This window comes from Agelaius tricolor, unplaced genomic scaffold (assembly GCF_023055355.1).
Source record: "Agelaius tricolor isolate 1412-34295 unplaced genomic scaffold, bAgeTri1.0.p SCAF_3, whole genome shotgun sequence".
NCBI classification, from domain to species: domain Eukaryota; kingdom Metazoa; phylum Chordata; class Aves; order Passeriformes; family Icteridae; genus Agelaius; species Agelaius tricolor.
The window spans coordinates 35,498,470-35,570,558 of NW_027269263.1; the positions used below are offsets into that span (position 1 = coordinate 35,498,470).

The following is a 72,089-nucleotide window of genomic DNA, read 5'->3' on the forward strand; positions in this document are numbered from 1 at the left end:
CAAAACTGTTAATTCAGAATTACCAAAAGCAAGAGCTCAACAAAGTTCAAGTGCAATGTGTGACAGCAGCACAACTGCACTCGGTACAAAGAAAACTGGAAACCACACTGTACCTTGCCTTTACGTTAGAGAAGTAAAAAAGTTCATGTTTTAGCCCATCTTTTCTTAGCTGAAACACATTTCTGGAAGTATGTAAATTTTAATTTTTTTATTTAAGTGCATAGAAACTTTAAAAAAACCAATCTCAAGAATTTAAGTAATGTGTTCATGTGATTGCTTAGTATTTAAATACATGTTGACCTTCAAAATGTTTGCCCAGGTTCTTACCAAAACAAATTGATTCTCATGCTCTTTCTATTGAGGCAACTCAGCTAAAACCATTTTTTAATTAAACAGGAAAAAGAAAGAGACAAATTTGTAGCTCATTTTATTTGTGTCTGAAAATCATGACAGTACTGCCAATGGTCTTTGTTGCTTTTGGGTGCATTACAAGCAGTAAACCCAGTTGATAAGAGCTGGAATTTCACATGTAGAGATTTTTTTGTACTTAGTACGGGAGTGAAGCTATGGAGCCCTCCCTACTAGATTTGGAAGGTTAAAATGTCACATGGTATGAAAAGGTAAAGTATACTGACAAAAGAAGGAACTGTAACGTCCACTAGGATTTCACTCAGTATTCAGGACTGCAGAAATGGCCCCCACCTCCAAGTTCACGGTAAACAAAAGACATTACATGAATTAATTAGAAATGACAATGATTCTCAAACGAAGTTCACCTCAGTCACAACTTCAAAGAAAAAAATCCTGGTGGTAGTAAACTTTCTTAAAACAAAGAAGTTGTAGCGCTTGTTGTTTGGCAGAACTAGGATCTCTTGAGAGTGAAGTGAGTACAGTGGAAGTGCAAAGACATTCTTTTATCCATTCACAAATCTCTCCCTAAAGAACAACTCTTTGAAAACAGGAAGTCACTCACTGCTTGATAACTCAAACTTCTGAAAATAAATGGTTTTGGAGGTTATTTAAAACAAACAAACAAACAAACAACCCCCCAAACCCCCAAAGACAGAAACCACAGCAAAATCCACATTTATACGTTGTTTGAAACCCAGATATTGAAATATTGTGAACAAAATCAAGACTACAAAACAACTTTGCTTGTCTTTTAGTTCAAGACTCAGAAAGTAAAGTTTTCCACAAATATAAGTATCATTCCAGAGTTTACTTTATAAAATGGAAAATATAGATGAAGTTTTAGAAATCTTCAAGTTGTGCATAAGCTATTGAAAGAAAAGCATAATGTGCTGGAGATTCAGAAATATAAACCTAATTTAATAACTCTGGTACTCTAATGCTACCTTAGAGAACAACTTACAACTGCATTTTGTTATATACCTAATCAACTTTTTATTTGTCTTTATTCTCCTCCCCACACACAGGCAAAATAAAAGCAATAAATTGAAATATAGCCTAATGCTGTTGGGACAGCAGTATAAAATTGAACAAAAAGCTTTTTGTCTACACTTAGCCACATCATCAGATTACAATTTAAAAAGTGCTACATAGCTGTACATAGACTATTTTTGACCATTCACATCTAGTATAAAACTTTCTACTGCTGATATGTCTAAACTGAACTCTAGAACTAGTGCAGTATTGTGGCCAAACTTCTTCCCAACTAAGCTCTTTTCAAAACTGGCAAAAATTAGAAAACTTGGGAAAAAAAATTAATTATGTTTGATTCATCCAGTTTGTTGACACCATTTTAAAAGAAGAAAAATTCTCATCTTTACTGTTGACCTGTAAGAAAATGGCAAATTTACTTAAAACATTTAATCCCAATTTCAAACTCTTGCCACCTTTAATTTCTAGCATGACAGAATCAGTACGTCTTAGGAAAGAACTGTAATATCTAATTCCACAATACTTTTCCAGAATTTAAGTCTCTTATGGAGGAGAGCAGTAGTAGTTTGAGCTTACACTTAATTCATTTGGACATCTGAAAACATCTTGCAATGTCTCAAATTGTCTTCTAAATTAGGCAACTAACATTCATTTCACAGAATAATTTGAGAATGAAAAGGGCACTAGGATAAGGTAAGATATAAGAGAAATTTATATTGCAAGGAAAGAGTCCTAATATGAAGAGTGCAATTCCATTAAATAATACTTTTGTATTTCAGGACATAAATACTACTTTTTCCATAGAAGGCTCAGACTTTAAATACTGACATATATCAGTTTCAGATTAGAGAGAAAGTAAAGCAGTGTGCATTGTAAGCATAAGGTAACTTTACAAGCAGTTACACATGTGTATTAACAGCAAATTTGCAAAATGCTTGCATTAGTTCTCAAAACGTGAGTTATGCATATTTTCATCCAAAGCTTTAGGAGAAGTGTTCAGTTTCTGTACAAGTAGTTCAAGTGTGAACTTCTTAGGCATTGGTACATAATGGAATTGTCATGAAGATACGTAAAAGTTTGCTCAAAAGTGTCAGCAGACAGGATTCTTTTCTACAATTGGTAACTGCTTACATACTTCCAATTCCCATGGGGAACTGGGTCCTCACTTCCTCAGTGGGAACAGCTTTTCACACCACAATTATTTAGACATGAAGAGAATTCTAATGTGTTTTTCTTTACACTTCATAATTTCATTAACAACATTTTGTCAAGCATCTTCCCTTTAACAACTGGGACACTGCTCTCTTGAAGCTTGCCTAAATTTTCAAGAATACCGGGGTTTTGGTGTTACCTGGGTTACAATGTGCTGGCTTTACACATCTGAAATTAGTCCTAAATACAGTGGATGGGGGAACATATTTCCCTTCTTTAGCACAACATTTAGATATTAAAGCCTAGAGATTCTGAAAATTTGACTTCCTTAAGGGGTTGATCCAACTGAATACCTCTAATGCTGAAGAACAGAACCACCAAGAATGCTTCAGTACAGAGCTTTTCAGGACAAAGCCTGATCTTCCCTGTCAACAGTATTCTTTGGCTGGACACCAAGACCAGACCAAGGCCCCTTCTATGATGTTCTCAAAAGAATTTTCTCTTACTCCCACCCAATGCTATCTGTACAGCTGCCTGGAAAAGAAACACATTAAAAGGACCAATAAAAGGACAGCCAGGACATAAAAGTGTTACAAGCCCTGAATAAGCAGAGGTTGGAAATGAAGGGAAGAAAAATTCTGATTAGCTCACCAAAGAAGGTAAGTACCTAGTGAAAAAAGAACTAGGGCATCTAGTGCTCCAGTCTCCTTACTCTGGGGACCAAGCGGGATGGGGATTATCACATCTTAAGACTTCTAATGATAAATGAAAAATAATTTCTATCTTAAATCTGTCTCTGCACAGTAGAAGTATATTGCCTACATTAAACAATAGCGATGACTGATGAAACTACCAGCAGGAAGGATCAGCTGGGCTTCTTAATTCACTTTGGGCAACATAAACTATCTCAAAGCTTACCAGTATTAGCTAACCTAATCTGATTGCATTTGCAGGAATGAATTAGAACAAGCTCTCTGATAATTCTGTGCCAGAGAAACAGGAGGTACCAAGGATTTGGGTGTGACATTAATTTCCAGCAGCACGGCCAAGATCAGGAAATCATCTACAGTCCATGCATTTCACTCCTCAGTCCAACACTATTAACAGGGATTTCAAGTTGCCAAAATTCTACACTCTGTACTGCAAGAATGCTTCTGCAGATTTCTTTAAAACCAAATAAATAAGGTTTTGTTCATGCAGGTATCATGCAGAAAAATCATTCTGTCTCCCAAGATAATTTTGTTTTTTCCTGGACTAAGTAAATTTAAACAATTAATTCTCCCTGGAAAGGAGGAAAATAACAGGCAACATATTTTCAAGTATCCAAAACAGCCACTGATAGTGTAACCTTTGAAGACAGGTATTTTTTTGTTAGACGTTTCCTTTTTTTAGAGCTTGGCATATTCCAAGTCCAGAAATAAATGGAATTTCATTCAGTCAGAAATTCATTCACAGTAACACATGGGATACTATTAGAAGAAATATCTATGGCATGTATTTGTCAGAAAACAAAGACATAGGGGCTCCTCTTCATCCTAAGATGTATGAATCTTCACTGTGCAAGAGATTTAAAAATCAATATTTACTAGCACTACTAAAACACAAAACATTCAAGTAGTATAACTGTAATGCAAGCCCTTGCATGGCAATCCAAATTTATTGAACTACTGATGCTAAGTCATACAAAATTGCACCACTTTAATTAAGGCTTTTAGTTTACATTTGGCCACCTCCAAGCAGTTGTAACATTAGGTTGGTCAATTTAAATACTGTGGCTCCCTGTTGGATATACACACAATCTTTACACCCAAACGTTAATGCATACAAAGCAACAAGGCATTGTTAAATAAATCAGCAAAAGTTAATTACTGCAACTTAGGCCCTGTGACCAATTACACATGATTAAAATTACTTCCCACATTCACATCCACAGTACTCTTCCACCATTTAACATCTCAACCAAAACGTTACACATGTAAAACAATCACTAACAGGCAAAAGTACTAAACCTGTATATTTGGTATTGCAAATACACTTATGCATGAGCAAGCAAGGGAATTCACAGTGAGAATCTACAGCTGCAGAAGCCCAAAAATGATTTACAAAAAATTGTTAAATCATTAAAAAATTGTTTTAAAATATACACTTCTTGTTGTAGACCCCCACTGTACACACAACTATAAACATTGTTCCCTATGTAAACAAGGAAAAGGAAACATACAATAAAAGGTTGAAAAGTCTGGACATTTCCTTCCCAACAGATATTAAAGGCCATGTCTTTAGTCAGACGTTATACTGAAAGGACTCTTAAAGACTAGGTCACTGTCTCCACAGGTTTTTCCTAAAATTAAAAAACTATATAGCTGTTGTGTTAATCAAAGCGCTTTTGTACAATACGATGATGATGATGATCCTGTATTTCTTTAAAAAAGTTACAATAAGCTACAAATACCGATGAAGCAAAGTTATCTGGAGTAGTCTATATAGGAGCTCTTTGGACTTTCTTTTATTATGCTAAAATAGTGGTGCTTTTAGGATTTACATTATTGTACTCTCCAATAGAAAGTGGGGATTGTTGAAGTATACAGTACACAGTTTTCATACATGTACAACATTGGTGGATGAACAATGTCTCTTATCAGTAATACTGGATGTAGGCTCTGGTTTTACCAGTTGCATACACAGAATATTTAGAAGTAAAAATCTCTCATGACACTGGAAAGTGATAGAATGTGCAAACTGATGTAGCTTTCATCCATTTCTTAAAGGGTACCACCACAGGAAAGTCCATTTAAGATGTTGGTAGGTTTAATAAAGTTGGAATGCTGGCACTGTTGAATTGGGCAACAGTTCTTCAGACCTGTAACAACAAAACAAGGCATTAGCATTAGTAACAACTATTTGTCCTTGTTCTTAAATTAAAACAGCTACAGCAGGAACTAGCAACGTTCTTGACAAACAGAAAACAACCTTAACACTTCTCTAATTATACACTTCCTACTGTACACATAAAAATAACACACTATCTCAATTACTATGCTAACTGGATTAGGATACATAGAGGAATCCAGGCTGCACTGTGGAAGTAATATTTGATTGATGGGACTAGTTCTGCTTACAGCATGACAGTTCCCATGGCTTTGAAAACAAACACTATTGAAGGATCAAAGCTCTTGAATCCAAAGTCCTGTTAAGAAAATGGAGCGACCACTCTCAGCTAATGCTTTTGGAACCATCTTAGTTTTACTTTTAACTGATCTAAGTTGTTCAAACTGAGGAGGTTTTAATATACCAAGAAAGAGTTACATACGGCACTACCTGATTATGAATAAAAAGCCTACGATTTCTGACAGTGAGCTGTCCTACTAGGATCCTTCAGTACATCCAATAGGTCACCTGGATGACAAAATAATGGATCACAGCACTGAAGTAACTGCACAACTCTATGCTCAGTAACACTGAAAGAAAGGGAGGTAATAGCCAACTTTGATGATGTCAGGTAAAGCAAGACAGACCTCTGGCTCATACTAAGGCTTGGAGATAGAAAGAGGAAAATAATCTGCCCAGAAACCCCCCCAAAAATTTGCAGAAAAAAAATCCATGCCTCCTGACTAACTTCTGGAAAAGCTTGCTTAAAGAGCAGGCTGGAGCTTGCTTTATCCTTCAGCACCATTCTTTGTGCACATATTAAGTCATGTAGAAATTTAGCCAACTGCAAACAAGTAAGAAACTGGTCTAGTAACCAATAGCTTCAGGTGAAATATTTGGAGTGTTACAATGATCACTTAATCTTTCTGATCCAAATATACTAATTACCATTTGGCCTCCAAAATATCCACACTCTCAAGAACGGAAGCTAAATTCCTATGACATCACACAAGCATATGCAGGAGTTCAAAGCAGAAAGACACCAGCATGCAAACTACAATATTGTAGTGTGTGCATTCCAGATAACTGAGCTCTTGCAGTAGATTTCATCAGGCTTAAAAGAGAAAACCATGTTTCCAAAAGCTTTGAGATATCAGAGGAAACACGGTTAATTTGAGCTCTACCAAAACCTTGAAGCTTGAGGAAAAGCCCCCCCAGACTAGTGTGAACAGTGAGTCTTGCACATATTTGTAGTTCTGACTTTGAAATGGCAAAAGGAAGACCATTAAACACTTCTATGATAATGTAAATCAATAATTTTCAATGCTGTTCTGCAGCAGCTACCAGAGCTGTTTAAGGTTTTTTAGTTGTTGCTTTGCTTGTTTTGAATAGCCATAATGCACAGAAAAATTTAAAATGTTTACCTGGCTCAGAGCTACAGTACAGCTATGCATTAAAGTAGCTGACATGATGACTTTTTGCGTGCTTTTCCAGGCACTGGAGTTTTTCTGTTAATTTGTCGCACAAGGTCATAAAAGATCTGAAAAGATAGAAATCAGTTGATTATGGATATTAGGAAGCTTCTCTTAAAACTTTAAGCCTTGAATTTTCACACATAACGCACTCAAATACTCAAAGACCCCTGAAAATATTTAGTTACCACAATGCCATAAATTGTATACTTAGTTAATAATTGGTTGTTTTTTTTTTTCCTTGCTTAAGATAATTGTCTGCCAAGGGTTCTACAGTTTCAATGAAGCAAACTGACAAGGCATCTATAACCCACAGCTATTTAATCTCTGGGTCACACTCATCTGAACTCACATGAAAAATGCCACAGTGATCAACTACTGTATAGTATTACTTTGCAGTTTAGCAGTAAGGTCAAGAAACAGGTCACACCTTTCTTCTAACTCAAATCACTCTTAGGATATTCTTTTAAAGAAAATTCTAGTAAGTTTTAACTACACATTTTTCATGGTAACTCACATACACTACATATTCAGTAATAGTCTCTTGTATATGAAGGAGATCATGCTTTTCCAGAAACTTAAAAAATACTGAAGTCTAAAGAACTAATTCCACCTGTCTACACCTACAGCATGACGGAAGCATAAAATTTCCTAGAAAAGTAACTTATTTATGGGACTCCCACACTTTGAGTCTCCTAGAATTCTAATGAGGACATGATTTTTTTGAAAGGCTAATTTAAAACAAATCAACATACAACGTTTCAACAGCATCTGTTTCATTCATAATTGACATTGCTCCAATTACTTCTACATCTCATAAACTAAGGAAGCCCTCATGCTAAAGCTATCCTGGCACTTTCTTAAGCACTGACTGCAAAGCAGCAAATGTTCTAACAAGGGCTTATAGGATTTGCTGCAAGTTCTAGTTCATTGAGTGTATGAATTTTATACAGCTATGGTGATTAATTCAAATTTTTAAAAAAGTCAGCGGCTTCCAGAAATTCCCACCTAATTAAACACACATTACTTATTTTAAAAATCAGCTGTGTTAAAACCACCATACTGTTTTGATTACTTGCAAGTCTAGCACAGAGGCCCTTTCAACTTCACTGATGCTGCCAACAATGTTTTCCAGATGACCTAATGAACTGTAGGATTTATCATAAAATTCAAGCTGTTCCAGAAATGTAAATACTAACACAGATTCATTTTCTAAATTTTTTGTATCCCATTCCTCATGCTGGCACCCCCCACTGGATAAAAAGGCATGCATTATGGCAAATCCCCAAAATTCATGCATTTGATTAATTGTCTAGCTCCTATTAAACAAACAAGCAGATATATAGCAGAGAGGCTTTTGCATCCCTTTTACTTTAGAGAGCAGCTAATTTTAACAAAACATTCCATAGTTTTTCTATTTACTATCTCAAATAGTATTAACACCGAGTAACTTAAATCAAGTAGTTTTAGTGACTTAACTCTCTTAAAAGTCTTTAAAAAAAGAAGTCTAGCAGTACAATCTCAATGGATAAGAGACTGTAGCAACTAAGGAATGGAACATGAGGGAAATATTTATCCTAAATTATTACAAAGATAATTTGAAAATTACACTAATTACACTAAAATCAATATAATTTGAAAAAATTCCATGTCAAAGCTAAATATATCCCTTAACATAAACATCTCATAACAGTAGGGTACGGTTTTGTCCATTTGTAGTGAATATTATTTCATGATTTTGTTAGTTTTTGTTTGACAAACAGTAAACAGTTATCAGGACAGTGTCCCATTCTTCTACCCCGACACCTCTCCCCACCACAGGTAAAATGCCTTACCTCGTTAACATTTATCTTTGATTTTGCAGAAGACTCTAAGAATGCACAGTTATTCCATTGCCTTGCTAGGTTCTGACCTTGCTCCTTTCCCACAACTCTTTCATCTTCCAAGTCACACTTATTGCCAACCAGAATCATAGGCACCTAAAAAACAATTCAATGCCAGTAAAGAAACAACTACAATTTTATAGCAGCACGGTGTAAATGCACACCTAAAAGCCATCTGATTCCTTAGAGGATCCTGATTTTCAGAATAATCAAGCTCTGGTATAATGATTCTTACCAATTCCAAAATCCTGGAAACAATGTCCTGTCCTGGATAGCATGATGAAGGATGCTAAAGCTCCTTTCACCATTCCCCTACTCTCAGCATATCACACAGTTCTTATTAGCAAGCTACAGCACACAGAGAAAAGGAACATGGTACCTTACCAGCATTCCCAACTACAGAAAATGCTGAATTGACCTTTATAGCAAGAAAACGTCATCATCTATGTTTTCCCCCCTTTGTTTCTTTTACTAATTTAAAGACATAGCTAAAGTCCTCACAGATTCAAGTGTTGAAAAAAGGTTTACAATATTTTGACCATTTAATTTCCCCCCACTGAGAAAGCAAGTCATGCCTAAGCTTGGGCATAAGAAAAATTTTTTCTGTGAATTCTGATAGTAACTGGAGTTGCAACTTGAAGCTTACTATCTTTCTTCTGATACTATAGAATGCCTTTCAGGACTGAGCAGTACCTTCTAAAAAAATACAATTCTAAGGAAATACCTCCAAAAATGCTACTAACCAGTGTAAATATAACAAACGAAGTAAGATTTTAAATATAATGATATTTACCTTGATTTTATTGTACAAAACTAATTTCATGGTAAAGAAGGCTGTAACTTGGTAGGTTGTGGATGGGAAACTTAAATATTAACCTTCTGAGATACATTTGTGGTAATGGGTAATAAATTGCTTCAAGAAGAAATCTGCTGATTTGCAAGACCTGCAAGTGTTTATGGTCAAGGAAGTGCAAAGTGGTTTGTATTAAAAAAGTCTTCATGCACTTCCCTGAAACTGAAATGGTTAATATATTCTGTGTCTGCTGACAGTAGAAGCCTATGCAGATACATGCAGTAAGGAATGTATCAAAGTTATCAAAGTTTGCATGAACACAGTTTAAATGATATGATAGTGCTTATAAACTGTTTATTGCTTATTTTTTTCTTCAAGAAGGTAGTTTTCCTGCCTGAAGGCTAAAAGCTACAAGGTGTTTCTGTTAAAAACACACTCTTACTGCTGTTTTCACACTTGAAATACATCTTTTCCTTTATTAGGGGACCAAGCATTAACTTCCTCCAACTGCTGTAAGGTTCTTTTAATAATTGATAAAATATAATGTTTTAACCTCACTTTATATCTTTAATAATGCTAAGAGATGCATAATAGAAATTGTGTGGGAATAGGATGACTGAACTTAATTGCGAGCAGACAGACAAAATATAAAAGCTACACAACATGCAAGTTTTAAGGTTACAACTTAAAACTTTACGCTTTTAAAATACCATAAACAGTAGGGATATTGAGCAGAAAACTTCACTCATAGTAATTAAGGCAACGATAGTTTTAGAAATGCTTGCTGCACTCTAATGAATAAAGTTATACCCAGTTTCAATTAAGTTATTTTAAATAAAGACTAAACAATTGTCCATATAACACATGACAAGTTACATTTCTCCAGTTTACCTTAAGAGTTGCATTCCTGTACTATGCATCTACTGGTCCATACATCTTAAAACTTGGAGACCACCTGACCACAGTGTGTACACTGCAACACACTAAGGAAAACTTTAAATATTAAAAATTTTTAGAGATCTTACATCATCAGTGTCTTTGACTCGAAGAATCTGTTCTCTTAGATCCTGTAAATCATTAAATGTAGATTGAGCTGTGATGGAATATACTAATGCAAAACCTTGTCCGTTTTTCATGTATAGATCTCTCATCGCTGTAAACTGTTCCTGTAATTACAAAAAAAGAAAGAGATGTTGCATTCAATTTGCATTTTACTTGCACAAACTGCTATAAACTTTAGGTCTAGTTTAGAGAAACTACAGTAATTTCACTGGAGAGAAGTACAGTAGAAGGTACACTGTAATCTGTAGATTACAGAAGCTAAACTGTTCCTAAACCTCTCCTCACACACCAACATTTTCTCCATATCCTGATAGTTCCTTAAAATGGATCATAAAGTGAATGCATCCCTTTTCACACCCAATTTTGTAGTCTAGGAAATTTCCCATTAAATTCTACATTAATTTTCAAGGAGATGGACTAGAGGAGGGAGACACTCAATAGACTTGTCACATTTCCACGACTTCAGGGCCAACTATGATATTGCATATAAAGACTTGCTGGTGCACTCTTACCAGTGCAACTGTAGAATGGCACGTGCCTCTTTTGCATTGGTGACTTGGCTATGTGGTGCCTGATCAACCACTCCCTGTCCCTTGCTGTATGTCAGATGAAAAGTGCCATTTATTGCTAGAAAACACCCACTCCACCTTACTGTATATTTTCAGAGTATTAATCTAATAGGGAATTTAAATAAGTTATTATTGTACCAGATTACTGCCACACTTCAGAGAACACACGTTAAACTCCAAAAATCTTGAGCTTAAACTCACTGTAATCAATAAAGGAAATTACTGGTTTCAGTAATATTGGAACTAGTCAGAGCAAAACCTGACCAGTATGCAAAGGGTCAGCATAACCCCTGTGCTTTGAGCTCCTATGAGCTGACGGAAGCAATACTATTTTTATCCCAATGTCACAGAACATCTCACACACAAAAGAAAAAGGACATCAGAAGAAAGCACATATTCTCTACAGCAACAGAAATCAAATCGCAGTGGCCAGTAGGTCCTAATTTTTTTCTGGGCAACAAACAAAACAAGAGCACAATCTCTTTTAAAATGCTCTCTTCCCCCTGTTACAGAATATGAGCTCATGGGAAGCTTGCAAATAATTTTCTGCTGCGAGACTCAAGTTTACTTTAGAACACACTGTATTATCAGTATTTAGGAAAGTTGTTCTTTACATACCGTTCCTGCAGTATCTAAGATTTCAAGCATACACTGTTGTGCATCTACTTCAACTTGCTGTCAAGAGAGAAAGATATTGGTTATAATTTTTCCCCTTGCAATTCTCCCCTCCAAAGACATCAGAAATTGTGTGATTTTTTTATAAGTAAATTCATAATGCATAAAGCAACATAATGGCTTAAGAAGATTGTTTGGATATACACTTTGAAAACAGCAGGAAGAAGCCTTTCAAAGAGCCCTAGTGACATTTTCAAATGCAGTGTCAGCAGCCAACTACCACTTTGCAAAGTGATTAGGGATTTTTGATTATTTAAAAGGAGGCTGCTAAATTTGTAATGATGGTTATCAGCGACTAGCACATCTAATTTCCACTTGTTTCAGGGATCATCACAGATTGAAAGAAAAGTACAAGTGAAAGCCAGAAAACTAGACTGGCATACTAAGGCTCATTTAATAGTAATTTACATCTACAAGAGAGTAAGTAGTACACACCAAACAATTAAACAGCCACCACCAAAAATGGTGTCCCAAAAACAAGCCTTTAGGAACACTAATTAGAAAAGTGACCCAGCTTGGAAAAGTTTGCAAAGAATGGAAGGTTTAAGAAGACAGAAGAATTTCTGTATTCATTCCAGAGTTCCTCTATCTACTGGACATAATCAATTGTTCTTCTATAAGAAGAACAGCTGTTCTTCTATAACTAGATTTGAGCTGGAGACAGGGAAGAGGAGTATTTCCCCTCCTCTCACACCTCCCCCCTGTCCCCTATGGATTGTGATTCCTTAAAAAAAAAATCACTATTTTAACAGGTATTGTTGCTGAAGTTATTCAGCTAATTAAGCAACATTTATTAACTTTATGAAGAAATATTTGGGGAGTAAACCAAGGCATAAAGTTTCAAGACTTCAAGCTCAACTATTTAGATGAACAAGTCACATCCTCTCAACTTTAAATATTACAAAATTACATTTAACATGAGTGACATAGAATTTCAACTGCCAAACCAATACATTTTGAAGGCAAGAAGCAAGTTAGAATTGTAACCCACAGTGAGAAGGTGAAAATGACTACATAAAATGTTGTCCAGACTTTAGCAAGAGTTCAACAATCTGGCTGATTTGAAAAGAAGAATACCCAGAGTTATTACTAGTTATTTCAGGAACAAACCTGAAAGGAATAGCATAAATCTTTATTAGCTGCAAAACCAAAAAAAAAGTAGTTAGCAAACGGCAAAATTTCTTAAGATGGCATTACTTTTTTAGGCTCCATGGAAACAGTCTTTGGAAAAATTCTCTCAGCAAACATCATGATTCTACTATGACCTAAAGAATGTAAATATATAACAAAGGAAACACTTTACTTTAGATCAGCCTGTGAATGTTTTTTGGAGTAATTTACTGGGCCTGACCCATCAAAGTCCTGCACTAAACACTGAGATATGGTCAAAAATTCCTGCTTCTCTAATACAGAAAAAGTGTCAACATAGAATTTGGAACTAGTCAGAGTAGCATTATTATTATTATTATTATTGTGTCTTTAGTAACAGTTCTAGCTTTGGCTGGAAGCCCCCATACTTAAGATGGACTTGGGTTTTTCTAACATACAGTTTAAGGTCAAAGAGGTCCTTTGGAGTTTAAGGTCAAATAAGGTCAAAGAAAAGAGGTTTGAAATGATTATTTTGTTCTCACTAATTCCTGTTCTGTTCAGAAAAGATTCTGGTGACTGCAACAGTAGGCTGCAACAGTTGTTAATGCACTACCTTTGTTCCAATACAAATGTTGCTCAGTGCTGAAGGAGGAGGTCTTGCAGTTTGCACATTCTCAGCTAGGGTTTGTCCATCTTGCCTCCCTTGTATAGACACCAACATTTTTTTGGCCACACGATGAGCAACATCAGAGTATTAATGCATATGAAAAGTAATTCAGCTAAAAAAGACAGGTTAAGAAACTGACACAGCCAAAAATTTATCTCTTGCACTAAATGGTTAATGGTAGCAGTTTGGATATAAATTATCTTAGTCTGGAATCTTAATCGTGGTCTCAGGTGAAACTGAAGAGTGAGCAATATGGAGATTCAAGATGATGCAAGCAGAATCAGACCTTCCAGCCTGTCATGCTGAAGACAGGAAGAGAGAAACTAACAGGCCACTTGCTGTAAATGCTTGTTCATTTATGACAGGCTTGTGTTAACTTATTAATAAAACAACAACCCATCTAATGGAAGCATATCTAGCTATCATTTAAATTGTTATGCGTACAGTATGATAGATGCCAGTGTTCTAAGGGTGTGAAGTTGTTTTTAGCTATTTTTCTAGTAGCAAAGCAGTGTAATACCTCCAAGACCAAATCTACCTGGAAATACTAACACACAAACGAACTAATAATAAATATTATAAAATTGAAAAGTGGTAATTTTTAATTTTTTTTTGCAATCCCTGTTCCCAACTCTGACAATGAAATAACCATTTTTTACTGACTAACCAGAAAGATATTATGCTTAAACGTTAAAATGTTAGTCTTGAATTATTTCTTTTAAGCAAACTTTAGGAGAACATTTATATTTCAAGCTTGTTATCTGGTTTAATATGGCATACCCATTTTCAAGCAGTGAGTCAAATATTTGACAACATGTATTACAGCTCTAACATCAGAGACATGTTTTGTATATACCTTTCTGTAGGAGTCTTCTATCGTAGGATCGTATTTTTCAACAAATATTCCTTGAACAAACTGTACAGTCTGCAACACAAAAGTTCTTGTAAGATTCTCTTACATAGTGACATTTTGTAAACATTGTACACAAATCACTGTTCTAGGTATATACTCTGTTATCCATAACATTTTTAAAGCAAATCAAACAATTGTCATAACTACAATTGTAAGAAACAACAGAAAGTTAGATCTGTATGCCTATTTAACTGTTAGATGAAGCAATGCTACACTTTCCTTTATCCACCGCCACATGGAGGGTAAGAATTAAAGCATGCATCAATTTCAGGTTTGCCTAACTCTTGAAATCAGTATTAGTTTCTAGTTGACCAGGATACAATACAGCTGCACAGCTTTTACATTTGAATTTAGAACTACTTCATCTTCTGCTACTTATTTGCCAGCACAGGAATTAGTCAAAAAACAATTGCCAGCTTTTACTAGTTTTAACTACACTCAGTAGGCTGTTCCTGTGTACCTAGCATGAAGGATGTTTTTAGCACAAGTCAAATGGAACTTAAGACTCAATGGCCAAGTCAGAGCAGGCACATTCAAATCCAGAAATGCTGCAGTGAGATAAAGAATTCAAAGATGAACGAAAATGTTATTTCACAATCTAACATGATTTAAGCTTTTCTTTATGAACTGCTGCACAAGAGAATACTTCTTACTCAAGGGAGTGGGTAAGCTCTGGAGCTTACTTTATGGTAAGGTGCACAATTAAATAAAAAGATGCAAAGTTCTTAGGTGGGCTGAGAACATCATATTTTGTGAACTTTTTCAATTCTAGGCTAGGTCAGACTAAAACTTTTTGTAATCATTAAATTGTAAAGAGAAGAGCTCATGCACTTTAATCATCTACCTGCCACAGGTATATACCTACTCTCACAGAAAGGATACAGCAAACACATTGAGCTTCCCACCAACATGCAAATCTGTATTTCTATCTGCATAAAAATATTAGTGCTAAAGACATTACGCAAACAGTACCCTGAAGACCTTTCTAGAGACAGGACTTATAGGAGCAAGCTAGTTCATATCCTTTGAGAGCTTCACAAAGGAGCTTGATTTCCCACAGCTAGTTTAGATAGCTATTTTATCTGTCAAAACCAGACACCCCCATAATGCTGCAGCTCTGCACCTCACTGCACAAGACTGATCAACCATCAACCAAACCCATACAACAACAGCAGCCTGTGAGAATGCACCAATGGATGCAGATGCACCCAGTAAAGGATCTACCTACTGGCCATGATGCTTCACTGGGCATTACTAACACTTATATTTATTTGTGCACACTTACATAAAGAAATATACATTAGTAGAGAATTAATTAGAGAAAACAAATACAATAAGCCTAAAAAAATCATACTTGAACTGCCTCATACTTACCAGAGCAGACTTTCCAACACCTCCAGAACCAAGAACCACTAGCTTGTATTCACGCATGATGCAAGAGATAAATCACCCTCAATACCTAAAACACACAAAACACCAGTCTGATTAAAACTTGACCTATATGCAGGAAGTACAATAATGACACCACAATCCAGCTCACTAAGCAGGGTTTGATAAAAGTTCCTTAGTTAACTTCTTTAATACAGCAGTTTTTTTCTAACTATCAACTCTTAATGCAGCCACAGTAAAATGCTGCAAACCATCAGATAAAGTATTTTCTCTACCTCATTACTGGTTCTCCCATAAATATCAAATAAACCCTACTATACTAAAGCTAACAGTTACTATTCATAAGAAATAATTATCCAAGAGGAGATAGCATGAATTTTAAGCATGAATTTTATCATTCTGAAACACTTAAGCACTAAACAAAGAAGCACAAAGACTTTTACAAGAAAATTAAAACCTCTCCTTCCCAGCAAACAAACACTTCTTAAAAAGAACAGCAGGATCCCGGAAATCACTTTCCAAAAAAATGCCTTCCCTAGTCTGAAAACTGTTAAATATTCCACTAGATCTATTATGACTTATTTAATGAGTAAGTGGAAGCAATTAAAATAGTATTTTGAGACTACACCTCTTCCACAAGCTAGATCTGCTTCACTAGCTGGTGTGGCTACCAACAGCAAACTATGGGATCTGTTTGCTCATCTTTATTGGACACTGACCCATCAAACCAAAACAAGACCACAGATTTTGGGACATGTCTTTAGGTCATACTGCTCAAGAACCCACACCACCTCTTGCAGTCTGGCTGGCAATGAGCCAGCAGGACTGTTACTACTTTCCTGAGCAAGATCTCAGCTCCTTTCCTGCAGGGACTCTAGCACGAGATTGAGTTACCCGTTTTCTCCCCTCTCCACCCCCAAAGAAAGATGAAACCCTTCCCAACTAATGAATAATCTACAGGCCAGGGAAAAGAGAAAGTGCAAGGATAAAACTCAGATGCTTGTAAAAGGTAAGCAGTGGGAAAGTAAGGTAAGAAACACCCATCTCATCAGCAGTAATTTGACAGCATCTCTGAAATTTCTGAAACACCGTCTGTTAGGTGTTGAGCACAAAATGTTAAGATGATTTACACAAAAATTAAACCACCATGGTAGAGTCCTGCCTTTACCATCACAGATTAAATCTACTGATTGTCAGAACACAGAGAAATCAAGAGACGAGGTCCTATATCTTCATGCAAATGCATAATCTTTCAATTATCTAAACTGTCCCTCACAAAAGGAACATGAGAAGAAAGCCATAAGGAAATAATTGACCTGATGTCCAGCAAAAGAATTGTCTCCACAGGCTTCTATTACCAATACATTTTGAGACTCTTTGGTGATTTTCACACCTAATAGGAAGGACATTTTTTTCACTCCTGACTTAAAAAACCTCTTTCCCTCCCTACAGAATTTTTGCAAACACAGATCACGAGAACCATTCACACCAGAAGTTTCATCTATTTTGCACCACTGTAAATGCTGTTAGATCCAAAAATCTGTAAATTGTCCAGTCTTTCCATAAACAGGATTGTTTCCAACTGTCCTGAAAGGCACCTCTCAAACTCATTACAAGTTAAGCCTATAACTACATTATTGTCATTTATTTAAAACAAACATTCAGTTATCCTTTTATTTTTAGAAGGGTATCACTAGAATGACAAAAACATAGTGGAAATCCCAGTAAACAGGGTGAACTGCAGCAATTTCATTGTCTCTAAAAGAAAAGTTTAAGCTAAATTTTTCAGTCCTCAGATTGAAGTTAGCAACTAAATATGGAGATATCAATAATGAAGGCTGACAGTAGTTTAAAAGTAACAGAACTTCAGCAGGTACCACATATCTGTTTTAAGTTATTTCTGACTTTTTCTTACTCAATTATCTACAATTCCAAATCCTGAAATAAACTAACTTGGTTTTAGTGAGAGACTGCCAATTTCATTTTTGGCTCTGAAACAGCAATTCAGGAATTTAATGCAAGCTGAAGCTTCTTTCAGCATCCAGATTTGAAAGTTCAACCCTAAATATCCAATCACTGTACAACATTCTGGAGCTGATTTTCCTGCTTTAAGTGGTGGCACACAAAGCATATATAGACAGTATTACGGTGTGGTTAGGCAATCTTCTTAGTCAATGAATGCCTAAGTAAAAAGCTTTTTAAGATCTTTGAGGACAAAGCCATACTGCACTAGAAGTTAAACATTTCTCTGACCTTCCCTCCAAACTCAGGCAATGGACAATACAAATACTAACTTCTTTCCCCATGACAATTTGTTGTCATTTGTTCAGTTACTCTTTAACTCACCAAGAGCCCACAGTAATATTTAATAGATGCACACACCCATATAGCATAGAGGTAGCTTGGCATCCCTGCACTGATGTTATCATCTGCCATTACACCTTGGAACGGACACAAATGAATGTATTCTCTAAAGCAGTTTGAGAAAGCTAACCTGGACATCCCTAACATGGCAGGCAGCAGAAGCACCTGCTCCCTCCCTGCTTATAGCCTGCTGCCACTTACATCTACCACCCCACTGCCTTTGAGCAACAGTACTGATGTCACTCCACCTTTCTTACTGTTTTCTAACAGAAAAGAAAACTTCAACTCCTAGCTAAAAGGGCTTTCCTAAGAAAATTTTTCTGCTTGCAGGTCTTTGCCTCCTCATCCAAGAAACCACTGGATCACGCAGGACACTGCAGTCTGCCACACTATTTGATGTTGTTAAAGCCTAGCACACACTTTTTCATTGACCAGTATGCCTGATGGCTGCAAGCATGCCCCAGACTCAGCTTTGGCTCTGATCCTTCCCAAACTTGACCTTCCAGCGACTCCCAGCTAACCTGACCTGGCTCTGCTCTTGATCAAACCTATTTTTCCATATCAGATCTTGTAGAAACTGCTGGCATCCTAAATCTCCATCATGCTCTTACTTTATTTTTCAGTTGATACAATGCTTGACTCTGGAACTAATAATTTATCCAGATTAATCTGGATGCCAGCAAGATTTCCTTCTGACTCATTAATGACAAATGAGTGAGGGAAAAAGCAGAAGACAAAGTCTAAAAGAGGAGGTTTAAGCCATAAAACACCATGTCTGGCTGGCATTTGTAGAGTAAGTTAGGGTCAAGTACAACAACAGTATCTGTCTGTAGTCCCCAGACCACTTTGGGGATACAAAATGGTTATACTTGAACAGGCATAACAAAAATAAAGATACTAGGATAAGTGAGCAACAGATAGGCAGGATGTCCCCAGATTTATTGAATACTTGAGATGTATCTACCCAACCATCCAACAGTTAAATCAAAGTAGTTTAAACTTATTCCTAGCAAATATAATGAGTAACTTGTTTGAATCCCCCTCTTCATTTAATGGAGTTTATTTTAAGGGAGAAATTTTGCTTTAAAGGCTGTCTACCTATAAGGTGACTGATCTACAAGAAGGGAGAGCAACGCCAACTTTCCTTTGCTTTTTCATTTTTCCATTCCCCTATCTTTAGACAGGAAAATGCTGTCAACTATAGCCCCTATGCAGACACTAAAGTGCAAGAAGATAGGAAGCATGCAAAAAATAAGACCTCTTTTTTCATTTAGTTTCAGCAGGTACTGCCTTTTAACAGCTGAGTTGAGTATTTATATGCACAGATATATCTGACATAACTGAACTGTGGAGATGCTTAACGTAAGATTCAGCTGGAGAAAATGAGGGAAGCTACTCTTCAAAAAACAGCACTATCACAAAATTGATTCTAATGCTGTCTTAAGTATACAATCTCTCAAAAGTACAGATCTCAATTCTAGACTGCCTCCATTAATTGCCAGTGACACCCCAGGAACTGCCATCCATACTTCCTGAGATGTAACTCCACAAAATCACTGTATCTGTGCCTCTCTCACTAGTCTGTTCATATTACCTTTTGTACTTAGTGCATTAGTGCAGAATGTACTAATGAATGTATTAAGTTAACTGATTAATTCTACGTCTTCATGGCATACTTAAAGTACTTGATAAACTACAAGAGCACATGCACACACTTGATATGCACATGGACACTTTTCCCAATAAAGATTCTCTCTGAAGGATGAGCAGCATATCTTTGAATAAACCTATTAGAATAGAAGAAAGAAAGGTTAACCAGGACAAGACACTGAAAATGCAGCACTTCAAAAGTTTCACATCTGACAAGGACTGTAAACATGGAACTTGCTTTCTGCTTCTGTCCTTCTCAGATAAACCAGGAAAAAAGTGCCTCCTAGACATTTTCTTCAATAGTTTCGTGAAGCATGTCTCCAGAAAAATGCAAGCCAAAGATGATGCTAAGGAAGTTGAGGAATAAGTAACCTTACTATAGAGGTGAATGGAAAAAAAACTGCACACTTACTGCTTGTAAAGCTTTTCTAAAAAGCAACCACTCAATGAAGAATTCAAGGAAATTCATACACCATTGGTAATTGGGCTTGATGTGATAATTGTGAAAGTGGGGTGGGTTTTTTATTTTTTATTTAGCTGTCTTTCAATTCCTTCAGTTTCAAATTTTGGGTTCTGATTGAACTTTATTATTTAAGGGATGGGAAAGCTAATAACCCTATTTTTTCAAGTGATAGTAAGCCACATGAAGCTGTAAGTAGACCTCAGCCCAGGCTGAAGACATGAACTAAGTACAGTCACTTACTTGAAGATATCCCCAAGACTTGCTTAAATGAACTAGTTGTTCAGGTGTGGAATTAAATAAACTGGCCCTCCCAGAAGCCTTATCATTTTCAGAAGGGATCATGATTATTCAGTGCTTCATAGACACCATGATTCTTGTTCAGACCCTGACATTTTGGTTGCACTGTATTCACTAAAATTTTCCTAATTCTTTTGCCTCAGAGTATTTACCTCTGTGGAAAAGAGACTTTGTTAGAACCACCTTGAGAACAGCACTCCTAAATTAATCCCAAATAGTTGCATGAGAAAAAAAAAAAAAAAAAAAAAAAAAAAAAGAGTCAAACACTAGATTGACAGATGAAACAAATTAACTGACTGGTTTACTTGCTTACAACTAGAAGAGGCGAGAAAAAAAGCTAAGGGAAAAAAATCCAATATTTTTCTCAGAAAGGGGATACTAGTCCTGTGACAAAACAAGATAACAATGGTCAGATATTTGGAAAAATAGCACTAGTTCAGTCACAGGACCAGCCAAACACAGAGGATTATGTCTTTTCAGAGATGTTTCTCATTTCTGATACTGGAATAGTCTCAGATGTCCAAACCATCCCAGATTCCACTATGTTTTTAATCTCCTGGTTTAGAACCTTCTTTTCAGGTAAACAACTAATTAAGAGATGATGTGTGCTGTTCTTAGTATTCCCTGAACACTTACATGTGAGATGTCCTAAATTCTTATGTCTTACCCCTTATTCCAGAGGGTTCCCCCCCTCTGGAATAATTTCAGGGCATAAGCAGAACTTTGACAACATAGCCAAGTGGAAGCCTGTTCATTTTCACTAACTTTTAGAGGCTTTAGAAATTAAAGCAATTCAAATAACCCTTACTCAACAGGGTAAGTGTACCTCTAATAAAAGAAATTAAACTACTCCAGAGCTGACTTTGACACATTTATAAAAATCCATAAAAAACATTATTCAGAAATCAGTTCTGAAAAGCTGATCGGGATCTAATAAAGACTTTCATACTCAAGATCCCTGTAAGTACAGCTATCAACTGTTCAGTAAACAAAGCTAGAAGCAATTTTTATTTCTAGTTTTTACTTGTTTTTGATAGTTTCTGGTCTTGACAATGTATTTTGTCAGTTGAACAGCTAGTATCTTTTGGTCACTAATACTGTAATTTTTCTTGGAGAAAAATAGCTGTTCAATTATGTTAAAATATTTTAACTGATGTCAGACAACCTTCAGAGGATTTTCAAAAAGCTGGCTGGGTGGTTAAGCTTATTCAGTGACATGAAATCACACTGACCACCTGAGAAACAGCCAGAGACCTGAGAACAAGCTACTGTAGCACAAACATGGCACTAAGGTTTAACCTGCTCCTTGAACAGCCCACAGGGACACTTACACAGAGAAAGCTTAACCAAGTTTTCCTCCTTCCACTGAAGGGAGCTACCTTGATTAATACTGCACACAGGGACCATTTCTGCAAAAGCAGTTAACAGCATCTGACCTTGTGAGGCTAGCTCCACTGTCTATAATTAGTATAGCTGAATAAAATCAGATTTTTTTTTCTTAAGTCAAAGTTAACTCCCAGCTAGATCTTAAATTTGAACATAAACTTATTGGATGTTGTAAAGGTAAAAGCAGCCTGCTTAAAGTCCCTGATATCTCAAGATGAAAGTTTCCTGATGTGAGAGACTAGCAATCATGTGCAACTTGCAGTAGATTCACACAAAATATAAAAAGCATTTTCAAAGCAAGTGATGTAATGAACATTCTTATGCTACTAAAAATATGCCATGCTTCAACAGTTACTGAGTTAAAGTTTCAACTTTGTGCAAAAATTCTAACGTGTCAATTCAAATGTGGAGTACTTTATAAAGCCTATGCTATAGAATCTATTTAAGTTTCAAATGCAATTTGTAACATTTATCAGGTATATTCTTAGTTTCTGTGGCTGTTTGCCACGATCTTGCATTTTCTCCCTATTCCTTTCAAATAGTCACCATCCCCAGGAAAATTGTTTGTGAATGTCCTACCAGTCAGACTTACAGTTAAAATTATAACCTCGTAATTCCTGAATTACGAAACAGAATTGCAAGTAATTTTTATGCTTGCAAAGAAAATCCAGGCAGGCAATAAACAGAAACAACACAGAGATTTTAAAAAAATACTACAAGTATATTCAATTCAGAGAATGCATAATTACTACATTACAATATCTGGCTATGCATAAGCTAGATATTCAACCATAAAGCAAGTCCTGAGAACTGAGCGAGCAATTTGATGCTGTGAATTTGGCTTTGCTGTCATTAAGAGAAGGATCAGTATTTAGCTCTACAATTTTTCCAAGTTAATGGATTGCCACATCATAGTACACACAACATTACCTGATATGCATGCTCCTGATTAAAAGCAGATGTAACTGTTTGTTTGTCCCCATAATTGTTACACTAAATTTTATCTTTCAAGCTTCAAAACAAGGTAATAGCCAGCAGGACTAGAAGTAAGGCATGGAAGTTTTCAGAGTTAAGATATTTCTTTTGTAAGTGCAGTTTGAAAGTTACTTTAAGCTTGCCAGCTGGCTTAAGGTACTCTTCTTTGGAAAAGGGCATCTTAATTTCTCTTTCAGAAGCAAGACCTAGTCTCAAATTCCATCTGGTATCTGCTTAATATCTGGCAATCCTAGCTCTACTTTGATTGTGACACTGGCTGCTGAACTAGTAAAGCCTGGTATCGGGTTTCCTTCCACAGACCTAAGCCAATGCTGGGTTTAACTGCAATTCCAGGATCACCTTTTGCCTCTCCTCTATTTTTCTCCATAACATACACATTACATATATATCCCCCTGGCAACACCAGAGCTTGCATGCCAACATATCATTACTTGTACTATCTTCACTATAAGAAGTTTGGGTTTTATTCAGGTTTGTTTAGATTATGAACACATCATCAAGGCACAGATATAAAGATTTCCTTCATCATTATATGATGTTTTGTTACTGGCCATTTAAATCCAGCTAGTGTAGGCCCTTTATATACAAAGTATCCTTCTGCAGTACAATTTACAGTAATTCTATTACTAATCAGGTTGGTGGCCAGAGAGAAGTCTTACAAATTCCCATATGTCACTTTAATTAAGATTAGAAGTTTTATCTGTTGAAAAGACACTGATTCTATGCAAATTGAGACTACTCACTACTAGCATTCATTAACAGGAATAAAATTATCTCTTTCATGATAACTGAACCATACCAGTTCAAGTCTCAAGTAATTGTAACTCATGTCTGTTTTAACTCTCAATACTTCCTAATACTTCCCTAAGAGAAACAGGGTATTTGAACATGAGCAACAAGCTTCACTGAAAATCACCCAAATTACACCTATTTTCACCAATGGTTCTTTTGTTACAGCTTCAGACATCTTCCTGAGGGTAACCCGAAAAAGGCATACACTGACACCCAGCAACAACCACTATTTTCTGCCACATGGTTTTGCTACTTGTGCAATGACAGAGGTTCAACCTTAACTGCTTCTTTTCACAATTAACTTCATTAGCGGAATCCACTGATGAACATGACTTTCTAAAAGGTCTGACATGCTTAATGGAAGAGGGTGAAACCTAAGCAAAAAAAAAAAATGCTGTTCTCTTTCTGGCAGCAAGGCAGTACCACTTTGAACCTAGGGATGGTTGCTCTGCAGATAATGTCCAACCCACAAGCAAACTTTAACTAGAAGATGACAACTGCAGACATTGATCTTCTCACCTCTGCCCATATGGAGATGCAACAACTTGGTTGTTCTTTAGGCAACTGTTGAGTTGCTACAAGCTCCAGAGGAGGGTATTTAAGAAAAACCATAAACACAAAAAAATGCTCAACCAATTAAACTAAACCCCACAGAAAAAATCCCACCCACTAAAACAATTCCCCATCCCCTTGTCCCCTGCCAAAAAAACCCAACCAACAAAACAAATCCAACCCAAAAAACAAACCAGCAGCCTACATAAAAAGAAGTTCTAGCTAATATCTGCATGCAAAGCTGTGAACTGCTATAGCTCTATACAGGCTCTGTGAGCAGCTGATGCACCTTAGCAACCCCAGAACTCATTTAATGGGCCACAAATTTTCAAGAGGTGAAAGATGTGAGTTAGGAGCATAACACCAAAGGTAAGCAATTCACACTTGCAAGCCTGAGCTCATGTCCTCTCCCATGAGGACACCTACACAAAAAACTGAATAATTTTAACCAAATGAATTTGAATTACACTCATCCCCACACCACTTTCAATTACATGAACTAGATCTTTAGTACTGAGTTACCAAATTAATGAGGATTAAACTTGTTTAATCAAGTCTCCACAAGATTGTATTTGAATCTTCTTAAGATCACTCTTGTTCATATTTAGACCGTAATTCTTGGTTCCTCTGCATCTTAAAAGCTTGCCATTTTCTGGAGAAACCTGTCATACCTCAAAACTCGCTTTGCTACAAGTCAAATTTTATTTGGTTTGCATGGCAATGTTTTGTTAGCTAGGTGGCTTCTGTGAGAAGCTGCCAGAAGTTTCCCCCATCTCCAGTGCCAGATGGGCTCCAGGACAGACCCACTGGAGGCCAAAGCTGAGTCCATTAGTAACAGCAGCACCTATGGAACAACATATGTAAGAAGGGGGTTGGAGGGGTCAACTGCTAGGGGAACAACAGCAGCAGAGAAAGGAGTGAGAATATGCAAGAGCAACAACTCTGCAGACCCCAAAGTGAAGTGAAGAAGGAGGGGGAGGAGGTACTGCAGGTGCCTGTGCAGAGATTCCCCTGCAGCCCATGGTGAGACAGGCTGTCCCACTGCAGCCCATGGAAGTGCACAGTGGAGCAGAGATCCACTGGCAGCCCATGGAGGACCCCAGGCCAGAGTAGCTAAATGCCTGAAGGAGACTGTAACACTATGGGAATGATATGCTGGGATAGTTTGTTTCCGAAGGACTGCACCCCCAGAAGGGACTGCCACTGGAGAAGTTTGTGAAGGACTATCTCCCATGGGAGAGACCCCACACTGGAGCATGGGAAGAGCGTGTGGAGTCCTACTGAGGAAGGAGCAGCAGAGACAACACGTACATGCTACTGACTGTAGCCCCCATTCCCTACCCCACTGTGCCTCTAAGGGAGAGGTGGTAGAAAATTTAGGAGCTAAGTTCAGCCTGGGAAGAAGGTGTTACTAAGATTTGGGTTTATTTCTCATTATCTTATCCTATATGATTTGCAATAAATTAAACTGATTTCCCCAAGCTGAGTCTATTTTATCCCCATGACAACAACTGGCAAGAGGTCTTCCCTGTCCTTATCTTGACCCACAAGCCTTATGCTGTATTTTTTCTATCTGCAGTGAGTTGACCCTGGCTGGATGCCAGGCACCCACCAAAGACTCTTACCACAAGCCTCTGCCCTGGACAAGGGAGAGAAAATATAATGAAAGGTTAATGAGTTAAGGTAAGGACCAGAAGAGATCACTCAACAAATCCAATCAGAGGCAAAAAATGCTGGTATTACAGATATTAACTGAATTTATTACTAACAAAATCAGAGCAGGATAATGTGGTTTTAAGAAGACCTTAAAACACCTTCCCCTCACCCCTCCCTCCTTCCTAAATTTTACCTTCTTCCCCAGAAGCACAGGGAGAAGGGAATGGGGGTTATGGTCAGTTCATCACAGGTTCCTTCTCCCATTGCTCAGGGAGAGGAGTCCTTCCCCAGCTCCAACACGGGGTCCCTCCCACAGGAAATAGTTCACCACGAATTACTCCAATGTGAGTCCATCTCACTTACAACAGTTCTCTGCAAATGGCTGCAATGAGTCCTTTCCATGGGCAACAGAACCCCTCAAACTGCTGCAGCATGGATCACTCTTCCATGGGCTGCAGTCCTTCAAGGACAGGCTGCTCCAGCATTGGTCCCCCATAGGATCACAAGTTCTACCAAGGCACTTCTCCAGTGTGGAGCTCTTCCCTCCATCAGTCTGCAAGTCCCTGCCTGGAGCCTGCTTCAGCATAGGCCTCCCATGGGTTCATGGTCTCCTCTCAGGAATCCACCTGCTCTGGTGTGGGTGTCCTCCACAGGCTGCAGGTGGATCTCTGCATCCTCATGGTCCTCCATGGGCTGCAGGGGCACAGCTGCATCACCATGGGCTGCACCACAGGCTGCAGGGGAATCCCAGCTTTGGTGCCTCCTGCCTCTCTTTCTTTACTGACCTCGGTGTCTGCAGAGTTGCTCCTCTCACATGTTCTCACCCTGCTTTTCTCTGGCTGCAATTACAAATGTGCAGTAACTTCGTTTTTCTTTCTTCTTCCTATATCTGTTATCACAGAGGCATTACCACCATTTCTAATTGGTCAAGCTTTGACTAGTGGCACGTTCATCTTTGGAACTACCAGGGACTGGATCTGCCAGGCACAGAAGAAGCTTCTAGCAGCTTCTCACAAAAGATAGTCCTATAGCCTACATGCTACCAAACTTTGGCCACACAAACCCCATATAGTTGAGAAGGGGAGTGAGAGCAGCTTTGGTGGGCACCTGATGTCCACCCAGGGTCAACCCACAACAAATCAAACACATTGATAAGGTAACAGAAGATGTCCAAAGGTTACTGAAATGTAAAATTGACTCTAGAGTTTTGGATGGGCAGACCTTTCTAAACAAAATCTGCACGTCTGTCTTCTAAGACTCATCTATTATTTACGCTATGATAATCAAACAATCACCACAGCACTTGAATGAGCATCACCACTACATCCTTAATCTTTCACTGAGGAGTTTTACTTTTAGCAAGTTAAATACAAGCATCTCAAAACAATTTGGTTTTGGGGCAAAGCCCAAGCAGAAGAATGACTTTTCAGTCTGCCCTGACTGTCCCAGTGAAGCAAGTTTATCCTTGAGGGAACCAGTCTTTCATCCCCACATTGCTTAAGGTGCCTGCAGTTTACCAAATGCTTGCTCTCTTTAGGTTCTTGTGATCTGTGACTTCAACCTTCTTAGGCAAGCCTGTGAATGATTCCTTATTTTCACTTCCACCACAACAGATTCAGCATTCAGCTCAGAAGAGAGACTTCAGGTTTCCTCTGTGAAACTTATAGCTTATTTTTCAGGTTTCCTCTGTGAAACTTGCAGCTTATTTTAAAAGTGGTCTCACAATAAGATTAAGTAACCGAAGAATTGCATTACCTGTAAGTACAAATATTTTCAAATTAACATATTTGTCTTTGAAAAACTTTTTTGCAAACTGGATCTTAAGATCCTTCCTCTGGCTAGAAGCAGAACTAGTTAGTAAGACTGCACATTGTTCAAAATATTGGTTACTGCAGCTTAATTATGTTCAAACTAACGTGCACTTAATGGTGCTTCTTCACCTGTTTCCTGGCTAACCAGGACCCAGATTTCCAGCAGAAAAGGAGGACTTCAGGACTTTTTTGCTCTTCAAGCATAAAACTGGACAACCTACTAGATCTTTCTGTTCCAGGCTCCACATGAAATAGTCTTACTTTGTCACTCTAATTTGTACTTATATTAATACAGCACTCTTCTTCTGAGATTACTCTTAAGAGTTTGATGAAAAGCAACACACAGATCAAAAGGATGCCAAACACAAGCATACACAGCAGCCTAAAGCCCTTAATTGTAAAACCTCATTTTCAATTTCTCAGTCTTTGCAGAATTTCAGCTACCACACTTGAGTTTTCTATGCAAGATCTCTGGCTGAACCTCAATTTAGCTTTGGGCAATTCCTGAAATAAAAGGTTTAAGGTGATCAGGACAAAAACCAGAGGATCATTAAAATATAAGCAAACAAAAATTGCAGCTCAAATATAAAGAAAGGTGAAAAAGTAACAATAATATAAGGACATACAGTAAGTACAGGTATACATAGCTGTAATTCAGAAATGCTTGCTTCCCTCTCTAGTATTCAGATTTAAAAGCAAGTAGAAAATAGTACACCAAAAGTAAGAACATTTGAAGACCAAGCATCCAGAAAAAAAACTAGCTACAAGTGCTTGCTTATTATAGTATTACAGCTTCTCTTTATTTGTCTCCAAACCCACCCAATGCCCAAAGAAATTAAGTGCCAGGGGGTCTCTTCTTTGGTGAAATCCCATCTAATCTGCTACTAAGTCAAAAAAGATAGATCAGAAAAATGGAAGAGTGATATTCTCCAGCATGACAGTCAGCTAGCTATTCTTGCCTCTTCAGTGCTCCTTGATGCCACAGGACTACTACAGTCTCTTTGATTCCACCAAGTGACAATTTGATGACAATTTGGCATCACTTTCTAGAAGCATGGCACATTCTGAAATTAAGTTATCTTGGTAGAGGGTTAGATTTTTGAACATAACAGCTCACAGAAAACACAAGTCCAAGGCATCTCGAACTTGTTGATATAAAACTGCCTTGGAAATTCATCCATGGATTGGTATTATATTTGTAAGAATTCTGAAGGAGAGTTGACATTTGCCACAAACTCATTTTTGACACTCCTCATCATAAAACCCATGAAGACAACACTGCATTTTCTGTATGCTTCTACCAATATAAACAACAGACACTAAATAACAAATACTCCTGAATAGTAATAAAATCATCAGACTCACAGAATGTCTACTGCCCATCAAATATCCATTTTAAACAAGTCAGAAGAGTCACAAAAAGACAGTATGATACATCCTTATTCATACTAACTACATAAATATAACTCCAGAAGTGCAAGAGTCAAGATTTTGCCAAGCTGTATTAATTTATACACTCTCCCAACTAAAAGAAAATCCTTCAGCAATATTTTATCCAAAACACAATCATATGAAGCCAAGTAGGCTACATTTACGGTCAATTAGTACATCAGAATGTTACCTTGTAGGTAGCTTCATGGTGAAAGATCACAGGAGAGTTACTGACAGCATCTTACAAATTCTAACAATCCCCCATAACTGCTTCATGTGTACAAGACTAGTGACAGAGGTTCCTGTACATTGTTGGGCTGTCCCCGCACGCACCTGGACACAGCCAGGCACACAGAATGGCTTGAGTAGAAAGGGACCTAAGAGATTATGTAGTTCTGCCAGGCAGACAGGGATTCCACCCCCTAGATCAGGCAGCTCAGGGCCCCATCCAGCCTGGCTTTGAACATTTCCACAAGTCAGTAGCAACAGTAATTGTCACCTGATAAATAAATCAATCTAGTCCTAAACACTGTATTGCAGAGAGTAAGATTTTTAGGTAACTTCCACGTCAATGGAGATTATTTCCACTCCACATTCCAATTTACCCTTCTGCAACAGTTTGCAACTTTCCACTAGTCTTCTAACAAATCACTTCTAGGGGAGGTCTTAGACCAAGTGTTATAAAAATTTGATTAACTGCAAACAGGGATTGTACAGTTTCACAACCTAACAATCACTGTTATCTGGGTTGTCATGTAGTCCAATGTTCATCTCAAATAAAAAATACTGACCATACATGAAACTGCTAAAAAAAGAAAATCAAAGTAGCTGGTCTGACTCTGCAATTACCAAAACCGCTTTCACTTCTGTAGTGCTGAAGTGCCACTCCTAGTGACAGGTTCTCCTTCTATCTCCTGTACGTCCCCTCTGAACTCCACATAGATAACTCACAAGTGTCTGCAACTCATCCTTGACAGAGACGTGCTAGTACTGACTTTTTTGCTTCCTCCTGATATACGAAGCATGCTTTTAAGAAACTTTTCTTCAATGCAGACATAAAAACAAGTGAAGGCACAATTGGCTAGCTTTCAGAAACAGAGACTGTGAGTGGGAAAAAATAGGACAAGACTTCAAAAGTTAAGACAACTAATGCAGAAAAACAAAAAGAAAGTTGCAGGGACTATGTGTGTTGACAAATTATTTCAGTTTAACTGAAGACAATGTCACATTATATATATAGAGTAAGCCATTATATATATAGAGTAAGCCATACTAATAGACATGCCGAAGTACATATTTTCTTTTAATCCAGATTACCTACTGAAATTAGGTAATAACTGCTATTATTAAAGCTTGTAAGAGTCACTTCAATGTCAACAAATCTTGATGCAAAGAACACATTCTCCTGAGTTTCTATGAAAAAAAAAAAAAAGAATGACAGAGCCTTGCTTTGTCTTCAGTTATAAAAATGAACTGTTATCCTGTTCCAGGTCCTCAATACTGCCCAAAAAGTAATCATTTAAGGTTTCTCACAGCTCTACAATTAGAGATACATTGGAAATTATTTCATGAGTGAGTAACAGTGTCACACAATATCCATTTTGCTGAAGACCTGGTCAAGTCATTCAGATTTAGGCCAGCTTCCTGTGTTGCAACAGCTGCAGGAATGATACCAAGTGATCTAAGAAAGTACAGATTTCCTGAAGAGAATTTCAAGCTGGGGAGAAACATGAGATGTTGCTTGTCTGGCACAGGATGAAAACACCAATCCATGAGAAGGGCTAGGCTGTCCTACCCCTGCACTATGGTCTAGCCTTTCTCCCTTGGTCAGGAATGAGCTAACCATGTGGACTTACTCGGCAGTCTCTTGTTGTAGCTGCATAGCCAGGACTTACTTCAAATAACATCAAGTCCTTAGATTAATAACTATAGAGTGCTGACTGGGACAGTGTACAAAATAATGTCAAATGCCTCCTCTTCTTCCTGGTTCACCTCTAAAAAGTTTCTGTAATTCTATAACACACATATTTCTAGGGCCTGACAGTGACTTTCACTCTACTGCTTCAGTAGTAAAAATCACTATTAAAACACTGCTCCTGAAAAAGAAGCATCCTGAATAGCTAGAGGGCCCCCAAATAATTAATTTTATATTTCAAAAATTGCCTGCCTAATAGGCAGATTTCCAACCTGGTGTTTACAGCCTTCCTCCCTTTCCTTGCTGTTAGAAGAGAGAAGAACATGCAGTATGAGTACGTCAGGAACTCACAACAGCAGGCATGAGCAGGCACACAGAAAAATAAAAAACTTTTTCACTTTAGTTGTTACAATGTTTCTTTACACATTCTAAAGCTTGAGAAATGAGAGTTTCCAGTAGCCATAACCTTCTGCTGCTTTTGAAGGTAACCTCATTCAACTCCTTCATGAAGAAACAGTCTGTACGAGCAGACAAGGTCTTTGACTTTGTCGAAATAGCATTTGCCTACTACAAGCAGACTGCCATAACTTCACTAAAATATTACCTCTACTATGCCTGTCTCACCCAGTTGCCTCACGCATGACAGGCCTTAAGGAAAAAGCCATACATTAGATACCCTAAGATACTACAGATCTACTACACTCAACTGTTAAACAACTTTGAAAACTCAGCTTGAGAACATGTCTATTAATCGCATTCAAGTACAAAAACACTTCTTTTTTCCCCTGCTTTATGCAAGAAAAATAGAAACATACCATCTTAACCACATCTGAGCAGGAAAACAAAGTTTGCCTTGATATATGAAGGTGTAGTTACTGTAGATACTCCTTTCATCTCCCTGAGCAAGGAGGCTGTCTAAAATATCCCTGTACCTGACCTAGATGCAACAGAACACAGCAGAAGTCTGCCCCAACTCAGCAGGGATTCAGCACACTGACACCACACAGTGCACTTGGTCTGCTTTTGGATTAGTTCTGAGCTAAAGGAGTGGCAGCACTCACAACCACAAGCTAAACACGGACTTGTGTCGCACAGTTCGTGCTGAGTGATCTGTTCTACTAAGGGAGCAATTTTGATTAAAACTCCCAACTGGAGCCTAACCTGACAAACACTCTCAAATGTCAGCGAGGTATCTGAAAGCCATCTAAGCATTACTTAGAAAGGCCAATTCATAAGAGAGCCGACCCTCTCAGCATACACCCAAGGACAAGAGTGCCCGTTTTTATCAGCAAGATATTCTTATCCTTAAGAGCACCTCTCTGTACCTAACCCTGAGCAGAGCTCTGTGCATGACAGCATTGGCACGGTAGCAGTAAGCATCAAGTACTCAAGTACTTCTGTGACTCTTGCACTTCCCACATCCCAGATGATAGGTGGACAACTGTTTATTTTAGTTCCCTGTCACATTTACTGTGAGATCACAAGCTACAGTGTAGCCTTCAGCACACTTCCTTCCTCAGCCATGGAAAGCAATTTCTTTCTCCTTTTGTAGGCCCTCACCTAGATTCCCATCTGTTTGCCTCTGCTCCAGAAAGGCTCTCAATTAAAAAGACAGTCAGTTTTACTCTGCAAAAACTGGCACAGCACAAAAAGAACTGTCATGGCTCACTTCAGATTTATTTTTGATGAACTGTCCTACAGGAGAGCTTTGGAACAAAATAGCACAATTTTAATTCCGCTCAGAAAACTTATTTGGTGCACATATATAGTAATAGAAGCACAGGTACAGACAGTAAAAAGTCCATTAGGTTTCCCCCCCCATATATAAGTTCTGGCTTTACTTTTTTTTTGGTCTTTCAACTCTGTTTTGCAGATTTCACCCCTAGGCAGATAGGTGCTCCAAGTACGATCATCTTCATTGCAAAAAAAATACATGGCACTTACACTGCACAGCGTAATTCCAAACTCAGTTACTTGGGTACAGAAAATAATACGGTTTTACACTACAGCTCTAAGTTAAATCTGAAGTAGCTCATAACACTACAAGAAGCATCCCTGAAACATACATGTACCAAAGGAATAAAACATCACATCTAATTAGTCAGTTTATTTTTGCAAAGCCTTTAATGTGAATAGTACAAGTATACCCCACTATTCACTAGGTTCGTTTTTATCTAGAATGAAGTCTACAGCATAGATTTTGAGGAAGAGTAAAAAAAAGATGCAATGAATAATAAAAATTTAAATACTCAACTCTACCAAGTTTGCTTGGGTTTTTTCCCCTCCCAAAAGCTTATGATTTTACTATCAAGGCAAGCCATGCAAAAGGTAATAACTTAAATAATGATCCAAGTTTTTCACAAGAGATAAGAGACTCTTTCCAAAGGGAAATACACTTGGTTTTGAATGGTTATTCTTAAAGGTAATGTGATTGCTTCACTGCCCTTTAATTATAATTCACGGAAAGGAAGAGTATTTCTTGACTCCTTTCCTTATAAGAGTAATTTCAACATATACTTCACTGGGAAAGAGTACTGAAAAGTCTTTGTCATACACTATCTACACATCTCATGCCGGGGTAAGATGTAGCTGTTATATGCGAAAAATTACAATTACATTAATCAAAACATCTAAATGCAAGAACACATACAGAACCTGTATGATTTTCAACCTGGGCATCTGTGACATACCCTCTGTCTTGGAACTGTACTATTGTATCCCAAAGCAGTACAGAGAAAGACTTCCCTTTTTTTGTTTCATTTACTCTGAGCAGCATAATCCATGCCTTCAAGATGGAAACAGGAGTAAAAACATGCTATTCTTTTTTGCAAAAACCTTGGTTTCTCATCCTCTTCTGTAATCTAGGGCCAATGCGAGAACAGGCAGATTTGGTTTTATTCTCCCCTCTGCAAACTTTGTTTTCCTTCTACCACCTCTTCACTAACGCACGCAGAAGGGTACCAGGACCTCAGGCTCAGTAAACGGGTTTGGCGCAGGAAGTGTCAGTCAAATTCTTCCATTTGCTTTGACACGGGTGATGGTGGGGCGTTTAGACGAGGCGAACATCCCTGTCATTTCCTTTTCATTTTGCGGTAAGCAGGAAGGGAACTCGCAGGCCCCCGCGCTGGCTGCCTGTCCCGCTCCGTGGCCCCCCCAGGCACAGCCCCGGCGGGCTGCCCCGGCCGGCCGCGCCCGGCCTGACCCCCCCGCCTCGCCCCCACGCACCGGCCGGAAAGAGCGAGCGGCTTCTCTCCCGCGGCCGGACTAGGTGGGGCTCGCCTCGGACTTCCCGCTGACAACGCCGGCGGCCGCCGGGCACCGTCCCCTTCCCCGCCCGCGGCGGGGCCGCGCCGGGCGTCGCCCGCCCCTCCCCGTGGCCGTCCGGGCCCCACGTCGCGGCCCCGACCCGCGGGGTTACAACTTTCCGCTTCCGCTCCAACTTCTGCTACGGGGACCGGCGGCCGGGGGGCGGCGGCGAACGGCAGGGCCGAGCCCTGGGCCCGACCGCGACGGCTGCCCCTCAGCGCCCCGCTCCCCCCACCCCCTCGGGGTCCCACCACGCCTGAGGCCGGACGAGGCGGCGGCTCCCGGTTCCACTTCCGCCATGTTCCGGGCTGGTGCCCCTTTCCTCGGAGCGCGCCGCTCCCCGCCGTCGCCGTCGCCGCCGCCACCCCCCTCTCGCCGCCGCCCCCACCCCACCCCGCCCCGCCACCTGTACCAGAGACGCCACGCCGCTCCCCGCCACAGCGGCGCGGCCCGGCCCGCGCTGCCCTCCGCAACCCACCGGACAGCGCCTCCGCTCCCCGCCGACCGCGCGCCGCCGCCGCCGCCTCGCCGGCCGATCCCGCTGCGCCGCGCCCGCTGCGCTCCGCTCGGCTCCGCTGCGCTCCGCTCGCCGCCTGTGCCGGGGCGCGGCTCGGGGCCGTCGCCGTGACGCCGCACGCCCAGCCTCGCTCTGGCGCGGCGGGGGCGGAGGGAGGGGCGGGCACGGGGAGGGCTGACCCCGCGCACCGCCCCCCGCGCACGCGCACGCGCTCGGCCGCCCCGCCCCGCCCCGGGCCGGGGGTGGCGGGGCCGGGGCTGAGGGGGCCGGGATGGCCGGGGTTTCCTTGGCGGAACGCCGCCCCTCGCCCGAGCTCCTGTGCGCTCCAGCTGGGAGCCGTGGCTTAGTCACCGCTCAAAGGTGCGCCGAAAGCACAGCATGGTTGCTTAAAGTTAATTAAGAACGTAAAGAGCTGGAAGAGTAAATGCCAGCGCACTATTTCCTGCGTTTCTAAAAAGGTGTTGAGATCCACTAGTCAAGGGTGTTTCAGAGATGCCGCATACTGCTGGTTTTATGTGGACCATTATGCCTCTGGATGTGAAAAGTCTTATCATTATTCTTGCCGATACAAAGCAGGATTTCCAGTGCCTGCAAAAAATTACCGTATTAGCTTTTCTGTTATTTCAGTCCTAAAATATGCAAATCACGTTTCTCCCCCGTCCCCCCGATGTCACCTATATTTTCCAGTTACAAAGGGTTTAGCTGATAAAGATTAAATGAGCATTGATGTTTCTAGGAAACACTGAGTAAGTAAAGAGTTAACGTTGTGCTTTCAGACCAAACTTGTGCTCTGAGGAAGTCCACGGCACTTCCACACTTGCACAAGCGTGTATAAAACTGACAGGAAGTTGCAGTGAGGCTTCTGGCAAGGAGAGTGGGTGTGGAGGAAGCAGTGGCTTTCTGTTTGTAGGACAGAGATAGAAAAGGGAGCCCATATGAGTTCAAGCGAATCTGTGGGAGATGCTAAAGCTCAGAGCAGGGTCACAGGATGACCAGGGAAATGAACTGCCCTTGGTAGGGAAGACTTCAAGGCATCCAGAAAGCAACACACTTCAAAAAATATTTTTCTTTTACAGTGTTGCTGCCAAATCCTGAATGTCATAAAATCTCTTCCAAAGTCCAGACAAATCTCTTGGTCTTTTACAGCTTAAACTCGTGTGCAGTCCTTTGATAATGAATCCCTGTAAATGATGGATAATGCAAGAGAGCTCTGGTTGTGAGAAATCAAGTCCATAGAAACCAGTCCTTTCTAAGCAAAAGAAACATCCTATGCAGGACAAAAATCATTAATGAGATGAATAGGTGAAACACAGCCTTTCAAGTGAAAATAAGAAGAGCATTTCATGCAATTATTGCTACTGTGTAGCATATTAGCTCACCAGACAGAAAAATACTTGTGTTCTTATTTTTTCTGTCACTAGATACTGTTATCAGCACCAGAAATATTCAGAGGAAAAGAACAAAGATAAATATCCTCAGCCCTCACAACTTTCTTCAGTGAACTAGGTTAATCACAAATAACTTGCCTTGCAGTGTTCCAGGAACAGATACGTGTCATTAATGTAATAGTATTTTACAGTGTGCCTTTAATCGTTCTGTGTTTTATAGAACAATATGTTCCATAAAAATATATGTTTTATATCTGGGGCAAATCCTCCTCTTTGCAATACAATAAGAAAAGAGGAAGGTGGCCTTTGGGGGTCTTGAGTAAACCTCTGCGAACAGATCCTGGTGTTCTGAGTTTCACATAGGGGTAACTGGACCTTAGTATTTTACAAGAAGTGTATATACACATATATAAACATATGGTTTGCTTAATATAGACGTGTTTGGAGATTGATCACTGTAGCCAGAAGAAATAGGCAATTAGGATTCATTCTAAGCAAGAGACCAAGTGTTCCCTCTCCCCAACTCTCTCAGCCACATAGTTTAAATGTAAATTGGACCCTTAATTTTGGATTTTCCTATGAATCATCTAGCTAATCCTCAGCTCAATTCTTAAACCAGCTTTACTCATATCAGTGTGACTGGCAAAGAGCAATTGGTGTGCTTACAAGGCATACTCACCCAGTACTTCCCAGGGCTTGTTCTGCTCAGCTTGCTCAGAGTTTCTACCTCAGGCAGCTGAACAAGTGCTGAGGTTTCCCTGTGATAGAGCAACTCCCCAGAGAACCAGGATTTTGGGTGAAATGAGGAGGATGTGGCTGCAGTGATGTTGTGTTTAATAGGAACAGCACAGACACATCAGCTTGCTTTAGTGGGCCTGCTCATGCCGAGCATTGATCTGGAATTTTAAAAGAAGAAGGTCAAATACTCAGCTGCCTGTTTACTGAACAAAAAGCAGTAGAGACCTGCTTATGCACATGAATCTTAACATCAAATAGACCTTTCTAAAGCACTGTAACGTCCTTTGTGCTGTAACCTCTGTCTCCCAATTTGCCAGTTGCCTGCATGTACTTCAAAACCCTTTTATTTCAATGACCAGTGCTTAGCTGGAGGTAGTTCAGTCTGCTCATCACTAACACAGTGAGCCATCTGATAATGTCATGGCTCTTGTGAGGAACAAGAGGATGTAGAAGATCCCCTCATGAAGATCTTCCTCATGCAAGATGAGGAGGAAAATACTGACAAATCTTGTTAAAAAGTTCAGTGGAACTAGTGGGGGAGTAAGGTGGGGGTCGATAGATTATTTGGGGAAAACAAAGTCATATTTTTTTAATGATTCTTTAACAAAAGCTTGGCAGGGCAGCCTTGGTCACCTCCATGCAATTTTCCTAACTTTGCCTGCATTGTTTTCACTGGGACTGCATGGGTGTTGGAGTGAAGAATGTGGCACTATGTGTATTGCAGTTTCATTACTGCTGAAACACAGCCATCTCTGGGACAGAATGCAGATCTGGCTTGTGCCAGCAAACTCTAAAGTTAAAAGGGTATGTGGTGCCAGGAAATACAGTGCTGGCTGCATGCCAGCTAGCTGTGAGCTTTTCTAGAAATTTGTCATGAAGGAAAAAGAAACACCATTTGGTAAATCCTAATAGGATGCTTTGCTTTCAGAGGGAAAGTAAATTTCTCATCGTTTAAGAGGAATGGACTGAAAGGGATCAATTCATAGCTCTACACCTCAGCTGTTCCAGCAAAGAATGGTCACTAGATTAGAATGTGCTTTGGATCATGAGAACAATTAGAGAAAGCTTCTTCAGCACTAAAGAAAAATAACATGTTTTTGTGACATAGATATGTGAGATTTTTTTTTTTCATTCTGTATCCTTCAACATGATTTTCATTTGTTATTTCTCCATACTCAGAAGATTTAGTCACACAGAGTGGGAATACCTGTCTGTCTGGATAGAACCTTGAGATGTTTCAGGGATGTGTCTTCCCCTCCAGACTCAATGCAATTTCTCTGTGTCTTTGTATCTGTTGATACAGCTTCAGCCTGAGGTTTTTCACCTGGTAATTATGAGCTCTACTTGTTCATCATCTTCCCTTCAGACATAGCTTCCATTATGCAGTTCTGCTTCTTAATGTCTCTTCATTGCATCTTCTTGATGTATTGCTGTTTGCTAATTCAAAGGTGTTTAAACATTGGTTTAATCACAAGCTTGACTGAAACTTAATATGGAGACTTTTTTCTCAACTTTTTTTTTCACTTTCCAGGTGTTTACCTCATTGCTGAGGAAAATTCTGTCACTTTGCTCCTCTTTCTCCTCCAAACCATCTTGAGTTAATGCTTTTTCTTATCTCTAAGTGATGCTCCATGACTCTTCAATTTATCTGCCAAAAATCTCTTACTGAACTAGCCCTTTTCCTTATCCTTGGCCAAAATCCTATTATTTGTTCATACAATATAGTCCTCCCTTTATCTTGTGATTTGTCTCCTTCCCTACCCAGTGATAACTGCTTTGAGGTGCAAAATTTGCCATTGTTTTTTTAATCTGGGGAAGAACAGGCAATGGGCACTACTGCAATTTAAACTGTAAATGTCAGCATTTATTTACAGGGATCTAATTTTTTAATCTGTTTTCTTCTGTCTTTGGGAGACTACTCTTATATCACTGCAGTTACTTCAGATAAAGCAAGGAATAGCTGTTTCACAACATAGCTGTTGTGAAAGCACGGTACTCTGAATTGCAGAGGAATTCAAGAAAATGTCCCGAGCTCAGGAATTTAAACTCTTAAAAATTAGGATTCATTTAGTAAAAGGAAAAGCCTACTTTATTTTATCCTCTGTGGAAAATACTTTTAAAAATTGCTTTGGACAACCAGCTCATCAGATAAGGAACAAGATTGTCAGAGCAACATAAGTGCTTTAAAAGTGTAAATTAAGAATAATGTATCTACTTGAAACTAGAGAATGAATGTAATTACCTGGAGGAGAATCTGTCCAGGATATGGGTGTCTGTTTTTCTCCAGAAAAGCTGAAAGTCACACACAAATTTTCACAGTTTCAAAGCTTCAGAAGTTTCACTTCCCTGCTTTTCCAGGAGAACACTTCTAGCAGTGCATGATGCAGAAAGGAGGTTGCTAGTTTCTGAATCACCAGCTGCTGTGATACCTGGATAGTTCTTCAAAGCCTTCCATAAAAGGGCTGGGTGCAATGGCATTGTGATGACTGATCACAATGTGTCAGTATAAAGTTGTAAACCAACAGTTTCCTCATTTATAACTCAGCACTATTCCCAACAATGTCCTTCTTCACACCATGACCAGGTATTTCAGAATAATGCATTGAGCGAAATAGAACAGCCTGATCAAAGAAAGCACTGGGTCCATGGTGGTAGTGCTATCAAGTATGGGGAAAGTAGAAACTTTTCGTTCTGCTTTATGGAAGCATGAAAGTGCAGAATTTTTACTTCGTAAAAACGTGTTTATAATTATAACTGAATGTCAGTAACAACACTTTGACTAGTGTACCCTTCTTTTGTTCTTTGATTTTTTTTTCATTGCTACTTGTTTCTAGCATATTCATTTATATCCAGATTCTGACTGCTGGAGACAGAAGAAAGGTTCCTGTTGATTTTAATGAGCTTTAAACCAGGACCTAAATTCAGCCCTTGAGGGATGTGCAATATTTAAAATATATATTCACTTCTGGTTCATGTCAATATTAAGACAGGAACAAATATATTTAACAATGACAGGCCTAAAAATACTCAGTGTTTTTGTCCTGCTTTCCCTAGCAGCCGAATTATATCCCAATGAATACAGGAATTTACACTGACATAGATATGGAAGTGAGTTTTCATTGCTTTATTTTTTGTTTCTGTCTGCTTCAGAATCAAGCCTTAATTAACACAATGGGCCAAAAGCATTCATGGGAAAATAATTATTTACATTAGTAGTTCATTACTTTTGGTACTCAGTTTGGTTAGAAAAACAAAATGTACAGCACAGAAAGGAGAATTTATTTCATAACTTTGCTAGATCATTTTCTTCTTAGCTTTCTTTGTACCTGTGGCCTTGTTCTTCCATATCTTTCCTCTGGCCATGAAAACTGTTACTGAAACATGTTACAATCATGACAGAGGTCTTAATGAGTATAGTTAAAGTCTACACCAAGGAATAAACATATTCCTTGCCTCTTAAAACTAGCCAAAAAGCAGATTAATTTTTTCGTTATTATTTTTTGGTTTTTTCAGAATGAATGCATTGTGGGTTTTTTAGCTGGTTTACTTCTTCTTTTAAAGTTTCTGGTTTACTTCTTTCTTAAAAAGTTCATAAATTGCAAACCTCTGAAATAGTAATTTCATTAAAGTGTTTACTACTAATCCAATGGTCTGTATTATAGTTAGAAGAAAATATTTTAGTGAAATTTTGTATCCTCTAAATAACCAGTGTAAAACCAGGAAAATATTGATTTTGAGTAAGTGCATATATTCAAACCATCTCCAGATAAGACATTACATCTGGCACAGGCTGTTATATCTGTTCACAGTCTGATCTGGAAAAGTTCAGATGTTTTTTCGGGTGGTATGGGTGCAGTGATAATCGATGGCATCAGATCTGTGCAGTGATGCCCCACTCTGCCTCCTCTTGCTCACTCTCATTGCACTCTGCAGCTTGTTTGCTTCCCTTTAGCCCGACTTTCAGGGTGGTTGATCAGCCAGTAGGCCTATAACCTATTTGCCCCTTTCTGCTGTCACCTTTAGAAGGACTCAGGGGTCTAATTCCTTCTTGTTCCTTAACTGTCCTGGAAGTCTGAATAGAAGATCTGTGCTATAGATTTATTTTATGAATACTTTCATTTTACTTCTGCTGTACTATGCAGTTCTGTTGAACTTCAAATTGAAGATTTCACAATATCCTGTTCACATAAGTTATCTTTGTTGTTATATTCACTTTTTATCAATAAAAACATGCATTTGAAATTAAAATGCTATCCTCTCCCTTTCCTAGAAATCCAGAAGTCCCCAGACTTTTAATTGCCTCTGCACTACACAGAATCTTCTGTTTCAACCTCAAGCGCATAAAATTTGAACTCCAGACAGGATTTTAACATTCAGAGAAGGCTGGTGTAGAGGAGGCCTGTGAATCACTACCAAAGACAGGGACAGAATGGAAGCTGTTGCCCTGGTGTTGCATTTCCTTCTGTGCAAATGATACTCCTGTTGCCCTGGTGCTGTGTTTCACATGCTAAGGTGATACTCCATGGGCTATGCTAGTTGTGCAGCCTGTTGGTGTCCCCTGTGTGGCATTTCCAAATTCAATTCAAATTAAAGAAGACGCAGGGCCATGATTGTAATGATATGACATTAAATAAAAATTCTAATTTGTTTTAATGGTGTTGACACCTGAATGGTTAGTTTTCCTCCCTGTTTTTTCTAATTTTTGTTGTTATGTACATTTTTCCTTTTCCACTCTTCCCTTAAAAAACATCAAATTATATGAGTTTCAGACCCTAATGAGGCCACAATGAATTCAAGTAATGGGTTTCATGCTGTCTTTCTCTAATTCCTATAATTGTGTCTATCCTTTATTCTACATAATCCCATTATTTTATAAAATGGCAAGTTTTCCTTTCCCCCTTCTTCTCTTTATCTTTTATCTTGTCTCCCTTTTTGCTTTAAGATGGTATTTTAAAGACTTCAAGTTAGTTCTAGGGTGGAGTTGTGTGATATAATCAACTTCAAAATGATATTTAAATTTTCTTTCATCCACTACAATACTGAAATTTATGCTCAGAGATCAGCATTTACTCTTACTGCATGTTTTAATGCTCCTTCAGTGTTATAAAGAGAGGACTGTTGCTTTTTTTGCCTGAAATCACTCTTAGATTAGTACCTTGTTATTAACAATTCTGGTACATAACAGTAGATTCAGGGAAAGAGCAGTGCCTTGTAGATAACCAGTTCTTGCGAATAGCTTTTTATCAATTAAGTGATTTTTTTCTGCCTCTGGCATTCAGTAATGGAGGAAAAGTCCTCAGGGGGTAATCCTTCCTTTTAAAGAAGAAATTCTGAGGTGCTTCAGGCTTTCCCAAGTTAGCCCATTTCCTACTCTCCCTATATCGGCCCTGTTCTAGGCATAACACTGTATTTTAGTTCTCAGAAATATTCTGTGCATGGTTTAGGCTGTTCACAAAGGCACATGGACCCCAGAAAGCGAACACAACTGCCCACAGTATTTAATGTACAGAGAACACTGAGTGTCAACAACTCACAGGGCCAGTAATTCTCAGAATTTTGCCTACACAGGATTTTTGCTTATCCAGCCCAAGTGTGATTAGATGGCTTTCTCAGATGCCAGTGTAGGGGGGGCAGTCAGTCAGATGCCACATACACCACACCCATGATGAAAAGCTGAGCCTGTCCAAGTTACACTCTGGGGATATATTTTTTAATGCTCTATAATAAGCTACCTGTGCACAACAGAGTCATGAACCATTCTGTCATATAGATTCCTGTCAGCTTGTTACAGCTTGTTCCAGGTTTGCTAGTATATGTCCAAGGCAGCTTGGTTCATAATTAGGAATCCTAAACATAGCTAATAAATCTCAGCCCCATTTTCTTTCAGAGTGTATCACTGGCAAAAAGTTTGCCAGCTGAACCTATATGGAAACTACAATTTCCCTAAAAGACAATTAAAAACATATTATATACTCAGTGGCCTGTAGTTTGGTGCCAGTATTACATAAAACAGGTTCCATGTAGTTACATGGAATTTGTAAGATGGACAGATGAACCTCAGTTCTGCCCTCCCATATAAGCAATATCATAATATGTAAGTGAATTACAAAATTTTTAAATACATCTCCAAAGGGAAATTGATTTGGTTATTTGCTTACCCACGCACTTCATGAAAATATACATGTAGGCAAAAAAACAAATGCACAATTTTGAGACAGCATTTTCCTAACGATTTGTCTGCAGTCTAATGGCTTTTCAGTGACAACATAATAATATTTGGGATAATGCACTGTACCTATATACATGTAAACATTTAGTTAGAATTACTCTGGGAATCCTATTTTTGAATTTCCACCCTTCTTTGCAATGCAATGTTTGACCTTCATGATGTATTAACATAGAGGGGTTTTTCAAATTTAATATACCGATGAAATTGGGGCAGAGAACACAGATGACTGCCTCTGAGCCCTCAGGCTCCTGATTATCTCAGGATAACTGTGCCTTCCTGGAGTTGCTCAACTGCTGCATTAACAGTCTTTACTGTGAAGAAAGCAGTGTTAGATAAACATCATTCAGAAAGATATCTCTAATTGTTTGAGCCTATGGAAATAATGTGCCCCAAGCATCAGCAGTAGATAGGTGTGGTTTTGAGATCATCAAGAAATATCTTTGGCTAGTATCAGCTCAGTGCTGTGTCATCCCCTTGTTTTAATTGACACTGAGTGTATCACTTGCTCATTTTAATGCATTTACAAATCTTGATTAAGTCACAGTAGTTAAATGTCAATATATTCACAGCAGCTTTATAGGCTAGGGAGTTACCTGCCCTTTTTTGTGTTTGAATACCTCATGCAGAGACAGTAAAAGACATTTATTTATGCCTGAGTATTGGCTAGTGCCAGCAACAGCTGCCAGCAGCTGAGGGTGGCACTAGGATGTTGCAACACTCAGCAGAGGCATCCCCGGTAGGTATCAGCCCTCCCCAGCTCAGCAGCTCTTCAAAGCCACCATCCCTGTGCCTGCAGTCATCACAGCCAACAAACCCAGGGAGTCAGGAACTTGTAAGCCATTCAGAGCCACCACATGGATTCAAAACTGGTCGATAACTCCACTGGAGCTGGGACTTTGTGGTTGCCCTCTCTGCATGTTGTTGCCAAGGAATGTTTTGAAGATGACCTTCTTTGCCTCTCATATCTTCAGTGTGTTTGTTCCTTTTTACACATCCATCATCTTGTCCTCCTGCATATGTCACCCCAATCTTCTCATAAATGTCCTGATATTCTCCTTCCTCAAGTGCAGAGGCTGTGCTCGCTGTGTCACTACACCTGCAGTTCACAGCTCATGTAACTCCAGCACAGAAAATAGATATGTATATACCCTGTAGGAAGCTTGGTGAAATGGAAGTGTTGGGGTGCTTGGAAATTCCAACTGGAAGGTCTGTCCCACATAAATGAGGTCACTATTCCAGTAAATTGCATCTATTTCTGCTGTGTAAAACTAGGGAAATTTGGTTTCTTGGGACCTTGCTGTCCTTCCAGATTAATTGCATCTAAATTAAATAGAAGGTGCTGATATTATACTAGCAATATCAGATGGTCCTGTTTCATTTACTAATATACAAGTTCTGTTATACTTCCCCATGAATGACAAGTGGTCTGGTGACAGTTCCTGAATATGTTGGAATCTATCTGAATACAGTAAAAAATCAAAGTCATTCTAGAGGGGAAAGAAAAGAAAATATAGCTTGATTGTTGATTACTATTTTCTTTTTTTGGGTAGTTTTATTCTAACTTGTCATCAAAAATACTTTATCATTAACAATATTGATAGAATATCTCTACCACAAGTCCTTTTTCTTATTCCTCAAATTTTTATTAATATGTGCCTCAGACTGTGATATTCTGTGTCAAAGTACCCATCACTGACTTGTGTATATATGTATCAAATAATATATACACTAATATTTACCATTGATTTATACAACTGTTTATATAAATTAATATATTATTACACAATACATTATTGTAACAACATCATACATATACTAACACATATCTATATCATATGCAATTATTATATGGGGCTATGTAATAATAATAATTACAATTGTGTATAAATTGTATGTGATGAGAAAGATCATAAAAGGATTGTATCAACATCCTAGCCATTGCTAGTGGTACTTATTTACCAGGAGAAAATTAACTAAAATATCTAGAGTGGATAAAATAGCTAGATTTACCAGGAGAAAATTAACTAAAATAGCTAGAGTGCCTGAAAAAGTAGTTGTCCTGGAATTGGCATACCTTGCTTTAATCCAGAGAAATGTTATGAGGTACAGAAACCTCCTTGTTATTGCTAATAGCTTCCCCACAAACTGTGAGATGTATGTAGTGAACATTTATCTGCAGACAGAAGTTACTTTTTACAAAGACAACGCAGAACCACAGAAAGGCGTTAACACTTCAGCTCTAACACTGTGGTTTGTGAACACTGATGGCTTCTGAAGCCTCTCCTCTTTCCAGGGCAGGCACTCACAAATCTGCTGTGAGAAGAGATAAATACTAGACTTCAATCCTAGCCTGCTTCTACTCCTAATTCAGTAGCACTTGGCTTTACAGACATTTTATCCTGAGGCTTTTATCGCTGAAAGGAAGTGGGGACTTGATTTCCCTGTTCCCACTGCCAGCTCCCTCCCCGGCTGCACACAAATCTGCTGCTACAGTGGGCTGTAGTCATGTTTCAGCAGCAAACATGAAACAGGCCATAGCTACAGCAAACAGAGAAATAATAATGATAATAACAATAACAACAACAACAACAACAACCTCATCTGTTCTCAAGATAACATTGATCCATGAAGTGCCGCTGTATTTTGGTTGCAAGAGGATGATACATGGACTTGTTAAAATAATACAAATTAATCCCCTAGAATTGTACTGATTAAAATGGGAAGGATACAGACCATGCACTCTTGCATCATAAATACTGTCTGTGAAGTTTTAAGGTTTGAAAATCATTTGTTCTATCTTAAAAAAAGGTTCTATCAGTGCAAAGTTTAGCAGTTTAATGATACCTTTATTCTATGCAACACATAGTCCTCTATTTAAACAAGTCAAAGGTCTGATCACTTATTTACGACCAAACTGTAACTTTCAGAGATCAGAGTGCACAAGGAATTTATAATCACATTTTGGGAGACTCAGTTCTACAGCTCACAGCTGCCTTGAGTATCCCTTAACAACATATATTCCTGAGGCTTCCTCCCAGCTCAGATGGAGAGAAAAAGATATTAATTAAGGGTGCTATGCCAGTTCATACCAGACTGAGATCCAACCTAATAGTTATAGTCCACAATAGAAACAAGAGTCTTGATGGAGGTCTCTAAGATACAGATGCTAATTATCCTGAACATAATTACTGGGTGCAATGGTAGAAGATGATGAGTACTCTTTACTCACAGGAACCTGTGGGCCAAGTGTAAAATGGTGCTGGCTCCATCCTACTGGCTGGTAAAGTATGAGAATCACAGATACTCAGCAATGCTAGGGAAAAAGCCCCATATGAAAAATGCATGGACATTAACCAGCAACTCTTTGGAGCACAGCAGGAATGTTCATATTTATATTGATAGTAAAAATGAGTGTAAGAAACTGGCTGTTGGATTTTAAGTACTGAGAACTTTATCCCTTTTCCCTGCCATGTTAGAGTAATACAGTAGTTTTTCTGTGTTTATTCAGTCTATGTGTTCTGTATTGTGCTCAGAAGGTTTTGTCTTGCAATCAGAGATGTTGATCTGCTGAGAAGATTCCTCTGGACCAGAAGATATCTTGGCACTATGGCCCATTATGGTCATCTTGACAATCATTTGCCTAAGTGTGACAGAAGCTTTCCTGAATGCCCTCAGTACATTTATAGCATTATTGCCATGTGTTCATCCCTCACTTGTAGAAAAGTCATGCTCACTGTGAGATCAGGCTGTTGGGAGCTTTGCACCTGCTGTCCTGATAGAGATCAGAGCAGGAGCTCTCCAGGGAGGGTCTGGAAACATGTGAGGTGTGTGTCCAGAGGCATTGCTGTGCAGTCCATCTGGCTGCCTTGCTTCGTGCCCACGGAAATAAAAAGCACAGCAGATTTCCCAGGGTGGGACCCCAAAGCCAGGCACAAGGGTGTGAGCCAGCTCACAAGGCTTGCTTGGGCAGATCAGATCTAACAGCTGCAGTGTCAGTCCCTTCTGCCTTGCCCTGTGGTTGTGCTGCTCTGCAGCTGGGGTAGAGTCAGTAGTGTATAAACTGCTTTAAAGCTGGCTGTTAGTGATCAGGAGGAGGGGAGCCATGGACTTCAGTCTCTGTCAGGTTTGCCACTGACTAGAGTTTGGCCATATCTACAGGTTAACAGTCCTTCATAATGAATGTTCATGTAAATTGGAACCTTAATTTATTAACTGAGCTGCTGAAAACTTATCTCCTTCTCTACCATGCACATTTAGAGGGTTCTGTCAAGAAATAAAAAATCCCATCTAAAATACTTTCTATTCCCCAGGGATCATACAGCACCTCCAAAGTCTGTTTTACTGTCATTCTCCCAATCTGTTTTGCACTTCTGTTGAACAGAGCTCGTACCTAGGAGCAGTTCTTACAGAATGCTACATGACACCTATAGGTTCTCCTGTTGTTTTGTTGGTCTTGAACTTAGTGCTCCAAGGACATAAACAGATTTGGCATTTAGAGTAAATGCAGTAGAAGGTGATATCAGTACAACTGCAGGAAAAATTAAAAATAAATCTGCATTGTAAGAGAAATTGTTAATTATTTAGAGAAGCTGTTAATTATTTAGAATTCATCACCTGCGTGGGACAGTAGAGCTTTGTGATTTATTAAAAGGTTAATTTTATTTTGAATTTTGTTTCCAACTTCAACAATTATATCAACGACCCCATAGGCCTTTCAGCCCCACACTCTGCATGCAGCTCTGCCCTGCAGGCACAGTTTCAGGGAAAGCCACAATCCTTTTATAAGCTGTATGTTATTGAAAGATAAGCCTATACCTTGGGCAGTATTCTTCCTAGTTTTGCTGTGTGGGGGAAAACGACAATGGTCTCAACTTTTCAGTATCTCCTCCATTGCAGAGGGAAGTTAGACCTGAGTCCTTGTTTCCTCCCCAGTGAGGAAGCATACCTGCTGCTTCATGCAGTAAAAAGAAACACTCCCTCTGTAAGACCTTCCTTTAATTTTTTACTAGGGTATCACGGGAAGGTCAGATGCAATCTGGCCCTAGAGCATTTAATCTGACTCATTTTTTTGTACAGCTTCTTTCATGTAAACAGTGCAGTAGAACACTTAGCCAAGAACAAAGGAGTATTTGAGAGGCCTGCTAAAGATGTTGGGTTCATTAGATTCACATAAGGCCAAATTCAGTTCTTCAGGACACACCTTTAATTAGGAGTTAGATCATGCATCTTGGGGAATGGAAATTATCTTTTAATGCAGTTGTATCAAAGAGAGAGATTCCATTTGACAGTTTTCTCATTTCTTTCCACAATTAGAAATGCTAGCAAAAGCCCTAGAACAACTTCATTTTTCCTTTGATTTATTCCATGTCTCAAGCTTGTAGCTTAATTTTTAAATAATTCTGTATGACCATAGGAGAGCCACGTTTCTGTTGGCAACTTGCAAATGGCTAATTTTCCTCTCCTGCCTTTACTCTTCCACAGAAACCAGTTCTTCAGTTTCAAACTATTTCTTGGAAGAAGAAATGTTGCAGAACAAGAAGGAAGACATTGTTCTGGGAAGGGACCCACATGCTGTCATTCATGGCCCAAGGTCAGTCTCTGAGTCAGCTGAGCCTTCCTTGCAAAGATGATGGCGAGTGGGAAGACTTTCTTGTGTTACACAAGGCATATGAGAGGTTGGGAAGGTGGAATATATCAGCAGGACAAAAGGAGATGAGGCAGATTTGCAGATAAAATGTCAGTAAACATGCTAACAGCACCAGGCAATGCACCATCAGACATGCTACAACAGTAGTTCTCTTGCTGGGAGATGTAAAAGAATGGAATGCAGAAAGTGTCTAGACTCACATGCTTGCCATGAGCAGCATCTTCCACTGAAGACATCTTCCACTAGAGACAAAATACTGAATAGGATGCATCATTAGTTTGACTTGGTGGGACATTTCTGGTGCTTTTAATTAGGACCAGATATTTGAAATCATGATTGTTTTTCAGTGAAATTTTCATAGCACTTCGATTGTAATATCCATAAGGAATCTAATCAAATAACCAAAAGTCACGTTTGTCCTAGTTTTTTATTGCCACGGGATGTGTTAGTGTCTTGTTGGTGTTTTTTTACTCTTCATTTACAGCACATCATATAACAGCTATACAGGCCTCTGTCTGTATTTTGGGGACAGGGGAGCAGTGCATCTAAAAGCCATGGCTTGATGGAGAAGAAGGGAGAGTGAGAGAGCAGGAGGAAGATACTGTACCAGATGTGGACTCTTTCTTGTAAAATCCAAAATTTCTATTCCAATTTTTTAAAAAAAATCTATGTTTTTTTCCAGGTAGAGGGTGATCTAGTCTGACACACTGAGTTTTTTCAGACTCATATTCTGTTATCAATTTGATTTACCTCACTTAATCCCCTTGGAAACTGTATCTGACCTAATTTTTTCTGCAGTGACTCTTACGGCAAGAACAAATAATAGGGGTGACCCTGTGCATTACTGCCATATCTCTTTTTCTGTAATGTGGATCACTCTAGTTTCAATTCACATTTGTCTATAAGGAGACAAAGTCAAAGATCAGTTCAAAGCAGATGATACATTCTTGCAAATTCACATTTGGCAGCACTCTAAGTGGGTAAATATTGCCAACATGTATTGACTGCTTTTCCTGCCTCAGCCAACAGACCCGAAGCTATCTGCCAAATATATATATATTTTTTTGTAAATGACACCTCATATTGCCTGATGTTACATGAGCTATATCAATTTACTGTGCACCTCACCTGCTCTGAGAGGATTGGCTCTGTAGGGGATTCTTCTTTCTTGACAACAGATTTTGTGATTTCCTCTTTAATACAAATTTAACAGAGAAACAGTCTGCTAGTAGTGAGACTTCCAGTTATGGCCATTTGCCACATTTTAGGAAGCTGTCTGTCCTTGAATTTGCTGTGACACTGCAAGGTGGAAGCATTATAAATTACTTTTATCTCTCTTGGGCCACTGTTCCTTTCCCCATGTGCATGTGTGCAATTGTGTGTGAGTGTCAGTGTGTGCACTTGGGTGTGTGTGTAACTGATAGGGCACCTCAAAGTCTGTTCTGCTAATGGCCTTCTGTGTTGCTCCTGCTGCAGCCAGCAGCCAAGCTGCCCTCACTGCTGGTGGTGGGTGATGGAGAATGCTCAGAACGCAACAAGTGTCTGCTGGCTCAGCTGCCTTTTTATCCACGGCAAAAGCAGGCCGGCAGTGCGGAGGAAAGTGTGCTGAGCTCCAAGGAGCAATAGTCTAGGCTGCTGGTGGTGGTGAGGGAGAGATTCTTTTGGATTCAATGACAGATAAAAAACCCAAATGTTCTCCAAAGAATTTCCTTCTCTTTGCCAGAAACAGATCTATTTAATTAAAGAACTGGGGAGCTGGATGCTGTTGCATCACCAGATATGGAAGCTGAGATAAGAAAATAATTTTTATACAGTTGTATTGTACTTATAAGGATTATAAAATAATTATGCCTTCTACTATGATGAGGTCTAATAGGTCCAATATCAATGTCCTAGGCATTACAGAAACATGTATTTTGAGAAAGACACAGGCAGTTTCAAGAAGATGTGGAAATCCATTATTGCTGCTTTTGACACGACATTAGTGGTTATTGTGAAGACCTGTATGAATAAGCAGTCAATAATGCAATGTGAGTGCCTCCCTTTAAAAGCAACCACTGCAATGAAGTTTATTTTAGAATCCTTTGCTGGACTGGAAGGTATACAGTGACTTAAAAATGCTTTCACTGCTGGTTCTTTTTCTGCCATGATCATTAATCAACTCAAAGTCTCATTTAGTTTACTATTACGAGGAGAATTATGCCGCTTGTATTACAACAGCTGCAGCTTGACGGGGAAATTCAGGCCCTTCCTCCTCTCAGCAAACTCTTCCTCAGTGCCTCTGTGCAGTGACTTAATAGCTCCTGGCCAAGAGAGTTCTCCCTCCTTTAGTTGGTGGTGCTGAGAATTGCCCATCCGGGAGATCAACCGGAAAAGGCTTGAACAACACCCCTTCACCTCTACCCACACTGTTTCTGTTCCCCATTCCAAAAATATGGGCCTGAACTAGGAGCAGTTTAATTCTATAATGAGATTCCTATTGGTTGAATCAGTCTCTCAAATAGAAGAAATATCATCTTCAAATTTAAAATATTTGTGGTGCTAAATTCCTGGGTTTTATTTCTATTTTATTTTATTTTTATTTTATTTCCCTAAATGAAGGGAAATGGAGGCAGAAAGGAACAGTAGCACGAGGGAGAGAAGTTCAAGGCTTCAGTAGAGTGGTCTTCATTTTTATGCAGTAGGATATGGAGGTCCTCATGTGGGGTCCTTGTGATAGGATGGATAGTGCAAGCTGCTGACAGACTGTTTTGAGCAGGCTTACATGTCTGCAGTTGGAGGGCTAATGGTAAGAAATTATTACCTGCTCTTGGATCTCAATTATGCAATCTTTTTCTCTGGTCTTCTGTGAAGCAAGAAAATTGAAAGAGAAATGGAATTTATTAGCTGCTTTGTGAATGTGGTAAATGCCGATGTCTTATTGCAAATGAGGCATTTGCTAAATAGAAATGCTTTTAAAAGAGTATAATCCTTCACTGTCCCTCCAGGACAAACAACTGGAGAGCAGTGATTGCAGAAATCATTTAGGTCATGCAAATCAAACTCCAGCAGCAGTGTTTCATGCAGTGAGAAGGGAAAGCTAGACCATCTTATTAAGTACGCTTGTAATGATAAACATTATTAAAATAACTTAGGAGAAATTACCAAGTGAGGGTCGAGAAGGGCTAAAAAGGGCAAGCTGATCATAGCAATGTGTTTTTAAGTGGACTAATTCCAAAGAAGTGTGTTTATCACAGTCACACATAAATGGCTGAACAATAATCACACCAAAAAGATGAGAAAATCGTGGCCCTTACAAGGTCTCAGGATAGTTTAGAAGCTTTTTATAGACAGAGCTGATTTACATCAAGTGACATAGGGGCCTAAAATTCTCACATAATGTTTTCATAAAAGATGACAATCAAAGCTTTGTTCTGGGTTCAAATCTAAATGTCACTTGGAGGAATATCAAGTTACCCAATATTGTACGGTGTAAGCAGAATGTAATGAAAGGTACTGCAGGTAATGCTGCTTTAGTAAGCTGCATTGTACAGGGCTCATCTCTGTCATTTAGACATCCTGGAGATGAATTTCCTTTACAGTGGTTCTGGCCTGCCAGTGCAGCTGAATGAAGACACTAATTGCTTTCTTTAATGGGGCTAAATAATCTGGGATATTTTTTATGTGTGGTAGTACCTGGAGGAAACATATCATCAACCAGACACACTGTTTGGCTACAACAGGCTGTGCACAACAGACCCTTTGCAACTTGGGGAGCACGGAATCCTCAGTGCTATGGCACAGCAGAGCTGGGAAGTACCTCTTTGTAGGCTAATGGTTACAAACCAGATTGAACAGCAAGCTGTCTCTTGGCAAACACCGAGAAGCATGTCTGTTTCTCCTCCTGCCTCCTTTCCAGCCACCTCTTATTTCACTTCTCAGAATTACCTCTATTTCCATCTTCCAGAGGTTTTGGTCCTGTGGGCCCAAGGGTGGTTCTGGTGCGTGCAGCTCCCTGAAGCCAGCAACACCAGCCTGAACTCACACACACACACAACTGCTGAAGCTCCCCTTCAGACTTGCCAGCTCCAAATTAGGTTTTGAGGAATGCAAATTTCTGACGAGTTACCAAAGCAGAAAGCTGGCTGGCTCTGAGGCTACATCAGCTGCTTTCCAGCCTTTCTCACTGAAGGCATGGGGATGTAAGGGAGAAGAAAGATTTAGGAGGACAATGGTGACTTCTAGCACGAAGGGGAAGGGACAGCCAAGGCGTTGTCTTTGGTCTGGCCATGGAGCAGTGGCAGGGAAATTGAAAGGCCAATTAGATCTCTACCCCACAGGAAGATAAGGACTACACCAGCTAATTACAAGGTGTTACTGTGACAACCCACGAGGCAGCAGCAGCAGGCTGAAAACAAAGTACGGAAATGTAAAGCTGAAACCAGGGGAGGGAAAAAAGAGAAGACAAGAAACATAAAAGAAAGGAGAAAACAAGTACAGTAGAAGCAAGAGCAAATTAAAAGGTCAAAACACATTTTGAAAGGATAAGGGAAAAAAAGTAGGTAGTGAGGGGGCACCAAGAGAGATGCATGATCAGAAATGAAGCATCTGATAACCTGGTTAGCAAACAAGATGCCAGGATGTGGTATCTTCACAGCAAAGTCTCAGAGATGTTTTGGATTGGGTTTTTTAATCTGACTTTAACCATCTCAAAAGTTAGATGTTCAGCCTGAGGAGGTTTACTAGGCTCTGTCAAATAGTTTGTAGAGAGAAACAAGTACCAGGGGAGGTACAGTTGTTCTGCAGTCAGTGTGGATGTGGTGGCTCCACAGATGTTTTCTTTGCTGTCAGCTATGGCTTTAATTAAATTGCAGCTCTTTTGTCTTCCTGCCTTCTTCCTCCTCTGCACTGCTGCATGACTGGTGCTGGTGAAGCTGTTGTTGAGGGACACAGTGAATTATGTTGGGAAATCAAGGAGAACTCCTATTGGTCCATGTTGTTGTTCAATCTGGTGGTCACAGAGCAGCCACACGGAGTTTCACTGAACTGCTGGGAGAGTCCTCTGGAGCCACAAATGAGTGCCTAAAAGAAATGGTGAGACCTGGTTAAGGTGTCACTGCCAGTGGAAAAGCTGGATGCTTGCTGACAATGGTGACTTGTCCACTGGAAGTGTGTCAATAGGGAAAGAGCTCTACTGGCTAGTCTGGCCTGGCAGCCTCACTTCTCTGTGGCCTTACTCTGCAACTGGCACTTTAGGTCAATTACTCATTGCAAAAATGGTTTATCTGGACTGCTATGTGTATGGCAGCAAAGTTAGCCTTGTGACAGAGGGGGCCAGGAGAGAGTGAGGAAGTGTTGGTTGCTTGTGATGAACCACAGTGTTACTCACCTGGGAGGTGTTGCACATCACGTGATTGCTGTGTGGCTCTGATCAAAATCATCACATGGCATTTCACATTGCAGGAGTTCACTTCTGTGAGTCTTCCACATTCCTCCCTGCTCATTTTCCTACTGGGCAGGGAAATGAGCAGGGGGAATAGTGTACTAGCACTACATTTTGGCAGTGCTAGTACAAGACCACCAGTGTCAGCTACCTTTCATATTTAAAGTCTACTCATATATACAAATTTGCAGTAACTAATTACAGAAAGGAAACTCTGATGCAGCAGCTGTCAGAGAGCAGTGAAAATTAATGGAAACTACTTCAGTAAAACAGCCTTCATTTGAAACAGCTAAAATGCCCAGTTGATTTAAGTACCTGGCCATGCTGGAGTAAGTAATCTACGCTAGGCACAGACCTTCAGCAGTCACTGGACCGCTAATGAGAAACAATTCTCGTATAATAAAATCATTATCAGTCAATAAAATGACCTCAAACCACAAAATAGGAGCAAAGTTCAGGGATCTAAGAATTCATAGTTTAGCCCCATCAGTGAAAATGTCAGGAAATTAAAAGAAGCTCTATGTAAGTCGCCACACAGTGGAACCCAACACACAGAAACAATCCCCGAGTGCCATGGCAACTCTTATGGGCTCTTCTGAAACAAATTGCAGTTTCCAAGGTGAAAGAACGAGGCCTTAATCTTTGCTCCCAGTTCTCCATGTCCACCTTCATCCCATCATCATGGTTCATGCAGCTGCTAATTATCTAGCAAAATGCAGGCAGGGAAGACAGAGGTCAATGCTTGGCTTGAGGAAAAAAGAGAAGAACAGTATGGTATCTAAATTATGGTTTAAAGACACACAATAAGAGAAAACTGAGCTAGCATTATGCCTACAGGTGATCACAGTTCCCTCTGAAGGGCACACACTGCCTCTAGACCTGACCTGGGCTTGTGCAGAGCTGTCTCAGGAATTACTAAGAGCAGGATGAATAATGATAATTAGTGATGGCCAGTTGACATCTGACTCTTGCTGAAGTTTACAGTGAAAGTAACTGGTGATTTTTCTCAACAAAGGTTATATTAGAGGAAGAGTTTATTACATTACACCTCTCATTTGGTTAGGATCTGCTCCTCAGGACTTGGTTTGGTTTATTCAGCACCTTCTTTCCCTTCAATTTTTGGAAGGAAAGAGATGACATTTAGGCAGCTTCAACAGCTGCATGCTGGACTGGTCTGGTCCCAGCTTCTCAGATGGGCCTTGGTCTGCCTGGCTCTACCTCCTGCACTCGTGGCTTTCTGGTCAGATCAGGTACATTCAGGGAGGCCTTTGTGCTAGACACAGACTATTTGCAGCCACAGAAGGCATTACTGCACCAGTTGATGATGCTGTCAGCTTCAAGGTTACCTTTGTCACCCTTCAGGAGAGGAGCAGGTATCAGGGCAATTCAGACTCTAAACCAGAGTCCCAAAAAGGGAATCCTTGCAAATTCGGGAGCACGTCAGCAGAAAATACTGAAAATGTTTTCAAAAAGTACAAACCAATATAAAATAGCAGTAAAAAGAGAGGAAATCTATGAATCATAGATAGCTAGATAGGTAAATAGATTTGAGATACAGCAATTGAGTTACTTAGGGTAATAGTACTTAACTCTGCTGTGCAACTCTTTTATTTGTAGATTTTCTTTATAGAAATGAGGGAAATGTACTTTTGTTTTGAATATTAAGGGGATTGAATCACAAAGAAGCTTAATGACTAACTCATGGAGAAACACTGGGTCTTTGTCTGTCTGGGCCTAGACTGGACCTTTTTGTATGCCAAAAATTATCTTAATCTGTAGGGGTTTTTGGAACCTGATGCATATCAGAGACTTCTGTGAGAAACCTTTGGGTCTCTGGTACATTGCAAAAGCTATAGTTTCAGATGTAACATATTTAGGATGGGCTCACAAATGGGCTAACCTTGTAATAGATACTTACAAACTCTGTAACTAGGCAACTAAAAAAAGAAAAAACCGTCTCAGGTGGTTATGAAATTTGTCTTAGGAAACCCTTGTCCTGCTGTGCAACTTAAACCAAGAGATGGTCTTGCAATGTAATTTCATGTTATCTTAAATTAAATTGTCTCATAATTTATGCAGCTGTATTATCCGAGTTTTACTCAGAACCATCAATCTGTATCAGAGAGGCAAAATGCTAATTTTTATAGGATTTTACCTCTTTTTATTAAATAACTGTTATCTAAATAGTAAAGCAATCTGGTCCAAGTACACACATTTTATTTCATTGTGTCTGACTTCTCTATTGTTAATGAATGAAAACTAAGGGAGGAAGCATAGCTCTGGGCTTTTTCTGTTCTCTTTATGTATTCCAGTTTTTAGGTCCCAAGAGTAATTTGGATTTACTGTTTTGAATATCCATGGTAATACACAGATCACTTGCAGTGACTGCAGTCCTTGTCAGGAAGGTCCTGCAGAGGAACCTTTGCTTGCTTCCACTTGCCAAGCTAACCCCTAGTTACTCCTTGCTATGCTGAGTCCTGGTGACCTTCAAGAAGTTTACATGAAGCAGATGTTGTGATGCAATGCAGTGGATGAGCTCTCACAGAAAACTCAAAAAATGCAAAGCCAGATTTCATACAGATCTTTATAAACAAGCTACCACAAGACACATGAAGTCGAAAGGTATACTAATTAAACCTACATATCCCAATATTAAGAAATAATAACTATTTCACTGTTGTAATGATGACTTTGAAGGTTGCACAGAAAAGTCATATTCAAAATATAATTAAATGCTCTGAACTGAATTGAAGGCGATAAAGGCCATAAATAACATAATTATCTGACCTAGTAGATTATCAATTTTGATGATACCTATATAGCTTTAAAAAGGAAAAAAAGATCACAAAATAGTGTAAGAAACCCCTTCAAGAATATTGTAAAGAAATGCAGCAGTGTTTAGATGGACTCATCTGTTTCTGCAGAGGGTTGAAATACCTCCTCAGGGAACAGCAATTCCCAGGAAGAAGTGCCAGTGTGAAATGCTCAGAGCTACTGGAGCCGTGATGAAAAATCAGGCCTTTCTTTCTGGATATATCTGAAGTAATCTGTGAACAGTTCAGGAATCTGTATGTCTTTCCAGAAAGAGATTAATGATTGCCTGTTTTCCAATAATTTGTTTGTAAAGCCAGGCTGTGTGGAACAACTGTTATGTGTTACATCCTGAAAAGTTTGCTATTTGCAAAACATTTTACCATTTTCCACTTCAGAAGCGTCTAAATTTAGTAATGGTGCATAGCTTTGTGTCCCCAGGGGCCTGCAGTTCAAAAGTCCATCTCTGTTTTGAATGTAAGTTTAGAGCAAACAGCACAGCATGATGTAGTGGCTGAAGAACAACCTGTGTCTGTTCCTCAGTGCAAAATCTTTAACCACTCAACCCGAGGGTGCAGGAACCCATGTGGGATACTTGGGGGTGCAACAACTGAAGGCATTTTCTCTTCTTCACAGACACATGGGATGTTCTGGTTCTCTCTGGACAGCTGTGGCCCTGTGCCTGCTTGCAGCTCCCACCTCTCTTGCCGAGAAGCAGTCAGCCATGGGAGCAACAGCCCTATGGCCTTGTCACCCACTCTTCCCCTGCAAAATCCTGCTTGCTGGGCTGGCAATGTAGGGAGCCATTCTGTCCCCTCTCCTGCTTGTACCCGTGCTGTTTACCATCCCACTGCTGCCCAAGCCTTCATGTCCTTGGAAAGAAAGAGAAAGCAGATATTGCCCTCCTTGAACTGCAAAAACAGAATCTATTGACCACTGCAGCAAACAGCAATACCCTGGGGAGGTGGACTTTTGTAAAGGGGGAGATACTTGAATGTACTGGTGCAAAGTCAAAAGTATGAGTCTTTGACCCTTTCATTTATTATTATATTTCTTGACCCAGATATTCAGAGAAACCATTTTGGAATTTATAAAGGATTTTGGATTGCTTCCAGCCTTTCTGTTCCTAGTTAGTCCCATGCGGGGTCATATCATATTGAATGTCTGCCATCTTACTAATTCCTGTTTCTGCCTCCTTCCTGCTCCTTTTCCCCTTCCAGGTTACTGTAAAGAGTCCATGGTAAAATTCTCCCTGGTCTCCCCTTCTTCCTATCTACCTTTGACCCAACATAATCCCATCTACCTACATAAAATCAGGTGACATCCCTGTGGGCATCTTGGACTCCCATCTCTTTGCCAGAGCTTTCTGTCCAAATCTCAGCACCTCATTCTGCAGCAATTCCCGGATGATGTCAGGTAAAACTGGGTGTGCCAGCAGAGTGCAGTGGCTATTGCCAGCTAGGCTGTGCAAAGCCAGATCAGTGCTTTAGTGGTTTCCCTGGTTCAGTCTGTAATAATAGAAATACAGAATCCTAAATGCTTTAGAAAACTTTTTTTTTCCTTTTGGTCTTCTCAGCAGCATTAGTAACACCAATAGAACAATTTCCCTAGGAAAAATTTTAAAGTTGTGAACTCTGGATTTAAATAAGGAGCATTTATATTAAGTAGGAAAGAGAAGGCCTTTGTTTGAACACAACAGTCAGGCCTAAAGAAAATACAGAAGTATGCTTGGCCAAAATTTTCAGCTTCATTTTCTGTCATAAGCTAGTTGTAAAAGAATTTTTCTTGCTGAGCTTAAAGCTTGTGCTGTATTATTTTAGATATGCTCCATTACCTAATGGCACAAAGGATTTGTTTTTCTCAGTATACAATAGAATTCACGCTTCTGTTGAGAATTCCTTTGAACATTATGAGGAATGGCACAGGGAACTGTGTCCTTTGGAAAGAAGGAATGGTGGAAAACAGGAAATGCTGATTATGAAAATCCATGGGAGTCTGTCTAGCCATACTGCAGTATAAATTCAGCTCAATACTTATCAAAAAGCAATATATCTGCACAGTCCCACTATGCAGCCAAGTTTAGATTACTTCTTGATAACTTTTCTAATGGATTCAACTGTGCATGACAAAAACCTTGCACTTGAAACCAGATTCAAATACTTTCACTGTTAAAAAACATGCTACTGCTGGGTTTAGTTATAGTAGTTTTTATTTTTATGGTGGTTTCTGTAAAGGCAGAGGTACATTTGCCTGATCTTCTGAAGGGGAATCATATCTGTCTCCACCTCAAGGTAAAAGATTTATTTGTCAATTCTTGAAATATTTCCTGAAATATCTTCTTCATATATTAAAGCCAAGAACCTTAAGTAAAACCATGGGGGAGAGAATGTTGATGTGACCCCCCTCATCACAAAATGCTGTAGATGAGTAAAATTAGTGTGGGTTCCAGAGTGACTAGACAACTTAATGAAAGGTGAATGCATTGGTGGTTATTAAATGCAAAATCACCATATCTGGTTCAGGAGTCCTCTGAATGACAAATTGCAGTGTACTTGGTAGATATTCTGAGAACAACATGATGCACTTGCTCCATTCCTAATCCTTTTCTAGGCATTTACTGCTGCTCACTGCTAGAGCCTGGGCTTTACTGATGTTGCTTGAATTGGTGTCCCTGTTTCTATGTTTTGAAATATTTCTGTGGATTATTTCACATTTCTTCACAGGAAAGGTGGGAAGAAGAGAGGAATCAAATGATAACTCAGAAAGGAAGGTGAATAGAGGTCACAAAATTTTAAGAGAAGAAAGTTGTAAATACTGTCATACTTTTCCACTCTCCTTGTGGGGAGAGGCTATTAGCCACTTTTGGATACACTGTGTGTAACCTGATGAATCTTAAAAAAGTGAAGATCTTGTTGCAAGTTCTGATCCTCTTCCAGTCCAAGCAGTCTGCCTTAGAGTCAAAAGAAAACAATGTGTTCAGTCTCAGCTTGCTCTCTTCATGTTCCCTAGTGCTGCTAAATGGGTTATTTTAAAACGCACATGTTATTCTAGGCAGTCATGCTTTAGTTAATCCATTTAGGAATAGAGTACCTGTCCCCTGCCTTCCAACTTTCAAATAACTCTCTTTTCTTGATCATTTTTGTGGTATCCCTGTGTGGTCATGAAAGCTCAGTCCTTGTTAACTCAGACCTGTTGTTTCCACCCTTTGTCTGCTAAACCATCATCTTTTTGGTTCTCTTTCATGAGTTATGAGTTCCTCACCCTGTTGTTCTCTCAACTGGTGAAAGCAAGGACAGAAACTCTCGTCTTGTTTTCACAGAGTAGTGTGGACTAAGACCTAAAGTTTGGGAAAAAGTTGAGTCAGTTGGCAGCCATTGACTGCTTACTGCCATGCAGGATAAATCATATTATGATTACAGAGGCAGTTTGGATCTGACCAGGTTCAGTAGTTTGGTAAGTGTTAGTAGTAGTTTGGTCAGTTAGATAGCTATACTATATCTAAAATAAGTTTGCCACTGAAGAAGCTCAGTCATTTTTGTACATTCTGCACCCTGAACTACTTAATCCCATCAGAATGAAGCTTGCTCTGAACAGAGGCAACTTGGGTGTCCAAGCGTCCCATGGCCCAATGTGGCTTTGCACAAAGCCAGCTTCAGTTTAGCAAGTCTGGCACTAAGTTTGAGGTACTAAGTGCAGCTGGAGCTGAGCTAACTCCTGCAAAGCCCTGCCTACAACTGCACTGTGCTTTTCAGCCAGCTCTGAGCATCCCTGCAATGTGGAACATGGACAGAAGGCCCCAACTGTGTGGTCCTGAAGGAATCAACATGCTCCAGAAGGGCATATTAGCACTAATGTGGCACCAGCCATCCTGGCTGACTTCACAGAAACCATTCAAATGCCTTGGCACCAAGTTGCTCTGTACCATATTGCCTGCAATTTTCATTAGCTAGGTTATTTCAGGCCTTTGTTCCCGTTCTTCTCTCCCGCAGCTCTGGATACTGGCAAGTTGGCCACAGCATGCAAGCAATGATTTTGCCATAACTGTATGGATTATTAGACCCTGTAACTTTTATGGCCATTTAATGCACTCTTTCAATTTTTGTCCACCCTTTTTGGCTAGGCAGACTGCATTTCGGGATCCTAGCCATGGAGCACAATGAAATTACTGGTTAACTCGTCCCTGTAATAAGCTGTACTTACAAGTCCTGTCTGTGGAATATGCGGAAGGGATGGGCTGGAGAGCTGGAAACAGGACTTTACTGCATACAGAGAGCCACAACAACGAGCACAATGTCGCTGCTTAGACATTTAAGCATTGTAGCATGCACACAAAATGAAAAACAGAAGTCACCAGTTTTGATAAAGATGGTTCCCACCAAAACATGCAGTGAATTATCTGTGGGGATTTTTTCCAAAAAGGAGTATCGAGGCTAAACATGTGTTTTCAGATGAAAGATGTAATAGTAAACCATTGCATTAAAAATAAAATCAGTGAAACGAGTAAAGAGGACTTTAAAAATTTGTCTTCCTTTATCTACCCTCGATCAGATTTGAAAAGTTTTCAGCACTGTGTTCTTCCTTTTAGATGGTACAGTACCTTGGCAGCATTTCCTAAAGGCTTTTCATGACCTCCTACCATAATTGCTTTGAAACCTACAGCAATCTCTGTAGAGTCTTCTTTAAAGAATATTACAAAAGTTAGCAATGCAACTATTTTTTCATAGATTTAAAGATGGAAGGATCACACTTTCTGATGTTTATGAGAGTCAGGTATCTCCTTTTTAGATATATCATAATTTTCCTCTTTTATCTTTTTTTTTTTAATTCTTTCTTAAAAACATAATAGGTGCACCAAATTGCACAACTATATCAATATTTCAAAAGCTACCAAATCTTGCACATGCAAAAAAGGAAGCTTAACAATCTTTGCTAATCTCTAATGCAAGATGCATCCATTATTTATGAAGGCAGCAGACAAAGGGGAACTGCTCTTGAATGGAATCCTAAATGCTAGACAAGAGAAGCCCACAGCACAAGATCCCCGTTATAAAGCTACTGACCGGTCTCTCTGGAGGTTAACTCTAAAAGTTAGTCTCCAGAAAATTTTTATACTAATTGTCTGTGAACTGGATTGATATTTGTAAAAGATGGAAAGATTGAAGGTGGAATTCTGCTATCCAATCATCATTTTGTACCAACGCCAACTGAGTTTCCGCAGGTCAGCACTTTGTCCCTCTCATCTCAGATTTTCTGCAATGCAAAAAACCCTTAGTGGTGGGACACTACGGTGGAGGCCCTCACATGGCATGTAAGGGGGGAACATGTCTGGATCCAACAGCACCTATAACTTTTCTTCCCTCTGGGGGGGTATTCACTGTAGTAGTGTATCTGGTACTAGCCTTAATGCCTATTAATGCTTGCAAATGGCACAATGAGGCCAAACTGCAACTTCCTGAAAGCTGAGCTTAATAGATCTTTAAATACTATTTGTTTCTGCCGTGACTGATGAAAATTTTCCGTATTGATATTCCATATTGAGTTGGAGAGGAAGCGTTTGACAAGGGTGGGATCTTTTTCTCATCCATACAGGGGTGGTTGAGAAAAAGATCCCAATCCATTTTGGGGTATCCCGCTTCAGAAAAGGCAGAATTGACGGCAGATTTTCATGAGATGAGCAACAAGAATGATCAATGTTCAAGAAATAATGAGGGAACAGACTATGAGGAAAGGCAGGTTATTTTCTGTGGAGAAATGAAGAGGGAGGACTGACATGATGTCAGCCTTCAAATGTGGGTTTTTTTCAGACACATTGAGGCCTGCCAGGGAGAGGGCAGGAAATTGTCTGACCTCTGTGTACATGTTGGATAAGACCAGAAAAAATGTGCTAAGAGGGATAATGCCCATGCATTGCACAGTCTGGACATTAGTGAAGGTTTTTAATGGTAAGGATAATGAAGTATTGGAGTATACGTCCTAGGAAGCAGATCTCTAAGAGGAAGCTGGAGGAGCATCTGTGGGAAGTGGCATAGGTATGGTCTATCCTGCTGTAGCTAACAGGATGGATTAGAGGACCTCCCAAGCTCCCTTCCTGCCTGCTGTTTGTGAGTCTATTCCTATATATAAACATTTCCAGGATATTTCAGATGGAAACATATTAAAAAAAATCTGGGACATAACTGAAACTACTCTTCTTAGCTCTTTTTTGTGTTGAATTTTCTTCCATATTCCACACAACAGATACAAAACATCTACAAAGCCCTGAAACACCTGAATGGGGGCCCAATATGAGGACAGCAAGAAATATGATGCCACACCACTGAAGATGGTGGGTAACCTTTCAAAACATTTTGAGAGGAGACTGGTGTCAGCCAACTCAGGAGCTCAGTTATGGATCTGAATTAGCTCTTAGTTTCCTTCTTGCTGCATTACATTCAGTAAAAATAATAAAAAATAAAAAATACCAGGAAGAAAAGCACAAATGTAATAGAAAATGCTTTCATCTCCCTAAGGTTTCGAAATGTTCAAACTTTTTAAGAACTGGGGAATAGTTCTCCTCGGGGAAACTGTTTTCACCATTTCCCCCTTGCCTCATTTACTAAAAAAACTCAGTGCTTTGAACTTAAAAGGAATCACATAGAAATGAAGGGTTTATGAACATGACAAGGAGAACAGTGTCCGACATGTTTTTCCCCTTAGAAGTATGTTCCGGTTTTCTCTTTGTGAATTTAGACATGCTAAACTCTCCATTCTTTGTTTTAACCACATACTAAAAACACTGCCTTTATAGTTTACATCAACATTAAGTATAAGCCTGATCCTTGTGCTCTGAGCAGAACAATTCTGTATGTCAGAGCCTCACAAGGAGTTTAACTTCAGGGGAACAAGCTCTTCAAGGAAAACTACAAAACACAGAGTGCTTTTGTGAAATGTAGTGAGCTAAAGGGGAAAGGTGGGATGTGCACTATATTCTTGGGGTGCTTAAGAAGCCGTGGGATAATTCTATAAGTCATCTTTCCTCCCTTCCTCACATTCTACTCATTTCTCCTCCTTCCCAACTATGCCTTCTCCCCATTTTGTGATCTCCCACAGTTGTGCAAGTGCTTGTGTATTGTGTATTGTTGGACTGGGGTTCACCTTCAAACAATTCTTGAAAGTGAGTTTCAAATGGCCTTGAGCATTTTGGCTTGAAATTTAAAATCTATTTTGAAAAATATGAGTAAATTGGCTTTACTGCTAAACCAACCAATGTTTTCAAATACACTGGACTTCCCTTCAGTGTTATTGTTGTTGTTGTTGTTTCTAATTTGCATATCTTTGTCCTTACCTTTAGATTAGAAGACCAAAAATGGCACAAAGACTTAGAATCATAAAACAACTGAAGATGTTGGTTTGTATCCTCCCTTTTTTCCCCCCCTTTTTTTTTCACCTTAGGTTGATAGCACTACATCGACTTAGTGTCTTACTTATTATTGCGTGAAAAATTCAAATTAAGTAAATCAGACAGTTGTAAATTGCTGGCATGTGTAGTAGTAAATTAAAGAGCAGTCATCAACAGAAATAAAAGCCTGAAATGAATTGGAGTTCTGAGGATGCACTGAGAAACTGAAGAAAGACATCAAAGCCACCAGGAAAAAAAAAAATTAACAACTTAGCAAGGAAAACTGGCTTTTAAGAAAAGACATTGGATTCAGCAAAGTGGTGTATGGCCCAGAGAGGATAAAAATAATGAAGAAGAACAGCAGGGACTGCAATAAAAACGGTTAGAAATTAATACACCCTAGAAAGTAGTTTGTACAGTCTTTGCCAACAAAACTCATAGCAATGAAGCAATTATAAATGTTCAGGAATTGTCTGAAAATGAGATGATTTGCTATTCAATATTGTTATAATGTTGCTTACATGTCAGGGAACAACTGGCCTTGTAAGCCAGTCAGATTACAAGATTCATGAACCAGCTTCAGAGAGAAATCACAAGGAATCCCCCAGTATTTTTAAATAGTTGTATGGCAGCCTAGAGGGTCAGAATAAAAAGAGTGTAAGGCATTAGTAAAACTATTTCAGGGATTATCTTGTGACCCTTTCTTGAGCTTTTAGTCTGATTGCCATAATGGGTTGCACGTATCAATTGTGTGTTTGAGAGACTCTCATACATCCTATATTAAAGCAAAACCAGTTTCCCAGGCCGTAGATAATTTTGTTGTATACTCTTCCAGGTGGATTTGGGCTCCTCTTCAATTCTGAGAACTATCATTGCCACCCTAATGGTGAAGAAATAGATGGTGATTAACTCCAAAATACATGGATCACCAGCAGCACCTATAACATCCTTGCACAAGTTTGTGAGCATAATTCTGATCCCACTTAGCCTAGTTTTATGCCAGGGAACTTCAACAGAGTGATTCTTACTTTGCTGCCATATAAGGGAGATCGGACCCAATATGACTCAGCCCATCACTTGCCAGTCTATTCTAAGCAAGACTATAATAAGAATTTCCACAAAGGAAGCTTAGTTTGCTAATATGTAAAAGAGAAAAAAGAGTAGCAAAAGAGTGCCTTTATAGACATTTGTTCCACTTTTTTTTTTGGCTTTTGAACTGGATATGTCTACACAGACTATAAATATTTGCTCAAGGCAGATATGGCATATTTATGAGCTACCTGTATTAATTTTAATACGCTTCATGAAGTGGTAAAGATATGACAGCACAGGCTGGCACCTGGAGTACAAGTATCCTGGGCACACATAGTAGTCTTTTGTCCATGCCACCACTTTTTGCTTCACATGCTAACTATGTTAACACTAGTCTGGATGCTATAAAATCACTTTGCCTGAAGAGGAAAGGGGCACATAGAAACCCTCCTGAAGATAATGTTTTGGTAGGAGGGGTGCAATTGCCTCCTTCTCGGAGTCACTGAAATCCAGTTGTTTCCTAATGGACCCCTAATCAGGACAAAGAATGAGTTTGTGCTTGAGGAAAGCACTCCCAGTGCACAGCTAACCTCACATTGTGCCTCTGAGAAACATTATTTTCTTACCTCACATTTTATAGCAAAGGCAAAAGTGTTCATAGGATCTTATTAATGGAAAAGCTTATTAACTCAGTTGGAAAGACAAGTTATAAACCACCTTCCATGCTAGCTGCAGCTATGGGGCTTTACCCAGCAAATGCCTTAGGCATGCAGCCTTACCCACATGGGGCTGGTTGGCTCAGGTGACTGTTGATATTGCATGCGTTCCACAGCAGTAGCCCTGTCACCTCTGCAAGGTCATGCTATTTGCCTTGAATGCTGCTTTTAACACAAAACCACTTTGAATGTTAGAGGATGCTCAGCTGCTCATGTAAGAGGTCATTCTTAAAGCAGTGTGTTACACTGTAGAATATAAATCAAGTTATATGCAGGTATATTTTGCTCATCTGAGAAGATTATTGCAACTATTGCCTTAAGGTGTCACTAAGGTCACTGTTCCCTTTGCTCAAATTCCTTGTTGAAGTGTACATCTTTTAGAAGGCCAATAAGAAGCCAGACTATGCATAATAGGCAAGTAAAAGAGATTTGGAGAATGCGTGGAAGACCAGAAATCTACATAAATCATAAGTTTATACTTCTCTTCCTCTATTGCTTCCCTTTCTTGAGCTGCTGGACCATGAGTAAACACTGGCTTCAGTGACTGACAAATTAAAAGAAATTAAAATATATGGGCAGTTTTTACTGGCTCTTTTTGAGCAGCCATAGAAAAATGGCAAATACACCATGATGATTTGTTAAAACTTAGAGAAGAACAGAATGCACTTCTAGCCTCAGGCTTCCTATCTGAGCCATGGGTCAGAAAAAGGGTAGTTTTCTAGTGTTGCCTTTAGAGGCCTTATTTTGTCTATGCTTCTATGGCTTTTTAATATGATTTGTGGACAAGCAAAAGATTTCAGAATTATTTCCATCTCATTCAGCATTTGCAGTTTCTGCTCTTTATTTTGGTTAAGTTCTTTTGGGCCTCTTACCATAGCATCCCAGAGTCAGATTCCTGGGATGAAGGTGTAAAAGTTTGTAATTTCTCCTCCAGCTGTAATTTCTCCTCCAAGACTTTAAGATTTGTTCCTAGAAAAAAATGTAGGAGTGAGAGTTTTCCCCATTTCCCTACACCCAGTGCTGTAGGATCCTCAGCGTGTGCTGGTAGGTGCTCCTCAGAGCAGCACTGGCAGTAACTGTCCTCCTGTTGTTGTGATGCCTCCAAGAGGGATGTGATGGATGGGAGGATGTGTAGAAAGTGTGAGGCATTTGTGAAGAAGCAGTGACTCTGGAGGCTGTCAGTGAGTCTTTACTTGAAGTCACCTCCCAGGCTGATGGTGAAGCTCTTGGTGACCTTGAATGTGATATATGGCATGATTAGCCAAGTTCATTGTTTACCATGTGCAGAAAGGGGTAATTGATAGTTCACCAACAGACTGCCCTGGCTCCTGGCAGACCTTAGGGGGAAAGGCATTGCATTTATTTCTAGCTATTTCTGAGCTAAATAAAAATAGATTTGTGTCATATAACATCCTGGTATTTATATTTCAGGAGACAGAACTTAATTTCTTAATTAACCTGAGTAAATAATTAAAATTGTCCCAAACACTTCAAGAGAAAAAGCATTAAAAAAATATTTTAGTGTATGGGAATAAGATTACATAAAAAAAAAAGCATCTACTCATGCATTGCCATTTTTTGCTGTTGCTGCCTTGTCTCCCTTGTTAAGTGAAAGGAAAATTTTCCCTTCTTCTAAGTCTGTCTTGTTTTATGTTTATTACTTCTTGTCACCTTGTGGCACATCCAGCTAGACTTGCTAGAATTGGATGTTGATATTAATAATTACTTGTCTGAACTAAATGAAAGTGCTAATGAAGTCAAGGCCCCTCTGGGGGTAAGGTCTGGGCTTCCATTGCTGTGAAGGTGTAGCTGGATTTTTATGAAGAAAGCTTACATTATCTCCCCCAAAACACTCCTCTCAAGTGATAATACACCATATAATCTCCCTTAGCAAATAGTAACAAGTGCTGCAGAGCAGCAAGAGATTTGTGAACGTCGAGGAGGAAAAATCAAATTGCCGCAAACTACCCAAAGGCTATGGAGCTTAACTCAGCATGTGGCTGAATGAAGGCAGCGCTGTTTTAAATAATTGATAGTGTTGTAAATGTACATGATGTGGTACAGGGAGAGGTCACTGCCTAACACGCAGCAAGCCCTTGCCCTGAAGGGTTTGTAGGCTGATAGTGCAAGTGCAGGAGAGCGCTGGTACCTCACCAGAGGAAGGGGCACGGCCTTTGGAACCCCAGTGTCTGAAGGGGTGTGGGGGTGCCCATTCACAGATGAGGCCAGTAGCTAGAAGCGAGCAAAGAGGACCAGCCAGTAGCGAGAAACAAGTGAGGGGTGCCAGCAGCAAGTCAGATGCAGCTTGGAGGAGGCAGTCAGACAATTCAGAGCTGTGCCATTTTAAGCAGGCTGACTAAGACACATTGGTGATTCAGCAGCGATGCTGGCATGCCAGCAGGGCTCCGGGAGCTTGTGTGAAACGAGATCAGATACTCTGAACCCAAGGTCTGGTGTGATCGGTGCAGATGGAGAATCCTGCAGCTGAGACCTCCTCAGCTCAGACACAGGGTGGCTAAGGCAGTGGGTGGAGGGCTCTGAAGATGACACTAATTATCTGAAGTATTAGGATGTAGGGAGCATTATTCCAGAGGATGGAGAAAATGTGTTGATATTTCTCACCACAATGCCCCTGGACGTGGTATGGTTTGACCTGTGTTACTTAGTCCAGGGAGAAACAGTGACACCCAGAAAGCTTTTATAAGATAATCTCAACCTTTTGGAGCTGTGCAAATATGCCCTCCCCAGCTCTCTTCTGCTGGCTCTCACAGTGTGGGACACCTACTGACTGTATGGAAGCCTCAGGGGGCAGGGAGAGCGCTGCCAGTGAGACAGCTGGTTGCCATTACATTATTTACTCCTTACCCTGGAACATAAAAATAATAATGAAATGAATGTTACTTGAAAGGGGGAGAAAACAGCAAGCAAACAAGATTCTTTTTTTTTAGATCTGACAGGTTCAGCTCTAACACATTTGCATCTTAAACATCTGTCTATGTGTAAAGAATTTTCAAGCATTTGGATGCACAGAATCAAATCCTCTTCAGTGCCATACTCAACAGCTGCTATAAGCATCTTCTGATACAAATAACTCATAGTAGTTAAGTCATTTGCCAATATTTTAAGAGAGGTGCTTTTGATAAAAAACCCTTCTTTTCCCCATTTAGCAGAGATTTTTTGAGGACAGCTTTTAACACCAGCTTTTAAACAGAATTCCCCATTGCTCTCCATAGAATCCCAGTTCTGAGGAGTGGTGTGGTACTACCATATGTCAGTTTCTCAAAAATGTTGTATTTAACCAAGCAACAAGAAGTCAATTTTGTGATACAGAACAAATGTAAAGACATATGGTGAGTAGACCTGCTGGGGGAATACCAAACTTTCTGCTTTACGGAATAAAAATGTCTCAGTATTTTTACTGTCTACTGCCTAGTCTGCTTCCAAGAGAGCCTGTAGAATCAAAAAGACATATGGGGCAGAATATATCTCACCCAGCTTCAGTCAGCTACAATACAAAGATCTATGACTGCACTATGGACCTTGGGCTATCTGTAATATCAACAGATAGACAGGTTCTTTGAAAGGGCTTGATGTATGACTGTTTTAGATGTCTGGGTTGGGATAAAATTACAAGTTTTTTTTTTGAAGAAAAATTTTTTAGAATTGTTTTTTCCTTCTTCCATTGGGATTGGCTATGCAGAAATCTTAGGACACTAATTCAGATGAAAACATCCCCAAAGCTGACACAAGTGTTCAGAAGAATCCCACCTATGCATGAGATTGTTGGATTAGAGGATGCTGAAAATGCCCAGAAGTCCAGATGCATGGTATGATTTACACAGAATTTGAAAGATTCATTCTTGTGGGAAAAAAACATGCCCTGATAATTGAAAATATTTCCTGAAAATTCTGATTGCAATATTTTATTAAATTTTTGTTTTACCATAATTCTTTCTCTTTTAAAAAAACCCCAACGACCAAGAAATAGGTGAAGTCTATGCAGCTTTAGTGTTTGGTAGAATTTGGTGCTCTGATGGAATATAGGCCCCTATGTGCTTCTCTAACACTGTGCTTTGCAATGTGAGGCCTCACTGTTTCAGAAACATTCATATTACTTCTTGAACTTTGCAAGATATCCTAATGACAAGATGAAATACACATAGCATGAGCTGACTTTGGGAAAGCTTGGGAAATGTATTTGCAAAGAATGTTTTTGCCTGTATAACATTTTATGACATAAACTCAGTTGCTCAGTTGGAAACTTTTGAATTCTGTTAAAACAGTGTAACAATTTCTATCTTTGAGGTTCATTCTTCAGAGCACTCCCAGACATGCACATTGCTCTGCTGCCATTGTTCTTCTTGTGATGGTGATGGCAATCTAGCATTCTGGGTAAAGAGGAATGAAGAACTTGTTTGGAGCCAAAAATAACTAATGAGGAAGCAAGGAGGAGGTTGATAATAAACCTTCCCCCAGCACAGAAGTAGTACAGGCACTACTGTGGCTTAAGCTGATAGAAATCCTTTGCTTTATAAAACTGCTTAACGCTACCAGCTCCCCTCAGCCTCTCTTTTGAGGCCCACCAATTTATATGTTACTTTTTCCAAAGAGTGAGGGAACATTAGGAATTCTGTGCCTCCCTCCCCACGAACAGCCATGTGTTCTGCATTTCTGAAATTGTATTTCAGCAGATCAGGGAGGAAGAGGCCACAATATTGATTTGGAAAACTGCATTACATTAATGGCAGCTATTCTTGTTTTGGTTTAATTATCAAAAGCAGTCATGAATACAGATCTGTTCTTGTATCTGTGGAAAACTGAAACTTCACTGAAAGCAAAATTAAAGCTCTGATTGCTTAGGCAGTTAATGGAATATCCATTTACAAATGCATTTCTTGTAGCAAGAGTAAGGAATTCTATAAATAAATGAAACTACAAAGTGTTACACTTTCAAATGGAGCATGTATCAACAAATATTAATAGCTCAGTATAAAAGCATCAAGGAGGCAAAAGCAACTGCAGCTGGGAAAACAGAGGTGATGAGCAGAAGGCACAAAGGTTAGGCCCACACCTGCTAGACTTCTTTGCACAGGACTTTCCTGCTGCCCCAGCAGGATTTTGTCATGAGCTCTGTGGCTGAGGAGCCTAGATTGTCTGTGTTCCCTGAACTGCACTTTCTTGTTGGTAACTTTATTTAAATGGATTATGCACTTTGGTTTTCTGCCTTCATGGGATCCCTGTGAGCATCAATAAACTCACAACTTCAAGAGTGTCTGGGATCAGTGATCTTGGGATCAGAAGTGTGAAAGACTCTACTGTTCAAAATCAGGAGAATAGCCCATTTACAGTAACTTTAATATTCCCTTTTTAAATTCTAGGTGAAACTTCAGAGTTTTGAAGTTAGAAAAACAACCCACAGTCTATCTACCCCTTGCATATACTACTATATAAACTAAACAAACATAAGGAAATGACAAAGCAGCAGCTCTTCAACATATGGGTAGAATGATTAGCTAGGAGGTTATTTTTAAATATAACCCCCTTTTATCTGTCCCTAAGTTCCTTGTTGTTTAGAGGAACGCTTTCTGATGCTGCTGGCTTTCTTCTGAAGCTGTCTGTGCACACTTCTGGACCATCCATGTGACATTCAGAAATGTAT

General features: G+C 39.4%; 1 protein-coding gene and 1 long non-coding RNA gene across 2 annotated transcripts; one reads left to right on the plus strand and one right to left on the minus strand.

Annotated features, from left to right (window-relative positions):
- Positions 1-410: 410 nt before the first annotated feature.
- On the minus strand, positions 411-35,220 carry RAP1B (RAP1B, member of RAS oncogene family). Its single transcript, XM_071423464.1, has 8 exons — positions 35,031-35,220; positions 15,919-16,003; positions 14,488-14,556; positions 11,819-11,875; positions 10,595-10,735; positions 8,729-8,872; positions 6,846-6,961; positions 411-5,413 (listed from the first exon to the last, which is right to left on the minus strand). Exons 2-7 carry the CDS (start codon positions 15,973-15,975, stop codon positions 6,875-6,877), a joined length of 555 nt encoding a protein of 184 aa, XP_071279565.1. The 5' UTR covers positions 15,976-16,003; positions 35,031-35,220; the 3' UTR covers positions 411-5,413; positions 6,846-6,874.
- Positions 35,221-63,204: 27,984 nt separating this feature from the next.
- Positions 63,205-63,764, plus strand: LOC139588706 (uncharacterized). The gene is made up of 2 exons (XR_011678779.1): positions 63,205-63,405; positions 63,542-63,764. It is a non-coding gene; the product is annotated as an uncharacterized lncRNA (long non-coding RNA).
- Positions 63,765-72,089: the final 8,325 nt, after the last annotated feature.

Coding starts and splice junctions, on each gene's coding strand:
- RAP1B (XM_071423464.1), bottom strand. CDS start 15,975: ATGCGTGAATACAAGCTAGTGGTTCTTGGTTCTGGAGGTGTTGGAAAG. Junction 10,736..11,818: donor TCTTAGATACTGCAGGAACG/GTATGTAAAGAA, acceptor TTGTAATTACAG/GAACAGTTTACAGCGATGAG. Junction 6,962..8,728: donor CAAAGATAAATGTTAACGAG/GTAAGGCATTTT, acceptor CTATCTTTTCAG/ATCTTTTATGACCTTGTGCG.